General features: G+C 43.8%; 1 protein-coding gene and 1 pseudogene across 2 annotated transcripts; both read left to right on the top strand.

Moving 5' to 3' along the window:
• Positions 1 to 14512: 14512 nt before the first annotated feature.
• Positions 14513 to 15374, top strand: LOC311146472 (RING finger protein 228-like; annotated as a pseudogene). Its single transcript has one exon. The product of its transcript is annotated as an RING finger protein 228-like (transcript).
• A 9592-nt stretch (positions 15375 to 24966) lies between these two features.
• On the top strand, positions 24967 to 51600 carry LOC311146265 (paired box protein Pax-3-like; the record flags this gene model as incomplete). Its single annotated transcript, XM_084182761.1, has 8 exons — positions 24967 to 25051; positions 25701 to 25936; positions 26462 to 26591; positions 27084 to 27230; positions 39929 to 40128; positions 40955 to 41120; positions 42445 to 42662; positions 51316 to 51600. 8 exons carry the CDS (start codon positions 24967 to 24969, stop codon positions 51598 to 51600), a joined length of 1467 nt encoding a protein of 488 aa, XP_084038887.1.
• Between the last annotated feature and the right edge of the window lie 20489 nt (positions 51601 to 72089).

Consider the following 72089-nt stretch of genomic DNA (forward strand, 5'->3'; position numbering starts at 1 on the left):
ATCCTTCTTACCCCCTTACCCCACCCCCCCAAAAAATAAATAATAATAATTGTAAAGTGGTTATCCCACTGGCTATAAGATGAATGCACCAGTTTGTAAGTCGCTCTGGATAAGAGCGTCTGCTAAATGACGTAATGTAAATGTCTGTTAGCCACGTTATGACTGACTTGTGATCATTGCCCTTGCTAGTTTGATTGTATTGACATTCAAATCAAATCAAATTACATTTTATTGGTCACATACACATATTTAGCAGATGTTATCGCGGGTGTAGCAAAATGCTTGTGTTCCTAGCTCCAACAGTGCAGTAGTATCTAACAATTCACAACAATAGACACAAATCTAAAAGTAAAAGAATGGAATTAAGAAATATATAAATATTAGATTGAGCAATGTCGGAGTGGCATTGACTAAAATACAGTAGAATAGAATACAGTATATACATATGAGATGAGTAAATCAGTATGTAAACATTATTAAAGTGACTAGTATTCCATTATTAAAGTGGCCAGTGATTCCAAGTCTATGTATATAGGGCAGCAGCCTCTAAGGTGCAGGGTTGCGTAACTGGGTGGAAGCCAGCTAGTGATGGCTATATAACAGTCTGATGGCCTTGAGATAGAAGCTGTTTTTCAGTCTCCCGGTCCCAGCTTTGATTTACCTGTACTGACCTCGCCTTCTGGATGATAAAGGGGTGAACAGGCTCGGGTCGTTGATGTCCTTGATGATCTTTTTGGCCTTCCTGTGACATTGGGTGCTGTAAGTGTCCTGGAGGGTGGGTAGTTTGCCCCCGGTGATGCGATGGGCAGACCGCACCACCCTCTGTAGAGCCCTGCGGGCGGTGCAGTTGCCGTACCAGGCGGTGATACAGCCCGACAGGTTGCTCTCAATTGTGCATCTGTAAAAGTTTGTGAGGGTTTTAGGGGCCAAGACAAATTTCTTCAGCCTCTTGAGGTTGGAGAGGCGCTGTTGCGCCTTTTTCACCACACTGTATGTGTGGGTGGACCATTTCAGATCGTTAGTGATGTGTACGCCGGGGACCTTGAAGCTTTCCACCTTCTCCACTGTGGTCCTGTCGATGTGGATAGGGGCGTGCTCCCTCTGCTGTTTCCTGAAGTCCACTATCAGCTCCTTTGTTTTGTTGACGTTGAGTGAGAGGCCCTCACCTCCTCCCTGTAGGCTGTCTCGTCATTGTTGGTAATCAGGCCTACTACTGTTGTGTCATCTGCAAACTTGATGATTGAGTTGGAGGTGTGCTTGGCCACGCAGTCATGGGTGAACAAGGAGTACAGGAGGGGGCTGAGCACGCACCCTTGTGGGGCCCCTATGTTGAGGATCAGCGAAGTGGAGGTGTTGTTTCCTACCTTCACCACCTGGGGGCGGCCGTCAGGAAGTCCAGGACCCAGTTGCACAGGGTGGGGGTTCAGACCCAGAGCCCCAAGCTTAATGATGAGCTTGGAGGGTACTATGGTGTTGAATACTGAGCTATAGTCAATGAACAGCATTCTTACATAGGTATTCCTCTTGTCCAGAAGGGATAGGGTAGTGTGCAGTGCGATGTCGATTGCATCGTTTGTGAATCTATTGGGGCGGTAAGCAAATTGAAGTGGGTCTAGGGTGTCAGGTAAGGTAGAGGTGATATGATCCTTAACTAGCCTCTCAAAGCACTTCATGATGACAGAAGTGAGTGCTACTGGGCAATAGTCATTTAGATCAGTTACCTTTGCTTTCGTGGGTACAGGAACAATGGTGGACATTTTGAAGCAAGTGGGGGCAGCAGACTGGGATAGGGAGAGATTGAATATGTCCGTAAACACTCCAGCCAGCTGGTCTGCGCATGCTCTGAGGATGCCGCTAGGGATGCCGTCTGGGCCGGCAGCCCTGCGAGGGTTAACACGCTTAAATGTCTTACTCATGTCGGCCATGGAGAAGGAGAGCCCACAGTCCTTGGTAGAGGGCCGTGTCGGTGGCACTGTGTTATCCTCAAAGCGGGCGAAGAAGGTGTCTAGCTTGTCCGGAAGCAAGACGTTGGTGTCCGCGACGTGGCTGGTTTTCCTTTTGTAGTCTGTGATTGTCTGTAGACCCTGCCACATACGTCTCGTGTCTGAGCCGTTGAATTGCGACTCCACTTTGTCTCTGTACTGACGTTTTGCCTGTTTGATTGCCATATGGAGGGAATAACTACATTGTTTGTATTCGGCCATATTCCCAGTCACCTTGCCATGGTTAAATGCGGATGTTCGCGCTTTCAGTTTTGTGTGAATGCTGCCATCTATCCACTGTTTCTGGTTTGGGTAGGTTTTAATAGTCACAGTGGGTACAACATCTCCTATACACTTCCTGATTAACTCAGTCACCGTATCCGTGTATTCGTCGATGTTATTCTCAAAGGCTACCCGGAACATATCCCAGTCCGCGTGAACAAAACAATCTTGAAGCATGGATTCCGATTGGTCAGAACAGCGTTGAATAGACCTTAGCACGGGTACTTCTTGTTTGAGTTTCTGCCTATAGGAAGGGAGGACAAAATGGAGTCACGATCAGATTTGCTGAAGGGAGGGCGGGGGAGGGCCTTATAGGCATTTCAAAAAGATGAGTAGCAGTGGTCCAATGTTTTCCCAGAGCGAGTACTACAGTCAATGTTTTGGTAGAACTTCGGGAAGCGTTTTCCTCAAATTTGCTTTGTTAAAATCCTGAGCTACAATAAATGTGGCCTCAAGATATGTGGTTTCCAGTTTGCATAAAGTCCAGTGTAGTTCTTTGAGGGCCGTCGTGGTATCGGCTTGAGGGGGAATATACACGGCTGTGACTATAACCGAAGAGAATTCTCTTGGGAGATAATACGGTCGGCATTTGATTGTGAGGTATTCTAGGTCGGGTGAACAAAAGGACTTGAGTTTCTGTATGTTATCACAATCACACCATGAGTAGTTAATCATGAAACATACACCCCCACCTCTCTTCTTCCCGGAGAGTTCTTTATTCCTGTCTGCGCGATGTACTGAGAACCCAGCTGGCTGTATGGACGGGGACAGTATATCCCGAGACTGACATGTTTCCGTGAAACAGAGTATGTTACAATCCCTAATGTCTCTCTGGAAGGAGATCCTCGCCCTGAGCTCATCTACTTTATTATCCAGAGACTGAACATAACGAGTAATATACTCGGAAGCAGTGGATGGTGTGCATGCCTTCTGAGTCGGACTAGAAGTCCACTCTGAATACCTCTTCTCCGCCGGAGGTGTTTTGGAGCAGCCTCTGGAATAAGTTCAATTGCCCTGGGGGGTACGAACGAAGGATACGATTCGGGAAAATCATATTCCTGGTCTTAATTCTTCAGGTCGTCCAACGCCTGGAGAGGACCAGATCCGATCTGTTGAGACCAGCTGGCCAACCGGATCCAGCCACCTACACCCCAGCACCAGGAGGGATCCAGATATCCCGACCACGGGCATTTGAGGGGACAGTGGCGCTGTGCCAGGGATTCCTCCTCCAATTGGAGCTTTACTTCGCCAGCATCAGGCCGGCACCCCAGGTATCGAACACCCACACTCGTTCAGAGCCCTCTGCTGCGCACTGTAAAATACTTGTCTCCTTTCCTCGATTCAGGTGCAGCTGGGAACTTTATGGACAGGGCATTCGCACACCGTATAGGCATTCCATTGATTCCCCTATCCATTCCACACCCCATCAGAGCACTTGATAGTCGACCATTAGGGACTGGGTTGGTTAAGGAAGTTACTGCACCAGTCACCATGATTACCCAGGAGAATCATTGTGAGCAGGTGACTTTTTCCATTATTAAGTCTCCTGCTTTCCTTGTGGTATTAGGTATCCCTTGGCTAGCACTCCACAATCCCACCTTTTCATGGCCGCAGAGGGTTTTCATGGGGTGTTCGCGAGAGTGTCAGGGTAGGTGTCTAGGTGTTTCTGTTGGTGCAACCACGGTGGAAAGTCCAGACAGTACCTCCACTGTGCGCATTCCCTCTGAATACCTAGATCTGGCACAAGCGTTCTCTAAAATGCAGGCTACTAAATTACCACCTCATCGGGCGGGGGATTGCGTGATAAACTTCCGGGTAGACGCTGTACCTCCCAGGAGTCATATATACCCCCTGTCACAGGCTGAAACGGTGGCTATGGAAACGCCAGGTGTATATACGTCCCTCCACTTCACCCGCCTCCTCGAGTTTCTTCTTTGTGAATAAGAAGGACGGAGGTCTGCGCCCGTGCATTGATTATCGACCACTGAACAGGGAGATGATAAGATTTGTTATCCTCTCCCCCTCATTCCTTCAGTGATTGAATCAATGCATGGGGCGCGCTTCTTCACCAAATTAGATCTCAGGAGTGCGTACAACCTGGTGTGTATCCGAGAGGGAGATGAGTGGAAGACAGCATTCAGCACAACCATGGGGCATTATGAATACCTGGTGATGCCCTATGGTTTGATGAATGCTCCCTCCGTTTTCCAGTCCTTTGTGAACGGGACATGCTTGGCCGCGGTGTAGTGGTCTACATCGATGACATCCTGGTGTATTCCGCTACGTGCGCCGAGCATATGTCCCTGGTTCGCAAGGTGCTGGCCCGACTGTTGGAAAATGACCTTTATGCTAAGGCAGAGAAGTGTATGTTTTTCCAGCAGTCCGTCTCCTTCCTTGGATATCGCATTTCCACCTCAGGTGTGGAGATAGAGGGAGATCGCATTTCAGCCGTGCGTAATTGGCCGACTCCAACCACGGTTAAGGAGGTGCAGCGCTTCCTTCGCTTTGCCAACTATTATCAGAGGTTTATCCGGGGCTTTGGCAAGGTCGCAGCTCCCATTACCTCCCTGTTGAAGGGTTGGCCGTCCCGGCTCCGCTGGTCTGCTGAGGCTGATCTGGCCTTCAGCAAACTGCGGGGTCTGTTCACCTCAGCCCCAGTACTGGCCCACCCCGACTCATCACTACCGTTCGTAGTGGAGGTGGATGCGTCCGAGGTTGGGATAGGAGCTGTCCTGTCTCAACGCTTGGGTACGCCACCCAAGCTCTGCCCCTGTGCGTTCTTTTCAAAGAAGCTCAGCCCGGCGGAGCAGAACTACGGCATTGGTGATCGGGAGCTGTTGGCTGTTGTTCGAGCCTTGACCATGTGGAGGCATTGGCTCGAGGGGGCAAAACACCCTTTCCTCATCTGGACGGACCACCGTAACCTGAAGTACATCCGGGCAGCGAGGAGGCTGAATCCTCGCCAGGCCAGGTGGGCCCTATTCTTCACCCGGTTTGATTTCACTCTATTATACATCCCGGGTACGAAGAACGTGAAGGCAGACGCGCTGTCCCAGCTGTATGACACAGAGGAGAGGCCCAGAGGCAACACTCCCATACTGCTGGGCCTCCTGCGCCAATAGTATGAGCGATGGACGCGGATATAGAGCAGGCATTGTGCACGGATCCCTCTCCATCTCAGTGTCCAGATGGGCTGCAGTACGTGCCTGCTCTTATCCGTGATCGTCTGCACACACGTCACCCTCCTCTGGTCATCCAGGTATCGGCCGTACAGTGCGCTGCCTGAGCGGAAAGTACTGGTGGCCTACCTTGGCTAAGGACGTGAGGGTGTACGTCTCCTCCTGCTTGGTGTGCGCCCAGAGTAAGGCACCTAGGCACCTCCCAGCGGGTAAGCTACAACCGTTACCAGTTCCACAATGACCTTAGCATTGATTTTCTAACTGATCTTCCCCTCTCCCAAGGTAACACCACCATGCTGGTCGTTGTGGACCGCTTCTCCAAGTCCTGCCGCCTCCTTCCTCTGCCCGGTCTCCCCACGGCCCTGCAGACTGCGGAGGCCCTGTTTACTCACGTCTTCTGGCACTACGGGGTACCAGAGGATATAGTGTCTGACCGAGGTCCCCAGTTCACGTCCAAGGTCTGGAAGGCGTTCATGGAACGTCTGGGGGTCTCGATCAGCCTGACCTCTGGGTTCCACCCCGAGAGTAATGGGCAGGTGGAACGGGTAAATCAGGATGTGGGTAGGTTCCTGCGGTTCTACTGCCAGGACCGGCCGGGGGAGTGGTCGGTGTTCTTGCCATGGGCAGAATATGCCCAGAACTCTCTCCGCCACTCCTCCACTAACCTAACGCCTTTCCAGTGTGTTCTAGGTTACCAACCAGTTCTGGCACCGTGGCACCAGAGCAAGACCGAGGCTCCTGCGGTGGATGACTGGTTTCGGCACGCGGAGGAGACGTGGGATGCTGCCCACGTTCACCTCCAACGCGCCGTGCGTCGTCAGAAGACCAACACTGACCGCCACCGCAGTGAGGCCCCCGTCTTTGTACCGGGGGATCGGGTCTGGCTATCGACCCGGAATCTGCCCCTCCGCCTGCCCTGCCGGAAGCTGAGCCCGCGGTTTGTGGGGCCGTTTAAAGTCCTGAGGAGAGTCAACGAGGTCACATATAAGTTATTACTTCCCACTGATTACCGTATTAACCCCTTGTTTCATGTGTCTCTCTTCAGGCCGGTGGTAGCTGGTCTGCTCCAGGAGTCTGAGGTGCGGGAGGTCCCTCCACCTCCTCTGGACATCGAGGGGCCCCCGGCGTACTCTGTCCGTTCCATCCTGGATTCGAGGCGTCGGGTGGGGGGGCCTTCAGTACCTCGTGGAGTGGGAGGGGTACGGTCCGGAGCAACGGTGCTGGGTCCCGGTGAGGGATATCCTCGATCCCTCCATGTTACAGGATTTCCACCGTCGCCATCCGGCTCGCCCTGCTCCGCGTCCTCCTGGCCGTCCCCGAGGCCGGGGTCGGCGCGCTACTGGAGCCGTGCGTCAAGTGGGGGGTACTGTCACGACTTCCGCCGAGGCTGCCTCCCCTCCTTGTTCGGGCAGGTTTCGGCGTTCGTCGTCACCGGCTTACTAGCTGCTGCCGATCCATTTACCATCACTCCACTTGTCTTGTCTAATTAATCACACACACCTGGTCCTATCCCCAATTAGTCATTGTATAAGTGTTCCCTCTGCTTCCTTGTCTGTGTGGGTGATTGTTTGTTGTGAGCTGTGTGTAGCTCGGTTGAGCTACCCTTACCTTGTTGTTGCCAGGGTAGATATTTTCTCCTGTGCCTGAGTTTTGTTGTCGCATGCTTGCACAACTGTTTATCGACGGAATAAACTCTTTGACCAGATGTGATTTACAACCTGATAGCAATATTTTTTGGACTACCAAGAATTATATTATTCATGCTTTGAACTGCATCCATCTATTCTGCCAACAATTTCTTAATGTACGTCATGGAACAGTGAGTCAAATAGAACCTATTTTTAAAACCTCTTATAAAGTTGGTTTTGTAGCATAAACTGGGGATTTTATATTTTTGATTGATATTATAATTGTCTGTTTGTTTCATATCTGCAAAGTAGTTAAAACGCTGACAGTTCCACTTTAAACATTAGGTCACCGGTTACTTTGTGAGCTAAACAATAAATGTTTTTTGCAATGGAAAGTAATAGTTGGACATTTCAATTGGGAAATGCTTAATGGTTGTGTTTTTGTATTCTTATGATTGGAACCTACTGGCTTATTATGTCTGAGTTTATGGACTGCTTATCCTTTAACAGTGTGTGACTGCTGTCTTTCCATCTGCGCTATGCAGTGGTGTAGTGGTGCCTGGAGAAGTGGGTATACTGAAATGTTGCCCAAAAGTTCCCAAATGGCCTGCCCAGTGAAGGAAAGGCACCCTGTGTGAAAAATCCTATGTTTTGCTTTGTTTTTTTAATGAGTTTTCCTATAGATTTTTCAGATTTTCATTCTCAAAAATCACACTTTAAAAAAAAAAAAAAAAAAAAAAAAAATGTGATGGTCCACAACAATGCTTATACCACATCAATCTGATTGGGTGGGCCTGTCAGGGCCTGGCTGGCTCCCCAGTGAGTGGGCCTGTGTCCACCCAGGCCCATCCATGTTACATACTGTCAAATATCATAAATTGAAAAGTCTTTCCTACCCTACCATCTACCGATGTCATTCTTCTGTGAGCTGCTCCATGCCAAAACCAGTTGAGAGCTGCATACTCTTGCTGCCTGCATACATTCCTGCAATACATTTCACGTGCTTTCCGATTGTGTAGGCTACTTTGTGCATCATTTCTCTGTTGTACTACATAATTGATAAGTCGTGTACGTCCACTACAACTTTGATACGCATCAGTGGGGATTAAGAAGTGTGTATACGCAATGCCCACTGAAAAAAAACGGGATATATGGCTTATACCTGCGTATAGCTTCCACTACACCACTGGCCCTTTGTGTTTTACAAAAAGTGCACTATCCTGCATGAGTGCGCTGGTATTACGGTTGCTATCCTTTCAGAATCACGAACCTGTCACACAATGAAGGCCTATAGGTTTGACACTGCCCAAACATGTTTATAATAGATATAAAGGCTGTTAAGATACTGTATTAATGTTTCAAGAAAGAAGTGTACATATTTGGCCTGGCGAAGCAGTTTTATGCGCTGACTGAATGGAAGCGGATAATTATGAGTTATTTACTCCGCTGGTCTCGGGAAGAAATTACGAGTCACTCACCGAGACAAGACCGAGACACTCAATATGTGGTCTCGAGACTGGTCTCGAGTACTTCAACACTGAAAATAGGTTTGTAATACAAAAGAGAGCTAGTGAAAGAGGAAGTATGAAATTAATTAGGATTTTTGCATGTGGAGAGAGAGAGCGAGTTCTCACCTTTGAAAAAACATGAAAGTGAAATGGCCAGGTAAGCCCCTCTAGAGCCCCTGGCCCCCTGACCCTGGACTGATTATATCCACTAAGCACAGAAAAACATCTCCAGGGTATTGGCATGCTTGTTAAAGCAAGGAGGATCATCCTTTCACTTGGAGTATATTGACCATGTGTCCAATGCTGTTAGGTTCCCCAACATACTCATGTAGACAATGGACACACACATGTTAGTACACACACACACACACACACACACACACAGCATCTGTGTGTACAAGGAGGCATTAATAGCTGTCCCCAGGCTATTCCTTTCTCATCTAGTTCATCAAGATGAGTCACCAACCATCAGAGGGCAGATGTTATAAACCGAGGAAGCACTTTCATCTCCTCTGTAAATATGTGTGTCCAATCTGATAATGACACCGACACACACTTGAGCTGCTTGCCCTTATGCCTAGGTGGCACTTAGTGGTGACCCTAAAGGCAGACAGAGGAAGAGAGGGAAATGTATAGTATCCTGAGACCTAACCACAGGTGACGACCTCTTCTCCCCGACAGGCTTAGACTACCTGACGGACTCTCCCTTGGGAGTCACCCTGAGCAACACCAATATTGACCCATGTCATGTGATCACTTCATGATGATGATGATGGGTCATGTGTTTTGTCATTTCTCTAATTCCCTCCATAATATATGATGAATGGTGAAGTGTCAATGGGGAATTGTATGAATGAATGGAATTAGATGACATTACAAGATATTGGGGTGATGTTTCTCATAGTGGTTGCTATGGCAGTGTTAAAGAGATTATCGTATGGTTTCCATAGCAAGAGTGCAAAGATCAAGCTCCTATTAACTTAAATGCTGGCTAAATTCTGGTAAACTGCCAGCTCCAGTTGAGAGCAGTTCAGAATCATGAAGATAAACAACTAAAGTCCCAAATACAACAATTTGTGTCTGTTAACCTTTAAAAACAAGGGGAGAGATGTGTAAAAAAAGAAGGCTCAGATTCTCCCATTCTTCTGAGTGATGAAGTAGAATGAAGAATGGAACCATTGAGTCCCTGCCTGAGCATGCAGCCCCTTTGACGTCCAGTTGGGCTTAAAATGTGCCAAGGGGAGTGTAGGGGTGTAAGGAGGGGGATAAGAGGGGCGAGGAGGATTAGGGGAACAAAAGGATCCTTCTCTGTCATTTTAAAGAGGATCTTCTCCTGGCTCATCCCCTGCTCTCTGGCGGCAGGTTTTTTTTTCAGAGAGCGGGAGTGGTGGCTGGTGGAGAGAGTGATGGAAGGAGGGAGGGAGGGAGAGAGAGAGGAGGACAGAGAGGAGGGGGAGTACAGATTTCAAAGTAATCTTTAACTTTAAGCCCAGCAGTCTCTCCCAAACGAAGCCCCCCTGTCCCAGACACCATGTTGTCTATGGCAGCCCAGTAGCCTGGCACCCTCTCTTTCTTCGCACGCTTTTGTCACGGTGGCATTTAAGTGGCATTTTTCACCAGCTGGATGACCAAGTGAAGGAGCCCCTTTGAGGAACATGAAAGAGACAGACTTTAACTCCCCAGCCCAGAGTCTCCTCTTAAAACAATACCAAACGGGAAACAAATACCCACTTTGTTGCCAGAATTCTTTCAGGCATGTCCTATATCAGAATCAGTCATAGAGGCAAGATGACTAGTTACATTGATAATTTGGGGAACAGTTATCCCCTGGAGACAATGGAGATCTATGATAGGAGAATAGAGGGAGATGTATTGCTTTATACTGCATTTGTTATATGATTGTTTCACCCAATAGTTTTTCACAAGCTGGACAAATACATTTTGACTTCAACTAATGCTATTTTTTAAATGACCATAATTTACTTCCAAATTAAATAAATGTTGCTATCAAGTAACACATACACACACACACACACACACACACACACACACACACACACACACACACACACACACACACACACACACACAAAGCGCGAGAAAGAGATCCCATTCCACAGTCTCATTAATATTCACTAGTCGTAACCGTAGCAGAGCCGTGAGAGGCCACAGTGATATGGGCTGTAGAGTTTGGTCGAGTAATTTGGGAAGAGAATGGAACTATGCAAATTCATGAAGAAAACACACTTTACAATGAAACAACATTGTTGCCAGATGATTATAGCAATAAATATCCACCAGTAAAACCCTGTAGAAGAGCATTGTATATCTGACACATCCATCAGATGAAGCCTAGTTCTGAGCAGTGAGGAGGTCCTAGCCCACTCCTTATTCTCAACTCCTACTTCTCAGTTTTAAGACTGACTGTATTTGCTCACATACCCTTGGCGTCATCATCCTGTCTCCACTATGGGCTCCACAGGCCCAGGCAACCCCATGGTGAACTGAGGTAGAGTTCATCCCAAATTAAATGGGGTTGGGACAGGGAGGGACCAGGTTCTGCTGTTTGTAGCCTGGCTACATTGCGGGTAGTGATGCTAGTTGAGTTGTAAACTGTTATGCTTGTACTGTATAATCCCAGCCCAAGGCTGCAGGTTATACTCAGACACACATATACATACAGTATATGAATGTGTATGTACGCATGCATTCACGCACACCACATGCATTCACGCGCACACACACACACACACACATCAGCTTCATGTACAACTTCCCACGGGAATATGCAACACACACACACCAATTCCTTCAGAGGCTCTGTCAGACACTGAACACGTAACCTGTGCTTTGATCCAACACTCCTAGCTGACAGGGAGGCTGACTGATTGACAACATAATAATAATCTGTACCTAAGGGTTAACTCAGACAGATCAAGGGTTAAGGATCGTTTTGTACTTCTGTTGTCATGTCAAGGAGATGGGCATTCAGCACTGTGATATTGGCAAAATACACTAATGAGAACATCAATAAAAACATAAAATTCTGTCTGAAAATGTTTATTAAAAGTATAGTGTTAATTTACCTCCAATTTGTCAGATACAGCCTAATCTATATCACATATCAACACATGAAATTCACTTGATGATCCATACATTTGGAGGTTCCAGTCTTATTGATTAGGATGGGTGTGTGTGGTGTGTGTGTGTGTGTGTGTGTGTGTGTGTGTGTGTGTGTGTGTGTGTGTGTGTGTGTGTGTGTGTGTGTGTGTGTGTGTGTGTGTGTGTGTGTGTGTGTGTGTGTGTGTGCATAACAACAAACCGAGTCTGAGTGTTACTTAAAGCCTGGGGCTGGGATTAAATAGTTGAAGTATACACTACCGTTCAAAAGTTTGGGGTCACTTAGAAATGTCCTTGTTTTCCATGAAAACATACATGAAATGAGTTTGAATAGGAAATATAGCAAAATGCATAGGAAATGTAGTCATTGACAAGGTTAGAAATAATGATTTTTAATATAAATAATAATTGTGTCCTTCAAACTTTGCTTTCGTCAAAGAATCCTCAATTTTCAGCAATTACAGCCTTGCAGACCTTTGGCATTCTAGTTGTCAATTTGTTGAGATAATCTGAATAGATTTCACCCCATGCTTCCTGAAGCACCTCCCACAACTTGGATTGGCTTGATGGGCCCTTCTTACGTACCATACGGTCAAGCTGCTCCCACAACAGCTCAATAGGGTTGAGATCCGGTGACTGTGCTGGCCACTCCATTATAGACAGAATACCAGCTGATTGCTTCTTCCCTAAATAGTTATTGCATAGTTTGGAGCTGTGCTTTGGGTCATTGTCCTGTTGTAGGAGGAAATTGGCTACAATCAAGCACCGTTCACAGGGTATGGCATGGCGTTGCAAAATGGAGTGATAGCCTTCCTTCTTCAAGATCCCTTTTACCCTGCACAAATCTCCCACCTTACCACCACCAAAGCACCCCCAGACCATCACATTGCCTCCACCATGCTTGACAGATGGCATCAAGCACTCCTCCAGCATCTTTTCATTTGGTCTGTGTCTCACAAATGTTCTTCTTTGTGATCCAAACACCTCAAACTTCGATTCGTCTGTCCATAACACTTTTTTCCAATCTTCCTCTGTCCAGTGTCTGTGTTCTTTTGCCCATCTTCATCTTTTCTTTTTATTGGCCAGTCTGAGATATGGCTTTTTCTTTGCAACTCTGCCTAGAAGGTCAGCATCCAGGAGTCGCCTCTTCACTGTTGACGTTGAGACTGGTGTTTTGCGGGTACTATTTAATTAAGCTGCCAGTTGAGGACATGTGAGGCGTCTGTTTCTCAAGCGAATGTATTTGTCCTCTTGCTCAGTTGTGCACCAGGGCCTCCCACTCCTCTTTCTATTCTGGTTAGAGCCAGTTTGCGCTGTTCTGTGAAGGGAGTAGTACACAGCGTTGTACGAGATCTTCAGTTTCTTGGAATAGCCTTCATTTCTCAGAACAAGAATAGACTGACGAGTTTCAGAAGAAAGTTATTTGTTTCTGGCCATTTTGAGCCTGTAATCGAACCCACAATTGCTAATGCTCCAGATACTCAACTAGTCTCAAGAAGGCCAGTTTTATTGCTTCTTTAATCAGCACAACAGTTTTCAGCTTTGCTAACATAATTGCAAAAGGGTTTTCTAATGATAAATTAGCCTTTTAAAATGATAAACTTGGATTAGCAAACACAACGTGCCATTGGAACACAGGACTGATGGTTGCTGATAATGGGCCTCTGTACGCCTATGTAGATATTCCATTAAAAATAAGCCGTTTCCAGCTACAATAGCCATTTACAACATTAACAATGTCTATACTGTCTTTCTGATCAATTTGATGTTATTTTAATGGACAAAAAAAATTGTTTTCTTTCGAAAACAAGGACATTTCTAAGTGACCCCAAACTTTTGAACGGGAGTGTATATGATGCAGTATAAGGCATCTTCAGGCTATACACACAGACAGCAAGAAGCTCACACTCTGCATATTCTGAAATCACATTCTACACACTCCACATCCACACACTATGTGTCTGTATTTAGCTATGATACTGGTTCAGACGTTCTGCACTGAATAAAAATAAGTTATTTTATGATTTCTGCCAACTTTGGTCAATACACTATGACAGGGGTGCAAAAATCCCATAAACCTCATTTCAGTAAGCATTTTATCTGGATGGGATGAGCAGGAGGTGTCATCGCTGGCGCTGTCCACCCAGTGTGGTGCTGAAATGTCTAAAACAGCAGTGCGCAGACCGATCACAATAAAGATATTGAGACTTAACTATTTCACTCAAAACGACGAATAGGCCTATTGTTTTTGTTTGTTCAGATAGGCTATAGGCTACGCAAATAGGCACTTGGCAGAAGGATAGATGAGGTGTTTTGCAGTAAGGGTTAATTCCTTTAAGCATGCAACAGGTCTTGATCTAAACGGGTTTAAACCTGTATAATCTGATCATGTAGCCTAATCTGGCACTGTTTCCGGGTTGTGCCGGTGCCCCAGTTGCGCCCCAGACTTGTGAACCAAACAGCTCTACAGGGGGAACGACTCTAATCTAGATTATTGTTCATGCCGAGCTGCATCAGCGGGGAAAGGAACCGTGAATGCTGCTCTGTCCTAGCCTCTGTCAGAGAGAGGGCTAAAACTACTGCCTCCTCTTCACTGACTCAGCTAGGAAAACCCCAGCATTACCTCATCAAGTTCCCATTGCGTCTTATTACCGTATTCCATCTCTATTCTGGGATTTGATGCTAACAAAACCACGCAGAATGGCGGCGATGGAACTCAATGTGTCTGTTTGAGCCCCGGTGAGAGGCGGTGGAAATCATCTGATTACATCACATCAGAAGTTAATTTGAGCATGTAAACAAGCGAGGATGACATGGCAGAGGCGCTGAGTGTAGCAGGAGCTAAAGGAATCGGGGCGCAGGACTATGATGCTGTTTCCCTCTATGAGGAATACGAGTGTAAAATATGCTACAACTACTTCGACCTGGACCGTCGCACGCCCAAAATCCTGGAATGTTTGCACACTTTCTGCGAGGAGTGTCTGAATACTCTCCACCTTCGTGAGGACGGAGGATGGCGCATCGGCTGCCCTCTCTGTCGCCACCGGACCCCGGTGCCTGAGTACCGGATACACAACCTCCCCAACAACACTAAAGTCACCGATGCTTATCCATTCTACATCAGGATGACAGTCTTCCGCAGGACAGCCTGCCACCGTATCCTCCTCCTCTGCACCCAGCGCTCATTGCCGCGTACCGCCGCGAGGAGGCGAACGAGGCACCAGCAGCTGCGCAGGACCAAGCTATCCCGTCTGTAGCTGTGGTTGGCGGTCATGCCGCTGCGAACTCTTACGAAACTGCTGGATACGAGGGCTGTCAGAACTGTAGGCGCATCGTGCTAACCACAGGCTGTGTGTGCGCCATTTTCGCCTTCGTCTCCATGCTTGTGCTGCTGTTTCTGGGACTCATATTCGTGCATAACTTCAACAACCCTCCGTCTCCAGTCGGCCCTATCTGTCTGTCTGTAGCCAGCATCATGGCCATGCTCTCTGTTGTTATGACGTGGTTGGTGTGCTGGTTGAGATACAGGCCTGACCCGGAACCCGGGCGTGCTGCCTTCTCCAATGCCAGCAGGAGACATGTAAATGTTTTATGAGATTACCTTTCAAATGCGTTCACTTCATTGTATTAATTTATGGACGTGTCAGTTATTAAGTGTAGGCTATACTATATATACTCAGGTTTGTTATACACAGTACGTAAGACATGATACACTCCTTTGGGTAGCCTGATTCACATAGAAGGGGGGTGTATCACATGCTAATGATCCCATATTATTGGACCAATTTAATTGTGTAAAATGTCTGCCCTATTTAGTGTTGCATCACATTGTGTTCCTCCTCTGCCCCTGGTGGGCCTGTCATATCACCCTGAATGTAGGCTAGGTCATGACTCATAGTCACATTGTGTGTTCTTCTGTGTCAAATGTGTTGCCTATATTCACATTAACCAAAGAATAAAGCTAATGAACAAGTGTCCTATGTCCTTGCTGTCCTGGGTGTTATGACTAGGTTAGTACTATTTGTTGACAGAAAGGATTTAGAGCAGTTTCTTAGTTAGCCGGACCCTTCAGATGGTTTTATATGACATTGATTCAGGCAGTGCTCAAGTGTTATCTTTTTAATATAAGTGATCCTTGAGTCAAGACCTGCCAGCCCTTTCCCTCCTTTCTGATCTGGAATTATTGGATAAGTGTACATGTATTTGTAGTTCATATTGATTGGTATGTCTACATTGCCTCACCTGGGCTCAGTTTTTCCAAAGTTATCTATCTGGATGTCGCCTATCGGATAGGATTAAATGTATAGAAATATAATTAATAGAACGGACGAATGATTGACTTGAATGGGGACTACCGTTCTATTCATTCTATTTCTATGCATTTAATCCTATCCTAATCATATCTGATAGCTGAATTACGGATAGATACGTTTTGAAAAACTGGGCCCAGAGGGCCTGAATCTCAGGCTCACATCAGAATAAGGATTACCACTAGCGCCCTCCTGTGGCTCATACATTTACACCACTTTTGACTGATACTGTGTCCAAACTTTTGACTGATACTGTATAGGGAGTAGAAAATAACATGGCTATATATAGGGAGTAGAAAATAACATGGCTATGTACAGGGAGTAGAAAATAACATGGCTATGTACAGGGAGTAGAAAATAACATGGCTATGTACAGGGAGTAGAAAATAACATGGCTATGTACAGGGAGTAGAAAATAACATGGCTATATATAGGGAGTAAAAAATAACATGGCTATATATAGGGAGTAGAAAATTACATGGCTATATATAGGGAGTAGAAAATAACATGGCTATATATAGGGAGTAGAAAATAACATGGCTATGTACAGGGAGTAGAAAATAACATGGCTATGTACAGGGAGTAGAAAATAACATGGCTATATATAGGGAGTAGAAAATAGCATGGCTATATATAGGGAGAAGAAAATTACATGGCTATATTTAGGGAGTAGAAAATAACATGGCTATATATAGGGAGTAGAAAATAACATGGCTATATATAGGGAGTAGAAAATAACATGGCTATGCACAGGGAGTAGAAAATAACATGGCTATATATAGGGAGTAAAAAATAACATGGCTATATATAGGGAGTAGAAAATTACATGGCTATATATAGGGAGTAGAAAATAACATGGCTATATATAGGGAGTAGAAAATAACATGGCTATGTACAGGGAGTAGAAAATAACATGGCTATGTACAGGGAGTAGAAAATAACATGGCTATATATAGGGAGTAGAAAATAACATGGCTATATATAGGGAGAAGAAAATTACATGGCTATATTTAGGGAGTAGAAAATAACATGGCTATATATAGGGAGTAGAAAATAACATGGCTATGTACAGGGAGTACTAGTACCGAGTCGATGTTCAGGGGTACGAGGTAATTGAGGTAGCAATGTACTGTACATATAAGTAGGGGTAAAGTGACTAGGCAACAGGATAGATAATAGACAATAGCAGCAGCGTATGTGGTGAGTGTGAATGTGTGTGTGTGGCGTCAGTGTGTGTGTGTGTGTGTTGGGGTGTCAGTGTAAGTATGTGTGAGTGTGTGGGTAGAGTCCAGTGTGTGTGCATAAAGTCAGTGCAAGAGAGTTAGTGCAAGAAAGGGTCAATGCAGGTAGTCCGTGTAGCCATTTGACTAGCAGTCTTGTTTAGTAGTCTTATGGCTTGGGGGTAGAAGCTGTTCAGGGACATGTTGATTCCAGACTTGGTGAATTGGTACTGCTTTCTGTATGGTAGCAGAGAGAACAGTCGGTGGCTTGGGTGGCTGGAGTCTTTGACAATTTTTGGGTCGTTCCTCTAACACCGCCTGGTATTGAGGTCCTGGATGGTAGGGAGCTCGGCCCCAGTGATGTATGGGCCGTACGCACTACCCTCTGTAGCGCCTTGCGGTTGGATGTCAAGCAGTTGCCATACCAAGCGGTGATGCAGCTAGTCAAGATGCTCTCGATGGTGCAGCTGTAAAACGTTTTGAGAATCTGAGGGCCCATGTCAAATCTTTTCAGCCTCCTGAGGAGATAGATGCGTTGTAGTGCCCTCTTCATGACAGTGTTGGTGTGTTTGGACCATGATAGCATGTGATTCAGTATTACAGTAGTGTCATTAATCTGAAGTTAACAAGCTTACAATTACATTTCACATCAAGATGCCAACATCAGAGAGAGGATGACCCAGGCTCCTGCTGGGTGAAAGGTAAATTGAGGGCTTATGGTTTAGTTTAGTGTATACAGGAGGAGGGCCAAGGGGCTCACACAGTAGCCTGGGGGTATGGATGGGGCGATATGCATGGGGGGTGTAGGTATAGCCATATGAGTTCACCATAGGGATAATAAACTATAAACTCACCACTGTCCCCAGTCATCATCCATGGTCATCCATAGTATTAAAGGAAACTGTTGCAAGGCCTGAGGGCTCCGGGTTAACAAATGCCCCTCTACTCATCTCCCTCTTCTTCTCTTTCTCCCGCTCACCAAGTCCCACTTTATAGGCTCACTGTGATGCAAAATGCCCCTAGTTTGAGCTCTGGGTGTATGGCCTCAGATCGCATGTAATTGATAACATCAAACACATTAGAGGTAACATAGCTATTGTTGAATGAGCTTAGGCCAACACATCCTACCTGACCTGTAGGCTATATGGGCAACCAATTGACCAATGACCAAAGGCTTCAAATACAGTGTAACCATAATAATATTTAGTCCTTGAGAAGCTATTCTTTGTTTGCAACCTTTTTGCAAATATCCATATATGGCTGCATCGCGAGCTAACGTTCTGATTGGGCTATGCTGATAGGCTATTGTTTTAACATATCTCATATCTTGAGGACAGTATAGCCTACACAAAAAGTGGCTATGACAGTACTTGATGTATATAAGATCATGTTGTTACTTCCATTTGGGAATTACGGCCCCTGTCACAGTGGCAAACATTTCTCTGTGGACTAATACATCGTTGTTTACACTCAAAGTAAATGGGAAATGGCTTTCAACCATTCCTTAGTTATTTTAATGACCTGAAAACAGTGTGTAAAGTAATCACAGCAACAAGTTCCCACTGTAAACGCAGGGTATTCTGTCATCATAATGTGGGAATTATAAGATTTTAGTCATTTAGCAGACGCTCTTATCCAGAGCGACTTACAGTTAGTGAGTGCATACATTTTCATACTGGCCCGCCGTGGGAAACGAACCCACAACCCTGGCGCTGCAAGCGCCATGCTCTACCAACTGAGCTACAGGGGACCACTATTATAGGTTCCAAAATTATGCACCATTGACTTTAAGAGGGATCATCGAAAAGAAAAACTCGAAACCTCCAATATTGATATTTTCCTGATTCATACTGATTATATTGTTGCCATTAAAGGGTCAGATTGCACTAGACTTTTGAAAGATATATTTATATTAGTCTACAATTACCCCAAAACTCAAGTCAGCTTTCATAATTGAAAGAACAACTCGTCAATAAATTAATTAATCAAAATACCATGAGATGTGGGCTTATTATATCGAAAAAGACAGAATTTTGAGATCAGAACCAGACCAAATTCCTAATCTTATTTACTCCCGGCCTATACGTGACAGATTTGTTTGTTATTCATTTTGTTATTCATTTCGCTGTCTGATACATCCTAAGGTTATTTTGGTTCTGAGCCTGCACTGAATGCGACGAGTTTTCTTTTCTACACTGAGGCATTTTGGTCTTTATTTTTCGATGCATTTTGTTCACTGATCGAGCAAATTTCTGACTTGGATTTTCTCCTTCACTAATTGATTTGAAACGGATATCCAGTATCCCTTTCATGATAATCAAACTTCGTATCATAACTTTGTTTTTGTACCATTCCATATTTTATGGCGATATAGAGTTTCAGTAAGTCCTTTATGTCCCGTGGATGTATTTGTGTAGGAGGAAAGGGGAATGTATCTCACCTCGAATCCTGTGAACAAAAACATTATTAGGCTGCATGCTGGGGTTGTTGCTGTAAAAAGTAGCCACGACATTTCTTTAAAAAACTGCAAAGAATACATTTTTTAGTGATCTCACTGTAGTGCATGTTTAAAATGTCACAATATATTATTATTATTGTTTATTATTATTATTATTATTATTATTATTATTATTATTATTATTATTATTGGTCTATCATCACAAATAACGCATATGCCTCCGACCATCAAACATGGGTAATTGTCACAGTTCAACAAGGCTACAAAACAGTAAAATGATCTCTCATGTTTCTGTGTCAATAATCGACCATTTGCAAGCATGTGTTACACCAACGTGTGGTTGAACCGTAGGTCATGCATGGTCCTAATGTTGAATTAGTTGACCATTAGGCGAATTTCTCCCATTGTACGTGAAAGAACTCCCGTGTCCATACCATATGTCCCTCTTGCGTTCAATTGTCCTTGCGTTCCTGTAGAAAGACAACATTTGGAAGAGTATTTTCAGTTCCCAAAAAGGTGAATGTCAATGAAGGCCTTCATTAACTGTGGGATACCCCATTTCCATCTCTAAGATGTCGTTTGGCTAACAATCATTCTTCTTCTGTTAGGTTTTTTAGATCTCAGGTGACAAAAACGACAGCCATGGAAGAGGGTTAGAAGAAAAGCAGCAAACAACAACTTTCCTAATGATTTTAATGCAGTAGCCTATAGTAGTAATAGTTATTCAACAAGAATGTTAACGATTATTTTTATTATTAGGCCTGTTTATCTCCATAGTTATCATTGTGTGCGATTTTTAAAAAATCAAACAATGTTTTATTAAAGGCTATTCATCATAAATAATAAGAGCCCCAATTATTATTATAATACTCAATAATAATAATAATAATAATAATAATAATAATAATAATAATAATATAGGCCTAATATCCCATTTATTTCTAAATATATAGATATATGAATAAGACATATGAATCATCTGTTGCTCTTTTTCAACACCTCAAGGACATCGCTAAAAACGATTTATAACGACGTTATTCCCATTAATAAAGAGGTGACACCATTATGCAAATACTAGGCTATGATTGGCTTTAGGCATAGGGCCTACTCACCAGAACCATTTATTAGTGTTCAGCTATCCCAGCAATATCAATTAAAATCATAACTAATGACGCTCTCCCTTGTGGAGCTTCCAGTTTATTGTGGCGGCTCCTCGCACGACAATGACGGTCTTAATCTGGTTAGAGAGCACCTGGGACTGCGACGCTCCATAATCACTTTATATTAAGGGCCGCGGCGCACACAGAGATACGGAGATGGCAATTTTGCCATCCAATATTCCGAAGGAAAACCACTCTCGAATACACTTTTCTGTTGTTTATACATCTAAGTATTTTTGTCAACAAAATGCAACTGTGGTGAATGTCAACCACAGTAATGTTGCAGGGCTCAATCTCTTGGGGTTGACCACATTGTTATCGGCCTTTATAGAGCACAATCGTTTAATAGCTGCTGATATGCCTAAATCCCTTTAATGCCCCCCCAAAAAAAAACATTACAAAAAAGCTCATGTGGAATTATGAATTTTTGATTAAGTAGACTATATTCCAGGCCCAAAAAAGCCACGACTCTCACAAGTAGCCTAGGGGGAAATGCCCCTTTAAGAGACATTTCTAATTTCTGACAGAAAAAAAATGATTTAGATATGGCTATCCTTAGGCAAACACATTTAGAAGGGAAATAAGTGGGCAGAAATGTTTTGTTGTTGTTGTTGTTCAATAAAAGCATAATCTTTTGCCCCTCTATGGGGCAAAAAGATTAGTGTGTTAAAATCAAATTTTATACATTTTATTTTGGCATTCTTTAGTAATTGACTCTTAAAAGCTAAGATATCATATTTTAATTAAATATATCAAATATCGGAACAAAATGCCATCGCACATCTCACTATTAATATCGGGTTTTGATCCACTGTCCCTGTTTTTATTTTCGCCCTTCCTGTCCAAATCATTCTAAAGTATTTCGAAATGGATTGTGTAACACAAAGAAGTTACTTATAGATGATTTGGAAAATGCTAATATAGGTACCATTGGGGCGTTTTGCCCCAAACATACTCACTTTAAATTGTACTACTTTGTTAAAAACTGATTACAATTTTATCTGTAACCAAGTGGATTATGTATCTTTCTGCTCCCCTACTGGTATAAATATATATACACTACATGGCCAAAAGTACGAGGACACACCTGCTCATCGAACATCTCATTCCAAAATCATGGACATTAATATGGAATTGGTCCCCCCATTGCTGCTATAACAGCCTCCACTCTTCTGGGAAGGCTTTCCACTAGATGTTGGAACATTGCTGCGGGGATTTGCTTCCAATCAGCCACAAGAGCATTAGTGAGGTCGGGCACTGATGTTGGGCGATTAGGCCTGGCTTGCAGTCGGCGTTCCAATTCATCCCAAAGGTGTTAGATGGGTTGAGTTCTGTGCAGGCCAGTCAAGTTCTTCCATACCGATCTCGACAAACCATTTCTGTATGGACCTCGCTTTGTACACGGGAGCATTGTCATGCTGAAACAGGAAAGGGCCTTCCCCAAACTGTTGCTACAAAGTTGGAAGCACAGAATCGTCTAGAATGTCATTGTACGCTGTAGCGATACAATTTTCCTTCACTGGAACTAAGGGGCCCAGTCCGAACCATGAAAAACAGCCCCAGACCATTATTCCTCCTCCACCAAACCTTACAGTCGGCACTATGCATTGGGGCATGTAGCGTTCTCCTGGCATCCGCCAAACCCAGAATCGTCCGTCGGACTGCCAGATGGTGATGCGTGATTCATCACTCCAGAGAACGCATTTCCCCTGCTCCAGAGTCCAATGGCAGTGAGCTTTACACCACTCCAGCCGATGCTTGGCATTGCGCATGGTGATCTTTGGCTTGTGTGCGGCTGCTCGGCCATGGAAACCCATTTCATGAAGCTCCCGACTAACAGTTACTGTGCTGACGTTGCTTCCAGATGCAGTTTGGAACTCGGTAGTGAGTGTTGCATCCGAGGACAGACGATTTTTACACGCTACGCGCTTCAGCACTCGGCGGTCCCATTCTGTGAGCTTGTGTGTCCTAACACTTCGCGGCTGAGCCGTTGTTGCTCCTAGATGTTTTCACTTCACAATAACAGCACTTATAGTTGACCGGGCAGCACTAGCAGGGCAGAAATTTGACGAACTGACATGTTGGAAAGGTGGCATCCTATGACGGTGCCACGTTGAAAGTCACTGAGCTCTTCAGTAAGGCCATTCTACTGCCAATGTTTGGCTATGGAGATTGCATGGCTGTGTGCTCGAATTTATACACCTGTCAGCAACGGGTGTGGCTGAAATAGCCGAATCCATTCATTTGAAGGGGTGTCCACATACTTTGGCCATGTAGTATGTATATATATATTTACATATACAAAATTATAGATCTAACTTCATTATATTATGTATATAACTTTTTCTAAATGACAAAAAAATTAATAAATGAACCTCAAAATCGTTTTGTTGTAGTGACTTAAAAAGTTGAGATGAGACAGGTGAAATGTTTAGTTGAGCAAGACTAGTGGCATCCAGGGAAAGTGTTGAAAAAAAATTGGTGAAATAAAGTGGTTTCTGTGAGAATTACAGGAGGGGGGCGTTTAAACCCGAGCTATCCTACATCTCTCGTATAAATATCCTCATACAAAATTGTATTTTCGTTCAGTTTACTGATTGGAAATGTGACCAAACAATCTGTGGGTAATATTAGGCTATGTTGAATTTTGAGACAAATAACCCGTTGTTTGGTTAGAACTCAAAGGCTTCGCTTGGAATGATCTCGATACTTTTGATTGATTGGAGCGGTGAATGAAAGGAAATAAGCTATTTGACTGACGGGACGTGTTCAATGAGCCTCCACAAAGACTGCGCTTCTGAACTGGGAACAACTGTGTGTGTGCGCGTGCGTGTGCGTATGCTCGCGCGTGTGTGTGATGAGCGAGAGACCAGTGAAGATCAAACACCATATTTATGTTGATTTATTTTCCATTTTGTACTTCAACTATTTGCACATCGTTATAACAATGTACATAGACATAATATGACATTTGAAATACCTCCATTCCTCTGAAACGTTGGGGAGTGTAATGTTTACTGTTAATTTCTGATTGTTTATTTCACTTTTGTTTATTAGGCTATCTATTTCACTTGCTTTGGCAATGTAAATATGTTTCCATGCCAATAAAGCCCATTGAATTGAATTGAGAGAGAAAGGGGGGGGTTGACACTCATGAAGTTATAAATAATGTCTTCACACAATTGTACTTCTTTCGCTACAGACAACTTTTACTGCACTCCCGGCGTCATACCCTGCTGGGTCGACCGCGAGGCGCTCCTTATATTCTAATTAGTGCACTACTGTCTAAATACTACAATAAATTCCTGTATTTGTAGCATCACTTTGCATAGCATTAGCAAACAGTGTGTGTGTGTGTGTTTGTGTGTGATTTTAGAGGCAGACAAATGTGCATGTGCAATGCCGTTATGAAACAGTCACAACATAATAAATGGATAAATGAGTGACTGTTGACTTACAGACTCAGGGGTAGCGTAGCCTTCACTAAAAGACGCATCTTCATCCTTCGACATGTTTGGACCAGATAAACTGTTATGGCTGGAGGGCTGATCGTGGATCAGATTATGTGAAACAAAAGCTCGAGGGCACCACAAGACTCAAAACACATCGCCTTGAACTGGTGAGGCCGCTACAGAATACATTTTCCGCTGTCGACCAATCAAAAAGTATCCTCAGTCCCCGGGACTTTCGCCTCTCTAAGCAAATCAGAGGCCAGGAAAAACTGAGGTAGAAAGGAGAGCAGCAACTTATAAAATGTTTCACTTCCACCTATCTTTACAATTCACATCAAGAGTGTCAACAACTACTCCAACTAAGCGGCTTCCAATTTCAACAGAGGCAAACATCGCTTTGTCAAACGTTCACTATGTTCACACTCCACATTGGATATCGACGAACGCACCATTCTCCAAGGATTTAACTTGTGTTTTTAGTTGCATGTTGTTGTTATTTTGACGAAACAACTTGCTACTCCCTAGGACGTGGAGGCTATCCTGTTGCTCCATCAAAGCCAAAGTGTAGTCTATTACTTTTTGGGGGATCACAGAATATTTCTGAAGTTCCCGTTTTGGTGTTGATTTTGGTCCAGCGCAAAGCTTTGTTGGCGGAGGTTTAGGAGACATGACAGCTCTAGCCGGGGGCATACCGAGGATGATGCGCCCGACACACCACCAAAACTACCCGCGGGGAGGCTACTCTCTGGAAGGTAGGCAGTCACAAATAAATATGGGTCCAAATGGAACCAAGTGCATGTTTCTTGCGTATTGGAAGATTTTGTTTGTTTGTCATTGATTCAATCAGATAGCAAGTGTTGATATTTTGTCAACTTCGAACAGATGAAAAATTGTTGTTCGTCTATAAATAATGTTGTTTGCCTTTCAACAGACAATTAGGCTACACATGAACTAGAATTGTGACAGTGAATCATAGTTGATATATTCACAAAAATGGTATGCTATTGGAAAGTAACCTATACACTACTAGGCCATGTAACAATCGCTGATTCCGTTGAATTGACATAGCAGCTGTTATCAAAAGAACGACAATGCTCATGTTATGAATTTGATATTTATCGATTTAGGCAACATTGTGCACTATTAATTAGGTCTAATGTAAAAACAATACCAATCAACCTCTTGCATATACCTAGCTAGATTAAATTGTATTTTAGATATCAACATATTTTCTTGCAACAGGTCTCTCTTGAAAGATATAGCCTATTTTATTTTCTCACTGAGACAAATCAGGATAATAAATAAATATAGGCCTGATTGTTTGGGCTTTTTTGCTGTTGTTGTTATTTTTGTTGTTGAAGTAATTGTTGTTAGTAAATGACATGCGTTCCCTCCTTCCAGTCTCTACCCCGTTAGGCCAGGGCCGGGTGAACCAACTCGGTGGAGTGTTTATTAACGGCAGACCCTTGCCCAACCACATCCGCCACAAGATCGTGGAGATGGCCCACCACGGCATTCGACCCTGTGTCATCTCCCGCCAGCTCCGAGTCTCCCACGGCTGCGTGTCCAAAATCCTGTGCCGGTATCAGGAGACCGGCTCTATCAGACCCGGGGCCATCGGAGGCAGCAAACCCAAGGTGAGGGCCCTAGAACCGGGTTGCAAGACCTGGCTGAAATAGGCTTTGATAATCAATAGCAGAACATTTTATTTTTATTTTCAACTTTTAACCAAGCCCATATGCTCCAACCCTATCAACATCACTAACGACAAGATAGAGTTAATGGGAGATGACAGTCCAGAAAAGTAATGTGCTATCTAAAAGGACACGTAATGTGTTGGTATAATTTATCGAATTGTTATGTGCTATTAATTCATTCCCAATTTGAAATAGACTACTTTTTTTCATTGATAAGGGCATTTGGTCTGTGTTTTAAGCACACTTATACACACTCTATTAACCCACCAAATGTGGATGTATAGTCAAAACCTAGGTTTTATAAACTATCAAGTAAACAATCAAACTCAACAGAAGCAAGCACAGGCTTACCCCTTAGGCTACTTGTTATTTTGTATTATGCACTGTCTAATTTATTCAGAAAGGAAACCGTATTTTGCAACAACAATATACTGAAAGAAATATGTTTGCATTTTTGGCATGAAGCAGACAACCACCCCAGACGTGGATAAGAAGATCGAGGAATACAAGAGAGACAACCCAGGAATGTTCAGCTGGGAAATCAGGGATACATTACTCAAAGACGGCATCTGCGACAGAAACAATGTCCCCTCAGGTAGTTACATTTTATTGATAAAAAAACAAACAATTTGTAATACATACAACATCACTAAAATACATCACTACAATATATCTGAACTTTTCCAATCCTGTCATTCAAAATAAACACTTATGGACGGTAGACTATAGGCCTACTTGACTGAAATCGTCTAAACTTTTGCATAGTCAAAAAGGCAATGTTGCAAATAATTTGTCAAGCGAGGATATAGCCTATGCCTAATAAATCATAACTGCAGTTGGCTAAATAACGAAAACAATATTTGAATGTATCTGTAAACTTTTCTGAAAGTTAAAATGTTCGCCATGCATTGCCTAATAACGGGAAATATGAATGCCATGTGTGAACAAATCAACAGGTGCTATAATGGCAATATGAATATAATGTTAGTATGTCTAATACCTGTTTTGATACAAGTTTGCTCATATCCTGTATTCATGCATGCAAGAAAAAAAATGTAGGCCTATAATTTGATATTTTGTTTCGAAGTGAGTTCAATCAGCCGCACAATGCGTTGTAAATTCGGGGGCGGTGGAGGAGAAGACGAGGAGGACGATGATGAAATCGAGAAGAGGGAATTGGAAGAGAACGAAAGAAGGGCGAAACACAGCATCGACGGCATCCTCGGGGATAGACGTAAGTAATGGTTTTAATCAAAAGTAGTGCAGAGCACTGGTGATGTTGAGGTGGCCTAGCCGACGATATAGAGTTCTGTTGGACAAGTGTGCAATTCTGATTTAGATAGGCCTACTTATTTCTTATTTCAGAAGTAGGACCATCGTATGCTTTTTTCCTCTCCGTTTTCTATATTTGGTTGTGATAAAATATGTGTAGAGTTATTCTTTAGAAGTTTCGTAAAAGTTTGTTTATTTGTTGGCCTCTTGAGTCAGTTGGTGGAACATTTAGGGAAATGGAGAATGGGGAAAATTAGTTTTTGTCTCTTAACTATACTGAATTAGAAGATATCTGTACCATTTAAATTCAGATGATAGACAAGGCTCAGTTGGTGTAGACTAAATAAAGTCCAAGCATGAATTGGAATAGGACTACAATTGATCGAAATAGGAATGATCTTTAATTTCCAGTGCTTCCATTTAATTACTTAATTTCCCAATCCTGGATTGAATAAAGTTGGAATAAATGATTTACTAAACAATTTCTTGACGTATATCTGTTGACCAGAATTTTATTTTGCTTTTGTTTTCTTAGGCTACGGTTGGTTTATCAAGCAGAATGAGTCCTGTGCATATTATATTATTTTACTTGAACATAAAAAACGAACATTCAAAAACCCATGGCACTTGACAGATAACTTTTATGTACATTTTTGCAACATAGTCTATTCTTTATGAATGTTGAGTTCTGAATTGTATGCCTGTAGGCTATTATAACTAAACGAAACTTTTACAAAAGCCAAACGTTTCCATATGAAGTTGATCAAACATTTGCCCAACTGTTCCGTCCCCCATAAAAAGAGACCGTTCCTCTGCACACAATCGGGCACTTGAGGATGAACTTGGGAGACAAAGGCGCGAGAGTCCATTGAGACTCACGCTTCGGCTTCTCCCGCACAAAGGCATGCTATAGCAAGCGGCTCAGTGGTGTACAAAAAGACGCTAAAGCTTTTCAAAATGTGTAGAGAAAGGGAGAAAAAATGCGCTGACAAAGGGCTGGGAGAAGACATTATGGACCAGCAATAAGCGATGAATAATTCAGATAACACCAATAGCAAATCCGGCCAGTTTTATAGACTGCGCGCTCAGAGAAAAATGGCCGTTTTCACCTACAAAATGTTCTTTTGGAGTGTTTCTCAGCGTCAGGAGATGGCCTTTACCATTCAGAGTCCGAGATAAAGAGACAGCATCTCCTTTCTCCCTATGACCTGAATTTCCCCCGAACACCTGTTGATTGGTGACCTGTTGAGTTTTCGGGAATTTAGGCTATAGGCTATCATAGGCCTTTCCCATTATGCTTATAGTAGGCTAAATGGACTTGATAGGCCTATTTACTTTTTACATAGTTATACAATTCTAGAAATGTGAGCATATTATTGTTGATTATATAGAAGTTCATAGAAGATGTCTGAAGGGCCTTCTTTGGCATTGCATATATATATATATATATATATATATATATATATATATATATATATATATATATATATATATACTTTTTTCTATTTTTATGTATCTATTTCGTTCCACTTATAGCAAATAAATCTAGGCCACATTAGATAAATAACTATCAAACGTATTATTATTATTTTATTTTTTACATTTTTATTTCCCCTCCAAGCATCCTCAAATGATTAAACCCACATCGCTCTTTTACGCATGGTTTTACTAGTCCTTACTGCGTCAGTCATCGCAGTGAAAAACTTTTCTAGTAGATTCAACTCAAACCTTTTATTCCTCCCCACTTTCATCTCCGGACAAAGCCCGCCCCTTTCCTCTTCGCCCGGGGCGCGCGCATTCATGCAATATAGCCGCTTTCCTCCCTCTTTCCAGGCGAGGCATCGCGAATACAGATCAGGATAGTCAATTGACTTTATTAACCTTTAAAAGTGACTCTCCCAGTTTGGTTAAGGTCTTTCCTGCGGGTTTGGAACGAATTTGTAGGCTTGTATTTTTTTTCACCACAATCTATAGCCCATTTATGTTGGTCCTTTATGATTGTGTTTCGATATCTGATATTATTCTCCCCCATTTTCTCTGTAATCTATTCGTGCTGATGCCTTGTTTAGATAGATTATACAGCCTTGCGGATATTGTGAGATAGGCCTATGAACCGGATGTAGACGTTGTAAAAAGTCAGGAACAGCGAGCCATAATAAAACGTTTCAACAAGTGATGTTTGTTATTATGGCCACAGTATGATTTACAGCCTATTTATTTCCAAATATGCCAAACATCTGAATGAACTAAAAGTTATTGTTTTTATGTGTTATCTATTTCAAGAGAAATAGTTTAGTGTTATGGAAGGATTATTCCGTTTGTTTTGCTTTCATCCAGTACCTCCACCCTGTGTTACATTATCATCAGCATTATCATCTTTATCTTATCCATAATGACTAGATCAACTTATAAACTCAGTGCAAACACAAGTGTTGATCATGTCATATCTGGAACGTTGTTTGCTCAAATGATGACTTTCCTTTTACCCTCTGCTGTGTGTCTGTGGAAGTAGTTGGACTTGTTGTTTTCTTTGTCCTTTAATAAAGCTCTTAATTACAATATGAAAAGGCTATTTTGGGTATGGGGAGGGTGTCTTCTGGCCAAATATTGATTAAGTAGGTGTTTGTAGAGGCGATTGTTGCGGGAGAGAGAGGACTGTTGCTCTCTGCCTCTTTTTCTTCTGCCTCCATTGTTGTCTTCCCTTAAGTGCCGAGATCAAAGCTGCTCCATTTAGATTTATTTGTCTGGGAAAAGGCCACTGTAGAGTTCTGTGGCCGGGATGAAGTAGCTACGCTGGGACTGGGTAGCTACTAGATCTGCATGGCGTTACAGGGCACCTAGAACATTCTGGGAAAAGGATGCCCCCAAGCAAATTGGAAATGTTGCGCTTTTAATCCCACGGGGGGCCAGTATGAAAAATGTATGCACTCACTAACTAAGTCGCTCTGGATAAGAGCGTCTGCTAAATGACAAAAATGTAAAACATTTAAATGTAATCAGGAAATTAATCTGATGTTGAATGATTCCACTTCCTGTTTAACTGCAATAGTGAAGTTTAGGGGAAATAAAATATAACTATATATTATTGATTTACAGAGAAAGGCCCTAAAAATAGTCAAAGACTCCAGCCACCCTAGTCATAGACAGTTCTCTCTGCTACCGCATGGCAAGCGGTACCGGAGTGCCAAGTCTAGTTCCAAAATGCTTCTTAACAGCTTCTACCCCCAAGACATAAGACTCCTGAACAGCTAATGAAATGGCTACCCAGACTATTTGCATTGTCCCCCCCCCCTCTTTTACGCTGCTGCTACTCTCTGTTTATTATCTATGCATAGTCACTTTAACTCTACCTACATGTACATATTACCTCAATTACCTAGACTAACCTCTGCCCCCGCACATTGACTCTGTACCGGTACCCCCTGTATATAGCCTCGCTACTGCTATTTTACTGCTGCTCTTTAAATATTTTTTATTTAAATTTTTTATTTATCTATTTTTTACTTAACACTTATTTTTCTTAAAACAGCATTGTTGGTTAAGGGCTTGTAAGTAAGCATTTCACTGTAAGGTCTACACCTGTTGTATTCGGCGCATGTGACAAATAACATTTGATTTGATATAATTGCGTGTCCTTAAAATGGTTGTGTTATCATAATGATAAAAATGGTTGTAACTTGTACTAGAAGTAGAAGTGAGAGGCATTAGTAGAGGAAATAGTAAATAAATAGTTTATTTAACAACAAATGAATTTGGATGAAAAAAATATCTAGGAACTGATCCATCCAGATCTTGCATTAGCAAGTTCCATAAATGATACTGGCATGTAAAGTGCCTCCCGAACTGAATAGATGGTTACATTTATTAATCCATAAATACTGGCACAGTAAGTGGCTCCTAATTAATGACACCGTTCCTCTGTAGTCTATATGACTGTAACATCTATGGACACTCCTTTAGGCTCATTTAGCTAATTAAAAGTAACCAACTTCATGATAGAGGAGTGGCCTACTGTTGCAGATTCCATTTACAAAGACGGGGGAGAGAGAGAGAAGGAGGGAGGGAGGGGAGAAAAAATGAAAAAGCTCAGAAATACAAACAGTCAAAGGGATAACTTCTCTTAAAATGGAGTCCTGCGGTGCCACATTGAATAAGCCCAGTTCTTTCAAATCTGCCATGGTGAACGCAGTCAACATGTAATAATTGGTTTCATTGAGGCACATTCCAACAATCTGCTCCTATTCTCCTGTCTCCATTGTCCTAGGGCAGGCAAATAGCCAGGGGACAGGAGGAATCAAGTGCTGAGAAAACATAAGATTTAGCTGCTTTTGTCAAAGAAAATGAGTAGGACTTTGTTTGTGTAAATAAAGTGGGGAAAATGGCTCCCCACTACTTTGGCATGGACTAAGAGAGAGTAGAGAGAGAGAGAGAGAGAAAAGAGACAGACAGAGAGAATAGATAGAGAAGAGAGATACAGGGAGAGAGAGAAAAGAGACAGACAGAGATAATATATAGAGAAGAGAGATACAGGGAGAGAGAGAAAGCGAGAGTAGAGGGAGAAAGTGAGACATTTATAAACATAGCATGCATACACCGTAATATGCATACTCTGCAAACATTCGGTTGAAGCTTAATCATATCAATGACTCCTATGATTTGTCTGAGTGTATATACACAAACCGTATAAACCAATTAGAATGTTTCATAATGCCTATTCTCCCAGGGCATTTAGAAATGTCATTAGACCCATGTCTATCACACAGTCAGTCAGTAATAGCCTAGTACCAGCGCAGGTCAGGAACACACCGATACCCCCTCAGATAGAACGGGTGAAACCATCAGGGAAGATCGACATTGATTTTCTATATTTCTATAACGTTGTGTATTCGACAGTGGTCCATGCGTTTTTACGCTGTCTTAGTGAATTAAGCAGGGGATTGAGAGAGATGGAGAGAGAGATGGGAGACTGTCTCCAGTCACAACAAACGAAAGCCTCATTGCGACCAATGGAATGTTTTCTACAGGCTACTTTCCATCTTTGCCTCCAGGCAGAGCAATAGAGAAATCCTAGAGTAGAAAAATAGCTGGGTCTTGACTCTGTGTGCGATCCATGGCTGTCTCCCTGCCTGGGTTATTACTACTTATGTAAACTCAACTGAACTTGGCCAGTGGAACTGTACTGTAACAAAATGCCAAACCAGAAATCCAAATCCACAATACCTGGAATATAGCAACTGTTTCTAGGAGATTGATGTTGGATAGAGGGATCAGAATTAATTCCAGGGCTGAGAGTTTTTATCCACACTGATAGATTAATAGTGGATGTATCCTAGGGAATTTGGTGTTAGGTGTCCTACAAACTCTCACAGTCTCATATCAGAATTAGACGTTCATCCATGTTTCTCAAATGTCCAATTTTGAAGTTGTTCCAAAAGTGTTTAAGGTTAAGTTTAGGCATTAACTCATAATTCTTAAGGTTAGGCATGAACTCTGAATGTTTAAGGTAAGGGTTAAGGTTTGGGATAGGCTTAAAACAAAAATATCAAAACAACTTTCTATTGCTGGATTCGAACATGCAACATTTGGAATTAGAGGCAGATGCTTATGCTGATTCCTATCCACCATCCCCGTCCACAATGGCCTAGCAAATCCGAAACCTACTTGAAGGTAACAGCGCTCACTGTTGCCCCTAGTGGCCGGTTTCCACGTAATCTCCCGACCTCCTCAGACATGGATGGACGTCGAATACTGACTTATATCACGGGTGACCTGCCTGAGGTGTCACCACAAGTAGTCAAACAAAGAGACAGCTTGGTAGTCACATATTTATTATTTATTTATGTGTTTTTCTATCAACTTTTCCCCTTGGATGAATTTCCTTGTTTTCATGGATAAAGTTAGTGATAGTTTTGTAAAAAGTTGTAGTTAATTTTTTACTTCTTTAGTGTGTTGTCGTTTCTTGCAAACAATTTTTTGAGAATGTAGCGATGCTAGTGGAAACAGATTGTATCAGTTAGCGCTGCATTCAAAAGCATCCCCCTCCCTATTTCCTTCCCTATTTATTCCTCTCACCCTAGCTATACACAGCACCTAGCTATACACAGCACCTAGCTATACACAGCACCTAGCTATACACAGCACATTTACTTTAGCCTACGTCACAGCATCACTCTCAAGACTGGCTTATCTGCAAGTGAATGGCTCTATGCTTCATTAAAGCTTCTTTCTCCACTGGCACCCGCATTGTGATCGGCATGATATAATTCAAAGGACAATTAATGAATGCAGGGCAACTTTGAAGTGAGGTAGCGGGGTCCTGCCCTGGACCTGCCCCTCGTCGCTGATGGACTCCGTCACATTCTCCCCACTGCCCCGAGAGACAGTTTGAAGTGGCTGAAAGAGAAAGAGAGAAGAAGAGAGAAGAGTAGAGCGCCCAATAGAAGGTCAAGGAGAGGAGTCCCTGTATAAAAAGAGCTCTCTATTTCCTTGGAAGTATTAGCCAAGCAAAACTCTGTGATGGTTGAGGATAAAGGAGTTGGGAGAGAATGGAGTCGGGGGGCCGAGGGGCGAAGGGACTCCTTGCAAAAAAGGTTTGGACACAATGAGATAGTTAATTGAGTAAAGCCAGACAGCGTTGTCAATCACTTAACTTTGTTTAGCCTGGCTTTTTTTTTTTTTAATAGCAGTTTAGTTCAGCGTAGAAGGGAAGGGACATGATAGAGTAATTTCGTCGCTCTTTTTAGCTGTTTTCTCACTGAAACAAATTATCTGCAGTTGTTTTTGCATCAGTATTCGTACATCTCAACTGTCTAAGACTAGAACAATCTCTCACTTCTGTGAGAGAAGCTCAGAAAAATCAGACAGACAGACAGACTAACCAGTAAAGGGAGAAACAGAAAGAAAGACACACTGTTATGGAAAAGAAGAGAAACCGAGGAATGTGACGGTGGTTGAACTCTGGCCGTTCACTGCCTATGATGTTTTGTGGAGAGGTGATGTTGGGCTGAAAAGGGGTAAGTAGCCCCCCTCCACCCCTCTCCTGTCCCCCTCCCCTCTCCGGCAGTACATGGGAGTGTGGTTTGGGCAGGGTCAGAGGGTGACTCGGGGTCACTGCCTGTTAAAACTATCTCCTCCTCAGGAAGAGAGGGTTAGAATAATGTTTAGTTCAACATGACAGCTAATGGACTCTCGTTCCGTTCCTCTGGACTATAGAACATATTACATAGACATCCTATATTACATGGAAATCCTGCATGGATGTGTAACATTAAAAGTGAATTGGAATGATGATGGTGATTGCTTGGTGTGAAACTGTGAGAGTAGGCCCACTAGGCTGATTATGCACCTGCGGAGCGGGTGGCTTGGGCGGCTGGGCCGGGGTGGGTCAGTATTTGGGGAGAGCGTGTGGCAGACTGGCCTGTTCATGTGGCCCTGCATGGGTGCTGTGCCGCTGCTTTGTCCCTTCTCTGGGGGTGGCAATGAATGCCACCGTGAAACTGTCACCTCACTCCACCCCACTGGAACTAAATAATAAGATGCCCCACACTGGGTCTACATAATGCCCTGCACAGGGCCGTTTGGGGCTTTTTGTCACTTCAGCTATATTAGAGAGTGATACATATTTTTAATGTCATATCACTGACTCTCTTTGTGTGTGATCTCTGCAGCCAGCTCTCCCATCACTCCCTGTCTATCATTGTCTTCCACTTTTCTCTCTCTCTCTCCCCCTCTCACTCTCTTTCCCCCACACTCCCCCATATAGGTCAACCCAATCTCTCCTTGTCTAGCATCCCACATCTCTCTCTCTCTCTCTCTCTCTCTCTCTCTCTCTCTCTCTCTCTCTCTCTCTCTCTCTCTCTCTCTCTCTCTCTCTCTCTCTCTCTCTCTCTCTCTCTCTCTCTCTCTCTCTCTCTCCCTCCATCGCTCTATCCCTCCCTCCCTCCATCGCTCTATCCCTCCTACCTCCCTTCCTCATTCCCAGGCAGCTGCCACAGACTCCTGGGGGCTCCTTAGCAAGTCAAGTGAGAGCCAGGCCCCACTCCGCTCTTCCTCCCCATCCTCTCCTCTTTCTCCCCCCTTTCTACCCACACTGTTAACTCCAGCTGGGGTCATAAGCGCTCAGTTAACCATTATACCCTGCGTGCATCTGCTGGGTCTAGCCCTAGCATTTCCCTGTCACGCCTCCATGGCGATTATGTACTGTTTTATTCATTGAGTAGGCCAGTGAGTCCTGCTCTCTGAAAGGGCCAGATCTACTTCCCTGGGCAAATAACTAGTTAATTTGCTTCTTTTGCCTTTTGTTTTGGGTGCAGAGGAACACATGTCAGCAGCTCAATTACCCTCTATAGTAAGAACCCCTAGAGGAAGGGCTGCCTGCCTCTACGACCGTTCCTGTCATAAACGACCCCATATGGCCCTCTCTCTAAACCCTTTCTCTCTCTTTAGGCTTCTCTCTTTTTTTATTAATCTCTCTCTTTCTACGTCTTTATGCTGAGATTGCAAAACCAGAGAGTTCACGGGTTGTATTTTAGGGTGTGTGTGTATTGGCGACTCTGTGCGTGTGTGTGTGTGTGTCTATGTGTATTGGCGATTCTCTGTGTGTGTGTGTGTGTTCGTGTGTGTGTGTATTGCCGACTCTCTCTGTATGTGTGTGTATTGACGACTCTCTCTCTCTCTGTGTGTGTGTGTGTGTGTGTGTGTGTGTCAGTCACTATGTGTGTGAGTGATGTGTCTCCTCATATTAATGTCTCAGAGTAGGGTGGAGAGTTGAGTGCTTGCCAGGGTGACTCTTGTCTTGGCCACTGCACTCTACACAGTCAACAAAGCCAGTCCCTATTTGAGGTCTGGCCTGTGTGGAGGTTTTCCTCTATTGTTAAATACAGTTCTACTGCAGGTGATATTAATGGACAGGGACAGTTTGATGGTTCACGTCTGTGTGTGTGTATGTGCCCTGCCTGTCTGCTCCCTGGATCGATAAAGCATTTAGTTTAGCTCAGGTTTGTGTGTGTGCTTTTTTGTGTGTGTTCCCTCTGTTAATCGGTGTGTGTGCGTGCGTGTGTGTTAGAGCTGCTTTCTGTGTGAACAGCACATAAATGTCTGTAATAGTTTGAGACAAGCACTGTCTAACACAAACTACCTGTTTAAAATCTCTCTATCTATCCTTACTGTGGCACCCTGCCACCCTTATGCATTGTGTCCTTTATCTACTGGCCTTGTCCTGCTTTGTTTAAATGTCTATTTTAGTGGGTAATTCTGCAGCAAAACCAATTTACCCCTAGGGATAATAATCTATCTTCCCATTTAGATTGTGGTCAGAGACACTGCCAAACTGTTGAGTATTTTGAATTCTCAGCACCCTGGCGCTTTAGCTTCAGCGTAACATTTGATTTGGGTGTTTAAGTGAGGAGGTCGAGGCCTCCCTTTGTGTGTTTAATATCCTCTTCTCCCGTTTGTTGACGGGAATGTGTGGGAACCCTGTTGCTCCGGGTTCCTGTGCCTGCGTTCCCCTCTCGTCTCGATCCTCCACGCCGTTGGAACGTGGTTGGTCTTCTTATACTCAAATGTTGTTGTTGCGAGAGGGGGGATGTAGAGAGAGTGTGAGTTAGGAGAAAGAGGGAAGGTTAGTGATGGAAATGGACGTGATGGAAGGGACAGTTTTAAGAATGAACGGCACAGAGCAGGAAGTAGAGAGCATGCCCAATTTTACTCCCTCCCGTCCTGCCATCCTCGTTCCCTCCATAGCACCCCCGAACCCCTGCCCACACACACTGTTCTCCAGGTGCATTCAGCTCCCCTCTCAGTTACCCCCTCTCTCAACCACTCAACCCCCATGCCTCCTCCAATCCCCATGCCCCTCTGGGTTTAGGTGGAAGGTGGGATTGGGGGGCGCTCCCCTGCTGTGTCCCTCCACAGCCCCCAGTGGCCCCTCTCCGCCCTCTTTGTGCTCCCACCATCCCCCTCACCCCCCTCTGCTACCCCAGCCCCCCAATCCCCTGCCGGGCAGGTGACAGGGCCCTGAATGCGGGCCTGGGCAGCCCTGATGGATCCTACAGATGGAGCGTGGAAATTGACCCAATAGAGCCCTGCCAGGCCTCTCCCCTCCGCCATACAAAGGAACCCAGGCCACATCACTCCCAAAGAGAGAGAAAGAGAGGGAGAGAAAGAGAGAAAAAAAGGTCTGGAGGATGACAAAAGTTACTGTCATTTGCCATTAACGGAGTGGCCGTGATGTAGTGTTTTCGCGGCAGTTGCTAATAATAAAAACAGGGAGCGAGGAAAAAGAGACAGAGAGAGAGAGAGAGAGAGAGAGAGAAAGAAAGTGAGTAAAAGAGGAATGCTCCGCCCCCACCCTGCAGCTAACACGATACAGTGCCGCTGGGGAGCTTTATGAGCTCTCGCTCTGTCGTTGAGAGTCTCGTTTTCAGCTCTATCTCTCTCTCTCTCTCATTTTCTCTCTCTCTCTTCTCTCCTTTAAATGGTAATGACTGTAAAGTTTGTTGGTTTGTTTAATCTTTATCTCTTGATTAATCCTTGTCTTGTTTTGTGAATTATTTGAATAACAAGTCCAGTGGCTTTTGGGACATAATCATTTTGGGGCAGAATTTGAGATTAAGTGGTAGTATCCAAAATAGTAGTTTATCGTTTTTAAGTTTACTATACTTGATCAGTTTTTCAGTTAGGCTTCATGCTGTGTTCCATGCCTCTCCTCACCACTGCTGCCAAAGTACCACAAACATCCCAGCCAGACCAGTATTCCAAATCACGGCTCAAAACTGTCTGCCATGATGGATATTTACTCTTCACGTCCAACAACTCTCCCATGAGTCTCTCTGCTCTCAGTGCTCTGTCCGGTACCCCTGGTCCGAATCTATTAAAGAGCTCTTCCCGGTGTCGGAATCTTGGTTTTGGCGTTCCAGAGCCGGAGCAGAAATCCTAGAGCTCAAATCACTGTGTAATGCCTGGACGGGCTTTCACTGGCAACCAGCACAAGCATTTCCTGCTCGGCTCCAGGGGCCGGCGCTGAGGAGACAGGAGAGGCGGGAGCCCCGCTCGCCTGCCTGGCTCTTTTTTTAATTAAACCTCCTAAATCTGCAGAGGAAAGGAGAGAGGAAGGAGAGAGGAAAGGAGAGAGGGAGGAGGAGGGGAAAGGAGAGGAGAGAAGAAGAAAGGAGGAGAGGTTACCTCCATTAACCTCTCTCTACACTTCTCTCTCTCTCTTTCCTCCTCTATGATGCCTCACTGAGAGACATGCAGTGGAAATAATATGGGAAATACTATCACTAGAATATAACTTTATTTGCCTCAGCTTTTAGGAGCACAGACTCAGTGGCTCACAGAGGTCCTATTTAAAGCTCTGTCCTACCTTCTGTCTGACTTCATGATTAGACGCTCTCAGGCAAGGAGCTCAAGGGAGTGGAGTTTAACCCTTTCTATCTGTAGCCATCTGCGTTGGAAACATTGTTATAGAGAAAAGGCAACGCGTGAAATCAGAGGTCCTAGACATAGCAGATGCATGTGTGGGTGTGTGTGTGTATACATTTTGTGTGTGTGTGTGTGTGTCGAGGGCATTGCATACACGTAATGGCGGACAATGGGTGGCTGTCACGCTAGTTTGAGGAGCCAAATCATTATTTAATAGACGGCTAGCCTCCCCCATACGCTGCTTTAGTCGTTCAGTCTCTCAGCATCATGCATTCACCACTCTTCTGCTGAATTAGGCCTTAAAGATCCTCTGTCTGTCTGTCTGTCTGTCTGTCTGTCTGTCTGTCTGTCTGTCTGTCTGTCTGTCTGTCTGTCTGTCTGTCTGTCTGTCTGTCTGTCTGTCTGTCTGTCTGTCTGTCTGTCTGTCTGTCTGTCTGTCTGTCTGTCTGTCTGTCTGTCTGTCTGTCTGTCTGTCTGTCTGTCTGTCTGTCTGTCTGTCTGTCTGTCTGTCTGTCCGTCCGTCTGTCTGTCTGTCTCTATATCCCTCTGTCTGTCTGTCGCTCTCTATATTCTTCTGTCCCTCTGTCCAGCAGCCCTTAACTGAGCAAACAGATTAAAGCCACAATCTGGGATACATTTTTCATCCAAAATGGCACCCCTGTCACTTATGTTGGCAGATTAGGCAGCACCTGCCTGGTGATAGGCGCCTGTCTCCCTGCTTGCCTTCCTCTATAGAATGCTATCTCCACAGTGCGCCCAGCATGAATGAGACTAGAGGCCTAGGGGATATCCTTCTTTGCCCTACAGGGATACAACTCCTTTAATCCATGTTTAAGCAGACTACTCGTCTCACTGGGCTCTCTTTTGATCATCTTATGATCCACTGGTGCCTGTGGGGAGTTAAAAAGGGGTGTTCAGGATATATTTAAAGTGATCTTACCCTGTGAAAGCCCTAAGCTCCTAGTCATAGTGGGGGGAGAACTAGATATGTTATTCCCTGACCACAGGAGCTGCCCAGGAAAAACTCTGGGCCTTAGTCATTACATTACATTGCAGGATTTATCCCAAATCTTTGACACCTTTTGCTTCTGTGTATCTCGCTTATAGAAGTGCGTTTACTTTAGATTCCAAATCTTAGGACATTTTGTTGTTCCCTTCTTCCATTGAAAATAACAGCTTTCCTCATTAGTTTTTCCAACCGGCAAATCAGAATAACCATTATGTGTTGCGTGTTTGCAGCCAGCCACTCAGACGAGGGGTCGGATGTGGACTCGGAGCCTGGCCTGCCACTGAAGAGGAAACAGCGTCGCAGTAGGACCACCTTCTCAGCCGAGCAGCTGGAGGAGCTGGAGAGAGCCTTTGAACGAACGCACTACCCAGATATATACACCAGAGAAGAGCTAGCTCAGAGGGCCAAACTCACAGAGGCCAGAGTACAGGTTAGTGAAGACAAAAACACACACACACACACACACACTCACACACAAGTACACAAGTACACAAACATGGGCAAGCATATACAGTACACACACACATGGACAGGCAGGCATGCATACATGCTCAGACGCACGCACGCACACACACACACACACACATTATGGAGGTCTTTGTCCACAGTCCCATACACCCCCTCCAGACATCAGTCACATGAGTCAGCTGTACACACACGCACACACACACACACACACACACACACACACACACACACACACACACACACACACACACACACACACACACACACACACACACACACACACACACACACACACAGGGCCCTACTGTGTCTTCAGTTATGAGAGTTTCCTTTTTTGACCTGTTTTGTAAAAAATATCCATACAAATAAACTAAAATAGAAGCCTGAATTAGAAAGTCTTTATTAAGATAGATAAAGTGATTTCATTGGTTTATGTGCTTAATTTAGACTAGTCTCTATGTAAACCCATGACTGAGTTAGACAAAGAGGTGATGTCACTGTGGTTTCACTGGGCTCCAGATGTTCATACTGTATCTCTATGTCTGTTCTGCTTGAGGCTACAGCGCAAATACACATACACACACAATGAATACTTTCACATAGGCATGCCTATTCGCACGCACACACACGCACACACACACACACACACACACACACACACACACACACGTTTAAATTCACACACAATGAATAAACACGTAAGCATGCCCATACACATACACACACGCACGCACGCACACACACAATATTTTCTATTTTTCACAATAATACATATTTCATTTTTTTAGGTGTGGTTCAGCAACAGGAGAGCCAGGTGGAGGAAACAGGCAGGAGCCAATCAGCTGATGGCATTTAATCACCTGATCCCTGGCGGTTTCCCTCCTTCTGCCATGTCGAGTTTGCAGCCCTATCAGCTGTCAGACAGCCCCTACCCTCCCACCTCCATATCACAAAGTGAGCACAACTTCACCTTCTATTTCTTTCTATGATCTTGTTTTATATGTGCACACCAAAGCTCATCTACAAATCAAATTTTACATTTACATTTTAGTCATTTAGCAGGCGCTCTTATCCAGAGCAACTTACAGTTAGTGCATTCACGTAGGGGTGGGGGTGCCAAGAGACCAGAGGTGGCAGAAGAGAGTTCTCGGGTTGGGTTGTAGGGTTTGAGCATAGCCTGAAGGTAGGGAGGGGCAGTTGCTCTTGCTGCTCCGTAGGCAAGCACCATGGTCTAGTAGTGGAAATGTTATTTGTCACATGCTTCGTAAACAACAGGTGTAGACTAACAGTGAAATGCTTACTTACGGGCCCTTCCCAACAATGCAGAGATAATAATAATAAAATTTTAAAAAATGGTAACTGGAATAAATACACAATGCGTAACGATAACTTGGCTATATACACAGGGTACCAGTACCGAGTAGATGTGCAGGGGTACAAGGTAATTGAGGTATATATGTACATATAGGTAGGGATAAAGTGGCAACAGGATCGATAATAAACAGTAGTAGTAGCATATGTGATGAGTCAAAAGAGTTAGTGCAAAAAGGGTGAATGCAGATAGTCCGGGCAGCTATTTGGTTAACTATTTAGCAGTCTTATGGATTGGGGTTAACCCCCCCGTTGTCCTAGGGTCAAAATGACCCGCCACTGTGTTGAACCAACTTTATTTAATTTTTATATTTTTGGGATCATTTGTGAGAAGGAGGCAGTGAGACTTTAAAGAAAGTATCACTGCCTCCTTCTCACATATGATCCAAAAAATATAAAAATTAAATAAAGTTGGTTCAACACAGTGGCGGGTCATTTTGACCCTAGGACAACGGGAGGGTTAATCTGTTCACAGTCCTGTTGATTCCAGACTTGGTGCATCGCTACAACTTGCCGTGCGGTAGCAGAGAGAACAGTCCATGACTTGATGTTTTTGACTCAAAATCAATAGCCTAGCATTAATCCATTCCTCCTTTATATCTATCTATCTCTCTCTCTCTCTCTCTCTCTCTCTCTCTCTCTCTCTCTCTCTCTCTCTCTCTCTCTCTCTCTCTCTCTCTCTCTCTCTCTCTCTCTCTCTCTCTCTCTCTCTCTCTCTCTCTCTCTCTCTCTCTCTCTCTCTCTCTCTCTCTCTCTCTCTCTCTCTCTCTCTCTCTCTCTCTCTCTCTCTCTCTTCTCTCTCTATATATATATATATATATCTCTCTCTCTATATATATATATATATATATATATATATATATATATATATATATATATATATATATATATCGTTCTCTCCCAGCAGTGGCAGAGCAGCCCAGTACGGTCCTCAGGCCTCAGCCCCTCCCCCCCACCTCGGTGCACCAGGGTGGGCTCGGCTCCTCAGCGGGGGCCCAGGATGGTAGTTCGGGCTACTGCCTGTCTTCTGGACGCCATGGCTTCTCCGGCTACTCGGAAAGCTTTGTGCCGCCCGGCCACTCCAACACAGTCAACCCCAGCATCAGCAATGGCCTCTCACCACAGGTCAGTCCACTGTTCACAGTCACGACTGTAGCTAATATAATAATAATATATGACATTTAGCAGCAGACTCTATTATCCAAAGAGACTTACTGTCATGTGTTCATACGTTTAGCTAGCAGCGCACACAGAAGTGCTTGCCTATGTTCCTCTCTGCAACATGTGGATTCCATAGTTTCAATAAGACATTTAGTATAGGTTTTATACCATTGGAATGGAAAAACCCTGTTTAGCGGTTGGTTTTACATAATATTCAGAAGGTAAGTCTATAGACTATCAGTAACATTCAACAGCATGTCTTAAGCCTTTCAGTAGCATCTCAACAGTAAATCTCATCATTTTCAACAAGGTAGTCAATATTCCATCTATAGATGCTCTCAGAACCGGATGTTTGTCAACAATACATGATACTAAATCATTTCCATTTAGCAAAAGGTCTCTTCTCATTTGAATATGGATCGCTTGCATATGAATGTATAATGAATAGATAGGAGACAATAGAAGATGGAGGGAGTGTGAGAGAGGATGATAGAGCGAGAGGAAGAGTGGCAGACAGAAGATGACACAAATGAAAACTGAAAAGACAATTATGGCCGATTTACACAGTCATCAGTGTCCATGGCGGGTTCTGTACACGGCGAGGGGGCCGTCCTAACAGGTGGAAAACAAGCTTTTAACTGCCACAAAGGATGGCCAGGCCCCATGCAATGCATGCTGGGTCCTCGCCTCATGACAGAGAGAGGTTCACAGGCCTCCCATCAGTGTCCTGCTTAGTGGAGATAAACACAAACGCTTCAGGCACATCTTCCTCTATTTCTATGACAAGGGGAACCCTGAGGGTGTGTGTGTGTTTGCTTGTCATTTTCATCAGCAATGACAACCTGGTGATCTGTGAAACCATTTGGGAAATGGATGATAATTGTCTATAACATGTGAACAGCATTAACCCAACTACATTGGTTCCTCCACAACCTAGTGCTAAGTAGCCACAAGCCACCACTTGGTAAACACTATTCCATGTATGGTTAGCTGTGATTGGAGTAGACTTCACACACAGTAGATGCTTTCTTCTCTACTAGGAGGCCAAATCCATTAGATTACTTTTACTCTGCTTGGAGGCCAAAGGTGCTTCTCTCTCGTAGCTGTTTTCACCATAAGCCTCCCTGAGACGGACTGGGCTTTCCTTAGAGAGAGTGGCCATCTTAGCTTGCATAGGGAGACACGCACGCATGCATGTGCAAGCACACAGCAGTAGAGGTGTGTGGGTAAAATCACTGGGGAAGCCAAGCCAGGAGAAAATTGCCATATTACAACCTATGTGTATAATTGCGTTGTTTGGTCTATAACCTTTTTGTTCATATGCCTTGCCACCGTGATATATAGGCCTAAAGGCCGAGACAATAAGAAGACACAGTGGCAGAATAAATTCAATCACACCTGTGTTTCATCATAAAACTGGAGAGCAACCTCCAGTGAAGTCCACAAAGCATATTGCATGTAACAAACAGTTACATGACCTACAGCAAGTTAATGTTTCCGACATTTTCGGACTACTCAAAAACGATTGATTTTGAACCATGGAGAGTTACCGCAATTCGCAAAGAAAACAGGAGCTGCCTCCACTATTCCAGCACCATTTCAATTTCAACATTTCAACATCATCAAATCACCTATGCTTAGTCTAATACAGTGACAACTAAAAGATACCAAAAACAATTTAGTCCAATCAACGTAAGCTAAATATGATGTGGCTGTCCATGGCACTGATTTATGTGTGTGCGTGCGTGCGTGCTTGTAAGTAGAAGAAACATGTTGACTCACACTACTTTTAGAGAAACGCCAATGCCCTCCTCCTCCTCTCTTTAATGTTGCTGAAACGGTCTATGACTGTCATACAGTACACGTTGACCTAGGCTACCTGGCTAAAATGCTTGCTCGCTAGCCTAACTTCCTTTCATGGGCAACGATGAGCCAGCTAGTTAACATTAGCCTACTACATCTAGCTACATAATGCATTTCCATCCTCTAAGACAGGGTTCTTCAATTCCGGTCCTGGAGGGCCGAAACAATTCTGTTTTTTATTTCTACCTGGTAGTTAATTGCACTCACCTGGTGTTCCAGGTCTGAATTAGCCCCTGATTAGAAGGAGAGGATGAAAAACAGAGGTGTTTCGGCCCTCCAGGACCGGAATTGAAGAACCCTGCTCTAAGACAAGCGGCACAATGTATGAATTTATAATTGGATCAGAATTGCCGTTATAATCATTGGCCAGTACGGAGAATTAAGTAAAACCACAAGTCCAAATCCCTATCTCCATCCATGGCTAATTTAGGAAAGGGACAATTTTAGGTAGCTACCAGAGGACAACACCACAACAAGATGCAACAATTCATGTTTTTTCTGTAAATGACGTTTGGCTTTTGGTTTGATGTGATTGGTGTGAAGCCAAATCCAAACTGGCTTCCCTGACTGCATCACTTCTTCTTTTTATAAGAAACATTAATGTGCTGAAAATCCCAAATGGTTTGCATAGTCAACTTACACACACACTTACCCCACCAGACATGCCATCAGAGGTCTTTTCACAGTCCCCAAATCCAGAACAAAGTGTACAGTATTATAGAGAGCAATTGGAACTCCTTTCCAACTCATATTACTCAAATGAACAGCAAACTTGGTTTCAAAAAACAGATAAAGCAACACCTCACAGCACAATGCCTCTCCCCTATTTGACCTAGATAGTTTGTGTGTATGTATTGATATGTAGGCTACGTGTGCCATTTTTAAATTGATGTAGTTCTGTCCTTGAGCTGTTCTTGTCTATGAATGTTCAGTATTATGTCATGTTTCATGTTTTGTGTGGACCCCAGGAAGAGTAGCTTCTGCTTTCGCAACAGCTAATGGGGATCCTAATGAAATACCAAATACCCCTGACACTTGTTTTTGCTGCGCCAGGACCATTCACAGAGGGGCGCTGTTTTGCTCGCTCACATGCTTTCTCCGGTGAGATACATTCAGCCTCCTGCGAATTGAAGGAACATTATGAAACATAGACTAAATATAAATTATTATATATTATATATCTTGGTAGTTTTTTGGGGGAAGCCTGGCTTCCCTTGGCATCCATGAATACAAGCCACTGGCACACACACACACACACACACACACACACACACACACACACACACACACACAGTCAAATGCACACAGTCAAACGCACACTTCTGGAATGTTTGTGTCCATATGGAATTGCAATCATGGTACGTTCCAGTGTGCTAATTGATTGCAATGAAGGAATCTAACCCTTAGTAATGCGGTGTGTAATTTATGCAAATGACTCACTTTGTTGACTAATTTGTTTTAATTAATGTATTCATCTGCACTTTTTTATGTATACTGGAATATGCTCATTTGCATTTCAGACTGGATGGCATTTATGTGAGGATTTTAAATTAATACAAGAGAGGGAATGCAAATGAATACATTTTATGACATTAATAGTGAGTGGATGAAAACCTCTAAAACTTTACAATTAGACCTACCAACAAAGCTCTGTAATCTCTACACAGTAAAGCCTCGATACTGTGGATTGTTACAGTATATTGTTATTTTGGGTTATCTGATCATTAAACAGTGCTGAGTTATTTGGGGCTTTAGTTAGTGAAAAACAGTTCCTGTGGTGTTTTTTGTAGCTCTGTGAATGTTACGCTTTGGTTATATGGTGCTTTAACAGTAGTGTATGAATACGTCGCCACTGAGTTAGCCCTATGCTATGAGTAGTTCGGCCTATGCCCTGAGTGGTAGTGCTTTGGTTGGTAGTAAAACATAAAGGGAACTATATGACCATTCTAGCCTGCCCCAGTATACTGAGGGCTAGCTCCCTGTGGCGTGGGGTCTCAGGCGTCTGGCTAGCTGATCCGATGCATACCAGAGGAATCCGTTCTCACCAGCGCAGCGAGCGGTCAGGCTTTGCACACCGATGAGACTTAATCCCCGGAACCACCGAAAAACAGAGACACCGCCGGGGCTTCAATCACAGAGCAGAAGGGCTGGAGAAATACACACACTGGCATACACTGGCTGAGACAAATATGTGCGCGCATACACAAACAGTCTCAGACACACACAGGCAATCACACACGCACACATGTAAACACACAAATGCATGCACGCACGCACGCACGCACACACACACACACACACACGCACGCACACACACATACACACACACATACACACACAAACAGTTTTTTTTGATCAGGTAGCCTTATCAAAGGGATTGTACACAGTTATCTTTCCTCTAATGCTTTCTCTAATCTCAGCTCTGAGGACATGTGTTAAATACTCTCCCCATGACAGCAGTACAACACAACATGTCATTCAGACCTATATGGTTTTGTTGTCTACGCCTGTCAACATTTCCAGAAAAAAACCTTTCTGTATACTTTCTCACCCTCAACCCACACACACACACACGCACACGTACACGCACACGCACACGCACACGCACACACACACACACACACACACACACACACACACACACACACACACACACACACACACACACACACACACACACACTGTGAGATGAATGGGGTGTGTTGACCTCCATATGTTTCCCATTTGTAGTCAGTCACACATGAGCATGTTCCTCAGACGCGTTAGGTTAGATTCCTCTGACAGCACTCCTGTAAATTACATACCCTTAGACAGATAGTGTGTGTGTGGCTGTCCGGCCTTGTGTGTGTGGACGTGTTTAACTATACTTGTGGAGACCAGAAGCCCCCACAAGAATAGTAAACAAACAAAATTAGGGAAAATAGGATTTTGAATGGGACTGAATTGTGTGTCCCCACAAAGTTAGTTGTACACAAGACTGTGTGTGTGTGTCTGTGTGTGTCTGTGTGTGTGGCTGCCAGGTGGGTAAGCAACACCATTATCCTTCAATCATTCACCATTAGCTCAGCATTCTGACATTTTCTCTGCCTCTTTTTAAACTCTATTTTTTTCTCACAGTATTGTCTCTCTCTCTCTCTCTCTCTCTCTCTCTCTCTCTCTCTCTCTCTCTCTCTCTCTCTCTCTCTCTCTCTCTCTCTCTCTCTCTCTCTCTCTCTCTCTCTCTCTCTCTCGCACTTTCTCTGTCTATCGGTCTCTTTCATTCTCTTCTGTCTCTCACACTCCTGCCTATCTCTCTCTTCTCTCTCTCCTCGCTCTCCTCGCTCTCCTCTTTCTAATTCCCCTTTCACTCCACCTATTTTCCCCTTGTTTTGACGACATCTCTTCTCACGCAAACTCTCATGCAGCTGTTCACGATGTATCACCAAGGAGACCTCTTAACCCCTGACATCAGAAACAAAAAGTGCCACACACACATACACACACGCTTATTGGAAATGTGTCAAAGAATCATACTCCTTGTTCTCACGTACCCTGTGGCCTCTCCTTGTTGGCCCCACAAGGACACGGTGAATTTGGGCATCAAATGAGAAAGCTGGAGAGAGAGGAAGGGAGGAAGGGAAAAGAGAGAGAGGGGTGGGGGTGGGGTGAAAGGGAGAGAGGGATGGGTCTGTTTTTCTCCTTTACTAAACTGTCCAAACACATAAAAGGTCATTCATAAAAGTATACCATACTGTTAAACACACCATCTGTTTTATCTAGCACACACTGATGACAACATCTATCAAACAGTTATTTACCATAGGTTTTGTATTGTGAATGTCATTTCATATCTTTATGTCATTTTTATGTTTCATGGTAGGCCAACTATAAATTGAACATAGCAATTAGGCTCCATGAACAACCTTTTCAATTCAATTCTATAGGATACAGTAAAAATTGCACAGAGTAATTCTTGGGGGAAAAGGCTAGCTAGCATGGAAGATAAACGGAACTGTGCGGTCCCTAACCGACGCAGGCTCCCCTGTCCGTCCGTCAGTTAGGAAACGATGTAACAGGAACCATGTGTCTGGGTGAACACAGTATAATGTGTCTCTTATGGTCACAACCAGGAGAGGACAGGAGGGGAGAGGAGAAGAGGAGAGAGGATGATAGGAGAGAAGAAAGAGAGGAATAGAGAGAAGATAGGAGAGGAGAATAGAGGAGAGGAGAGAAGGGAAGAGGGGAGATTATTCTGCTAACTACCTGATTTACATTACACCAAGTTACATAGTCATCATCAGCAGGAAATAGGAATCAATAGGTATGATTTGGTTAGCCAATGAAGAGTAGGTATAAATGTTAAAGGGCAACTCCGCCACTTTTCAACCTCATATTCATTATCTCCAGCACCAAACCAATGTCTACATACGTGAAAATTGTGTTTCAATGATCTGTAGTTAAAAAGATCAGAATAAATGCTTCTCTGTGACATCACAGGGTAGGATTAAAAGTAAAATGACGCGGAGTTGTCTCATAAAAGCATAGCGTGATTTTTATATATTTTATGGTTTTGTTTATGTAAAGTTGAATGTACAGTGAGGGAAAAAAGTATTTGATCCCCTGCTGATTTTGTACGTTTGCCCACTGACAAAGAAATTATCAGTCTATAATTTTAATGGTAGGTTTATTAGAACAGTGAGAGTCAGAATAACAACCAAAAAATCCAGAAAAACGCATGTCAAAAATGTTATAAATTGATTTTGCATTTTAATGAGGGAAATAAGTATTTGACACCCTCTCAATCAGAAAGATTTTTGGCTCCCAGGTGTCTTTTATACAGGTAACGAGCTGAGATTAGGAGCACACTCTTAAAGGGAATGCTCCTAATCTCAGCTTGTTACCTGTATAAAAGACACCTGTCCACAGAAGCAATAAATCAGATTCCAAACTCTCCACCATGGCCAAGACCAAAGAGCTCTCCAAGGATGTCAGGGACAAGATTGTAGACCTACACAAGGCTGGAATGGGCTACAAGACCATCGCCAAGCAGCTTGGTGAGAAGGTGACAACAGTTGGTGCGATTATTCGTAAATGGAAGAAACACAAAATAACTGTACATCTCCCTCGGCCTGGGGCTCCATGCAAGATCTCACCTCGTGGAGTTGCAATGATCATGAGAACGGTGAGGAATCAGCCCAGAACTACACGATAGGATCTTGTCAATGATCTCAAGGCAGCTGGGACCATAGTCACCCAGAAAACAATTGGTAACACACTACGCTGTGAAGGACTGAAATCCTGCAGCGCCCGCAAGGTCCCCCTGCTCAAGAAAGCACATATACAGGGCCTTCTGAAGTTTGCCAATGAACATCTGAATGATTCAGAGGAGAACTGGGTGAAAGTGTTGTGGTCAGATGAGACCAAAATCGAGCTCTTTGGCATCAACTCAACTCGCCGTGTTTGGAGGAGGAGGAATGCTGCCTATGACCCAAGAACACCATCCCCACCGTCAAACATGGAGGTGGAAACATTATGCTTTGGGGGTGTTTTTCTGCTAAGGGGACGACTTCACCGCATCAAAGGGATGATGGACGGGGCCATGTACCTTCAAATCTTGGGTGAGAACCTCCTTCCCTCAGCCAGGGCATTGAAAATGGGTCGTGGATGGGTATTCCAGCATGACAATGACCCAAAACACACGGCCAAGGCATCAAAGGAGTGGCTCAAGAAGAAGCACATTAAGGTCCTGGAGTTGCCTAGCCAGTCTCCAGACCTTAATCCCATAGAAAATCTGTGAAGGGAGCTGAAGGTTCGAGTTGCCAAACGTCAGCCTCGAAACCTTAATGACTTGGAGAAAATCTGCAAAGAGGAGTGGAACAAAATCCCTCCTGAGATGTGTGCAAACCTGGTGGCCAACTACAAGAAACGTCTGACCTCTGTGATTGCCAACAAGGGTTTTGCCACCAAGTACTAAGTAATGTTTTGCAGAGGGGTCAAATACTTATTTCCCTCATTAAAATGCAAATCAATTTATAACATTTGTGACATGCGTTTTTCTGGATTTTTTTGTTGTTATTCTTTCTCTCACTGTTCAAATAAACCTACCTTTAAAATTATAGACTGATCATGTCTGTCAGTGGGCAAACGTACAAAATCAGCAGGGGATCAAATACTTTTTTCCCTCACCGTATGTATATTTTTTATACATTTTCCTTGTGTTACATACAGGACTGCCTTCAAAGAAAGTCAGAAATTAAATATGTTCTCACAAATATATTCCTGGAAAATGCATTTAATGATTCTAGAGACTGACATTTTCCTGATGTGAACTGACAGAATTTATTTTAGGCCCAGTGGGGTTTAGTAACACAACTTTACTACTGTAGTAAATTCACCGGCAGTCAATTCCTGTTGTTCTTCCTCCATCTTGAACTCTCCTCTTGTCTTCACTGACACAGCATCTCCAATCTGTACTGTGTGACTCTGTACATACCCTAACTCGTGATATGAGTGCTCAAATTGAACTTTCACGCATATGTCCTAGTGACATGTATGCATGATCTATGCAAAAGTATGTGTTACGTGTAAAGAAGTTACATATTACGTGTGCGTTTGTATTAATGGATTAAGCCATGTAAGGGCTGTACTTATGTGTTCATTTATGCATCATCTGTATGAGACAAAGTATTATTTTCTTTTACATTTTCTTTTTTATTCTACTCTACTCTACTCTATCACACCACACTCCATTCCATTCTCTCCTCTGTCTCTCCAGGTGATGGGGCTGTTGAACCCTGGAGGAGTGCCCCACCAGCCCAGCCACCAGAGTGACTTTGCCCTCTCTCCCCTGACCGGAGGGCTGGAGCCCGGGGTTGGCATGGCGGCCAGCTGCCACGGCTCCCAGCGGGGCCTGGAGGGTCTGCCAGGCCTGACCAGCATGCCCACCATGCCCAGCTCCCAGTCCTACTGCCCACCCACCTACAGCTCACCAGCCTACGCCGTGGAACACCACCCCTCCTACCAGTACGGACAATACGGACAGAGCAAGGTGGGTTTTTGAACTGGGAATATTATGTACTATTTATTGCTGCACTGGCTGTGATGGGTGATTTGAAGGAGTCAGGCGCAGGAGGGTAAATCACAGAATAACAGGATTTATTCTGGAATACATAGTTACGCAGTAAAGCGTCAAAACAGTCCAGTGCGCAAAACAGGCGCACTGGAACCAACAAGGCACACAGGGAAAAATAACCTGGTGATACAAAATACAAGGAGCTCCACCAAGCTTCACTATCCTCACGGTAAACAATCACACACAAAGACAAGGGGGCAGAGGGAACACTTATACAGGTACTGATGAGGGGATATGAACCAGGTGTGTGTAATAAACAAGACAAAACAAATGGAATGATGAGATGAGGCGCGGCAGTGGCTAGAAGGCCGGTGACGACGAACGCCGAAGCCTGCCCGAACAAGGAGAGGAGGCAGCCTGGGAAGTCGTGACAATATCCCCCCCCCCCCCCTTGACGCGCAGCTTCAGCAGGAGGACGCGGAGCAGGGCGAGCCGGATGGCGACGGTGGAAATCCCGCAACAGGGAGGGATCGAGGATATCCCTCACCGGGACCCAGCACCGCTCCTCCGGACCGTACCTCTCCCAATCCACGAGGTACTGAAGGCCTCGAAACCAGGATGGAACAGACGGAGTACGCCAGGGCCCCCTCGATGTCCAGAGGGGGCGGCGGGATCTCCCGCACATGGAACGAGGGGTTAATACGGTAATCTGGAGGGAATAATAACCTACAAGTAACCTTGTTTATTCTACTCAGGACTTTGAACGGCCCCACAAACCGCGGGCTCAGCTTCCGACAGGGCAGTCGGAGGGGCAGATTCCGGGTCGAGAGCCAGACCCGATCACCCGGTACAAAGACCGGGGCCTCACTGCGGTGGCGGTCAGCGTTGGCCTTCTGGCGACACACGGTGCATTGGAGGTGGACGTGAGCAGCGTTCCACGTCTCCTCCGCGTGCTGAAACCAGTCATCCACCGCAGGTGCCTCGGTCTGGCTCTGATGCCATGGTCCCAGAACTGGCTGATAACCTAAAATACATTGGAATGGCATTAGGTTAGTGGAGGAGTGGCGGAGAGAGTTCTGGGCATATTCGGCCCATGGCAAGAACACCGACCACTCCCCCGGCCGGTCCTGGCAGTAGGACCGCAGGAACCTACCCACATCCTGATTCACCCGTTCCACCTGCCCATTAGACTCGGGGTGAAAACCAGAGGTCAGGCTGACTGAGACCCCCAGACGTTCCATGAAATCCTTCCAGACCCTGTATGTGAACTGGGGACCCCGGTCAGACACTATGTCCTCTGGCACCCCGTAGTGCCGGAAGACGTGTGTAAACAGGGCCTCTGCAGTCTGCAGGGCTGTGGAAGGAGGCGGCAGGCTTTGGAAAAGTGGTCCACAACCACCAGGATGGTGGTGTTACCTTGAGAGAGGGGAAGATCAGTAAGGAAGTCAATACACAAGTGGGACCATGGCCGTTGTGGAACTGGTAAGGGCTGTAACTTACCTGCTGGGAGGTGCCAAGGTGCCTTACGCTGGGCCCCTTCCAGGACGTCCTCTAGCAGCCAGCAGGTTGTCCAACTGGGTGGCCATGTCCACCAGTTGATCGAAGGACAACATGGTGTCCCGGCAGGCTAGCTCCCTTCGGACGTCCTCTCATAGATGGCACTGAAAGTGGTCGATTGAGGGCCCGCTCGTTCCACCCGGACCCAGCCGTTAGAGTCCGAAACTCCAGGGCAAAGTCCTGCGTGGTCCTCATCCCTTGCCTCAGGTGGACCAGCCGCTCGCCCGCCTCTCTACCTTCGGGCGGGTGGTCGAAGACTGCCCGGAAGAGGCGAGCGAACTCCCTGTAGTTGTCCAATGCAGCTCCTCCTTCACTCTAAACTGCGTTGGCCCACTCCAGGGCTTTCCTCGAGAGACAGGAGACGAGGGCGGACACCTTCTCCCACTCCGATGGAGCCGGGCTGATGTTCGAATAATATAGCTCCAGTTGTAGGAGGAATCTCTGGCAGAGAGCAGCTGTCCCGTCGAAATCCCGTGGTCGGGATATATGGATCCCTCTGGGTGCTGGGGTGTGGGTGGCTGGATCCGGTCACTCAGCTGGTCCCGACAGATCGGGTTCTCTCCTCTCCAGGCGTTGGACGACCTGGAGAACCCGATCCATCGCTTCTCCCAAGCTGGCTAGCATCGTCGAATGCTCCCGGACCTGTGCCACAACTCCAGGCATGTGCTCCTCTCCTGCTGACTCCATGGCGGGTGTGTAATTCTGTGATGGGTGATTTGAAGGAGTCAGGCGCAGGAGGGTAAATCACAGAATAACAGGATTTATTCCGGAATACAGAGTTATGCAGTAAAGCGTCAAAACAGTCCAGTGTGCAAAACAGGCGCACTGGAACCAACAAGGCACACAGAGAAAAATAACCTGGCGATACAAAATACAAGGAGCTCCACTATCCTCACACACAAAGACAAGGGGGCAGAGGGAACACTTATACAGGTACTGATGAGGGGATATGAACCAGGTATGTGTAATAAACAAGACAAAACAAATGGAATAATGAGATGAGGAGCGGCAGTGGCTAGAAGGCCGGTGACGACGAACGCCGAAGCCTGCCTGAACAAGGAGAGGAGGCAGCCTCGGAGGAAGTCGTGACACTGGGACTGTTAGTAACATGTTTTATTTTGTATATATATGTGTACTTGTGTGTAGTTATTTCAGCCACTTCATTGTTTGAATGCATCGATTGTAAGTCATTCAAAAAATAATTTCTATTAAAATACCTGTATAAAAGACACATTATATTAGCATTAAAGGTATACTAACTCCATTCATTTTTACATATATCCGTATACAGTCTCCTATGATTAAAGACCATACTCAAGGTTTAGATTTTCAGAATCATAACCCACGTTAATTGCAAAGGCCAACATGATGAGTGAGCCTCTCGAATCACGCTATCAAATCAGGCGGTGACATTACACGTATGTCAGAGACACGGCTAGTAGACGAGGGGGCACTTCAGTTTACATTACTATTACCTGTGAGCATTTACCCACAACATATATCTACGTGGCCAGATACAGAGGTATGTCAGTGGGCCTCTCTCCCACATAACCATCAGCCTGTGACCTTCCACGACCCTGTGTCATGAGCTGGACCATCAAACCCTCCGCTCGTTCACCTAGCCATGTAATGACCCCTGGGTAACAAAGATACCTCCCCAAATCAAAGGAGCTGCTTCCCCAAAGCATGTTTGACAGGCGGGGAAGAGTTAGTGGGGTGGGGGTGAGGGGCTGGGGAAGTACACTACCACATGTTGACTGGCCCGTACCTGGCCCATCAGTAGCGGCATCTTGATGTCATTAATTTGGGGAGGTCCACGCTCAGGACCAATGTGCAGGCAGCTTGTGGGGGCAGGGGGTTGTTGGTAAGAGAGAGTTGGTTGGAAGGTAGGGTTGAGAGGGGGTCTTTTTAACGGGGAGCGAAATGGCCTCTGGCAGGCAGGGATTGGAACCATGTGTCCCTGTGGAGGTCAGATGCAGTCTGAGTTGTTATTGATCACTGGAGCAGAGCCACAGCCAGGACCAACGCAGCCAGGGCAGGCAGGCCCACTCTAACTCTCCCCAGTACAGTACAGCCCTGCCAAAGGGGAAAGCGCCAGATCTGCCTCACACTCCTTGCCTCTCTTTAACTCCCTCACCCCCTCTCACCCTCTTCCTTACATCCTCCGTTCACTCCACCTCTCACTGCTCTCTTCAACCCCTTCACCCATCAGGCATAAAGTTACCCTGGCACAGGAGGTAGAGACTGACATGAAACCCAGTGGAGAAAAGTTCTAACCTCTCTCTCTCTCTCTCTCTCTCTCTCTCTCTCTCTCTTTCTCTCTCTCTCTCTCTCTCTCTCTCTCTCTCTCTCTCTCTCTCTCTCTCTCTCTCTCTCTCTCTCTCTCTCTCTCTCTCTCTCTCTCTCTCTCTCTCTCTCTCTCTCTCTCTCTCTCTCTCTCTCTCTCTCTCTCTCTCTCTCTCTCTCTCTCTCTCTCTCTCTCTCTCTCTCTCTCTCTCTCTCTCTCTCTCTCTCTCTCTCTCTCTCTCTCTCTCTCTCTCTCTCTCTCTCTCTCTCTCTCTCTCTCTCTCTCTCTCTCTCTCTCTCTCTCTCTCTCTCTCTCTCTCTCTCTCTCTCTCTCTCTCTCTCTCTCTCTCTCTCTCTCTCTCTCTCTCTCTCTCTCTCTCTCTCTCTCCTCTCTCTCTCTCTCTCTCTCTCTCTCTCAGGTGCCTTTCATTATCTGAAGCCCCAACATGTCCAGGACTGGATGAGATCTCTGGCCAACCTGACAGTCAACTCCGGAGAAATCCCTCCTTCCCCCCCTTTCCTCCTCCTCTGCCTATTCCCCACCCAGCCCCTGAGGAGAAGGGACAACCCCGAGAAATGGACTGAGGGGGGTTGTTTTGGGATTCGTGTTGGGGTGGGGTACCCTGGTTGGGGATGTGAGGGGGGTGTCTCAATGGGATAATCAGAACCAAAGGGGGAGCCCTCTCCAGTTACCTGGCTCTCGCCCCACTCGCACTTCACGTCATGCTCTGAAAACCAAGCACGCCTCGCTCTCCATGCTTGAAGAGAAAAGTAAATGGAGAGAAGGAGAAGAAGAGGAGGTGAGGCAGAGGATAAACGAAAAAAGGGGGTGAATAAAACAACATTCACTCATTCAAGACTCTGCCTTTAATTTGTAATAAGTGGCAGAGAGTGGGAGAGGACTTGTAAACAGTTTTTCTTCCATGAATGCGCTTTCAGGGCCAATGTGATGTGAGGAAAATAAGGTTTTAAGGCACAATCCTGAAGCTAACGGTGATCTTTCTATGGACCTGCAATAGGCACACCACTCACTCAGCCACAATGCTTTATGTATGGCACTCACAATGTCTTAGGGAAAGGTCTTATACTGTACACTGATACTATGTATTATTTCACATGATTTGGGGAAATGAAATGGGTTCTCTCAGGAGAAGAAAAACTGCAATCACTTTGATTTGTAAAAATGACTGTAGGGATAAAGTAAAGTAAAGGTTTGGACAGTGGACTCAGTCTTTCACCCATCTAGGATGATAGTAGAGAGACAGAGAGATCGAGACATACAGTAGTAGATGGAAGCTGCTTCAACCCAAAGAAGTGCAATACATTCATACCTCAGATGAAATGAATTGACTAGCCTACTACATTCTTTTTGTAATCTATATTGTATTGAGAAAAACAAAGATAGCTGGGTTGCTCGCAGAGCAGTGCACAGACCTTTTGGGGGGCATGTGCTCAAACAAAAAAAAGGGCACCCCCTCAATGAAATTCCCACAACAGCGGCAAATTATTACAAGAAGAGGCGAAAGCAGCATAATCTGATGAGTAAAGTATTTTGCTAAACTATTTTGAACTGGAATTAATGCTGCACTTATTAACAATGACCAACACAATTCCAGTCAAAATAGAAGATTGTAAGAAATACTGTTGACTACCATTACTAGATTCAACCCAACTCCATTTGTTGCCACGATCATGCATCCCAGTGTTTTTCCAAACTTTTTGACCTGCGACCCCCAAAAAGGAGTGGTCGGCCTACAAAACTTGCCTGTCATTACAGCCATAAATGGTGATGCATTTTCAAAACGCATGGCTACAGAAATAAACTGCATTTTACACCTGCATTTGGAGCTGAAAGTCATTCATATTAGCAGGCAATATGAACTAGGGATATGTCATGTCCAGAGCAAGCAAAATCATACGGCCTACTTTTAGTGGAGGTTGCAGGATCGTATGGAAATGATGTCACTTTGGAGGGTAGCCTGCCTACAGAGTGCTCGATATCAGCCCAGTATCCCTGTTCTTCCTTACAAAAATTGTAATAAATTCACCAGATATGTTACATCTTCATCCCATAATATTGAAGGCAGTGCGATGTTACAGCTGCTTATCTTTAGACATATTGCCAGCAGTAGCCACCCAAACAAGCCCTATCTGAAATATGAAAATGACTAATCAAATCGCCACCTAGCCTGTTGTTCTGGCAAAAATGAGTCAGTAGTAGACTGTATTTTATATGGATGATAAACATAGGCCTACTCTGTTTTTGCCAGATCTGGTCACTAATCTGGATATGCGCGTCTGACTTTGCCCGCCAATGCTGATGACTGGTCATTGGTCAACAATCAAGACGCACAACTTTTTGGTTCTGAAGCATAGATAAGAATTTAACGCCGACTTTCGCACAGTGGGTTCAGAACAACAACCACAAAACATTTACACAAAAAAATATATATATACCACCACTGAAAAGGGCACTTTGGAGACTGAAAGGCCAATGGGCATGTGCTCTGCACAGGTAGAGCCTTATCTGTGCACTTGCCTGGTGGCTCGGACCACTTTAAAGCAATAATAATCCTAACACGAGATCTGTGCATGTACAGGTAACTTGGATTTTTGCAGATGAAAGATTTGAATATAAATCTGAGTTACATACACTCAAGTTAAGATTCTGCCCATACAGATCTGGGACCAGGCTACCAGTCACACAGTCCAGTCAAGTGTTAATTGGACCTGATGAAACATACCACTCCTGTTCATTTAGTATTTATTCAGTCCACCTCCCCTCTGTTAGTATCCCTGATCTTAGCACTCAGTGGTGCTGACCAGTAAATCTTAAACAGCGATGGAAATGACAGATATAGGATCTTAATTTAATCACCCTGTTGCAGGATAACTTTCCTGCAATACAGGAAATGTTAAACTTGTAGTGTATTTTTTGTTTTTCATTACTAAAAATGTATCAACCCTTACAAAAATGTATATTAAGTATAATCCACACAATAATTCACATTTCCGGTTGCTGCAGCATTATTTTCATGCTGTAGCAAACTGGCTCAAATTAAGATCCTACATCTGTACACCTTTATTTTTCTGCCTTGTTTCTTTTGTATACATATAATTTTCATTTATGACTGCATAAAATGATTTTTGTTGTAATATGTCTTGTGTCAAATGCAGCACTATTTACTATTTATAATAAAAATATATAAAAACGTGTACAGGCTGAAGTGTTTTAATTGATTTCAAACCAATGTGTGTCCGTCTTTACAATCTTGATACAGTTGAAGTCGGAGGTTTACATACACCTTAGCCAAATACATTTAAACTCAGTTTTTCACAATTCCTGACATTTAATAATAGTAAAAACTCCCAGTCTTAGGTCAGTTAGGATCACCACTTTATTTTAAGACTGTGAAATGTCAGAATAATAGTAGAGAGAGATTTATTTAAGCTTTTATTTCTTTCATCACATTCCCAGTGGGTCAGAAGTTTACATACACTCAATTAGTATTTGGTAGCATTGCCTTTAAATTGTTTAACTTGGGTCAAACGTTTTGGGTAGCCTTCCACAAGCTTCCCACAATAAGTTGGGTGAATTTTAGCCCATTCCTCCTTGCTCGCACACACATTTTCAGTTCTGCCCACAAATGTTCTATAGGATTGAGGTCAGGGCTTTGTGATGGCCACTCCAATACCTTGACTTTGTTGTTCTTAAGCCATTTTGCCACAACTTTGGAAGTATGCTTGGGGTCATTGTGCATTTGGAAGACCCATTTGCGACCAAGCTTTAACTTCCTGACTGATGTCTTGAGATGTTGCTTCAATATATCCACATAATTTTCCTTCCTCATGATGCCATCTATTTTGTGAAGTGCACCAGTCCCTCCTGCAGCAAAGCACCACCACAGAATTTGTTTCATCAGACCAGAGGACATTTCTCCAAAAAGTACGATCTTTGTCCCCATGTGCAGTTGTAAACCGTAGTCTGGCTTTTTTATGGCGGTTTTGGAGCAGTGGCTTCTTCCTTGCTGAGCGGCCTTTCAGGTTACGTCGATATAGGACTCGTTTTACTGTGGATATAGATACTTTTGTACCTGTTTCCTCCAGCATCTCCACAAGGTCCTTTGCTGTTGTTCTGGGATTGATTTGCACTTTTCACACCAAAGTACATTCATCTCTAGGAGACAGAACGCGTCTCCTTCCTGAGTGGTATGACGGCTGCGTGGTCCCATGGTGTTTATACTTGCATACTATTGTTTGCACAATGAACGTGGTACCTTCAGGCATTTGGAAATTGCTCCCAAGGATGAACCAGACTTGTGGAGGTCCACAATTATTTTTCTGAGGTCTTGGCTGATTTCTTTTGATTTTCCCATAATGTCAAGCAAAGAGGCACTCAGTTTGAAGGTAGGCCTTGAAATACATCCACAGGTACACCTCCAATTGACTCAAATTATGTCAATTAGCCTATCAGAAGCTTCTAAAGCCATGACATCATTTTCTGGAATTTTCCAAGCTGTTTAAAGGCACAGTCAACTCAGTGTATGTAAACTTCTGACCCACTGGAATTGTGATACAGTGAATTATAAGTGAAATAATCTGTCTGTAAACAATTGTTGGAAAAATTACTTGTGTCATGCACATAGTAGATGTCCTAACCGACTTGCCGAAACTATAGTTTGTTAACAAGAAATTTGTGGAGTGGTTGAAAAACGAGTTTTAATGACTCCAACCTAAATGTATGTAAACTTCCGACTTCAACTGTATGTACTGACATTAAATGTTTTATCTTAAGAGGAATGTAAGTCGCTCTAGATAAGAGTGTCTGCTAAATTACTCAAATGTAAACATTTTAATGTACAAATGTTAGCTACGAGTTAACTATGAGTTAGGATAAGCCATGAACCAGTTCTGAATTTGGGTCAATATACTTGATGAGAATAGATGACTTGCCCATTCAGGACATCTACATTAGATACATCTAATTTAGATACTGTAATTGTATTAAACAAAGGGAAAGGGAGCCAAAAGAGCAATGACACAGACAAGACGGCAATGTCCCAAGTGACCATCCAACGGATGACTTACTGAAAGATGACACATCTTTACCGAAATTCATGACAAAGATTTTTCCTTCTTTCTTTCTTATTTCCAATCAAAGATCCATGTTTAAGATTGAATGTTTTCCCTGCAATAGGATATGTTTGCTTTCCAAGAAAATAAGTGAAAGAATCTGCCATCCACCCACCCCATTGCTGTAAGCACGCACACAAGCTCGCACGCACGCACGCACCAGGGTCAATTCCATTTCAGTTCCAGTCAATTCACAAAGTAAACCAAATTGTGGTCTTCCTAAGAACAAGCATTCTCCATGACTGACGGCGGACAGTCAGTCAGTGCCTCTCATCCTCTCATGTATTCGCTCCCTGCAGCCCAGCGGCTCCCCAACACTTTAAAGACTCATTCATAAATATATCCTTTTTCATAAACACTGCTTTCTGACAAATTCTTGCTCCCCGGGGGACCCTTCACACTCGTAATGATTAAAGCAGAGCTCCCTGTAAACGATCCAAACATAACACCACAGACACACTGGGACATTAGTCACTGCCACTGTCTCTCTGGGGTTCAGACTGGGGTTCAGACTGGAGATGAGTCCCAAACAGCACCCTATTCTCTATATTGTGCACTACTATTGACCAGGGCCCAAAGGGCTCTGATCAAAAGTAGTGCACTATGTAGGGAATAGGACACCATTTGTGACGCACATGGGGATCAGAGGGCTAAACGTTCCGATCCCAGCGCTCCGGCAGAAAGAAAAACACTCAGCCAGTTGTCTGACACTTCACCCGCCACTTCACAAGTTATGGATATTGGTGAATTTTTATCACTCTCTCCTTCTTCTCTTCTTCTTTCATTCTTTCTTTCTCTCTCTGAAGGGGGGATCCGGGGATCAGGTGTTTGCAGCTGGCAGTGTCACTCATTTTATATGGTGTGTGTCCATGTATAAGTTCATACCAGTGGCGGTTGGTGCCGTTTAAGATGAGGAGGACAATTGTATTTATTCTCATGAGCATGGCCTTATTTCTATTATAGCATATTGGATGACTGTCATTCATATTTAATTCGCCCAGTTCAATGTAATATCGATAGGTTTAGGCTACTACACGATACTCTAATTTTCCGTATACCCATCATGAGGTTGCTACAACCTAGCCTATGAATGAAAGTTTACAATGTAGGTGCACACAGGTCGAGAGACATATTTGAGGTGACAAACAGTGACACATGGACAGACAGTGACACATTCAATACCGCCTTGCACAGTCTTGCCTGCATCTAGCTGATCAAGGGTGTAATCATTAGTCCAACAGTTGCAAACGAGAGTTTCAATTGGACAAATTCAGGTATGTTTATCCCAGTTTCTTTCCGTTTGCTTCCATTTAAGAAACGGCGGAATGAATACACCCCTGATCACTCGTAAACACAGTTCACTTTCATAGTAGCCACGTTCTATTCCTTCTCGCATCTATGCGCTCTACCCCTCTCACCTTTTCCTTTTGTTTGTGGACTTCAATGCACAGCTGTATGTGACCAGGCAAAAAAAAACTTTCCAAGCCAAACTATATTATAACCGCTAAACACAGCCTAAATAGTTAGTAAAGTAACGTCATAGTCAACATAGCTAATAGAACTAACGCAATAGTAAACCCACTACAATCATGCAGTAACGTTACAGTGTATAGTCAGTTAGCAGTTTAGCAGTTACACCGGCGGGCCCCGGTGGCATTAAATTAGTAAAACCAAAAGCTTACCTTGACTTGGAAGAGTTTCAGTGGTGTTGGATAATCATAGCCAGCTAGCTAACATAGCATCCCTCTGTTTGAGCAGGGTGTTTGAGTAGGCTAAACTAGCTAGCTGCATTTGCTAGCTAAGTAAGTGAAACTGAAAGTGAAAAAAATGACTAAATCTCTCTCTATCTCTCTCTTGCTTCTCCTTCATTGTTGAATACATTAATTTGTTCAAAACTGTTCAACTATTGTCTTTCTCTCTCTTTGAGACAACTACTCAAAACATTGTATGCACTGCAGTGCTAGCTAGCTGTAGCTTATGCTTTCAGTACTAGATTTATTTTCTGATCCTTTGATTGGGTGGACAACATGTCAGTTCATGCTGCAAGAGCTCTGATAGGTTGGAGGACGTCTTCCGGAAGTTGTCATAATTACTGTGTAAGTCTATGGAAGGGGGTGAGAACCATGAGCCTCCTAGGTTTTGTATTGATGTTTATGTACCCAGAGGAGGACGGAAGCTAGCTGTCCTCCGGCTACACCATGGTGCTGCCCTACAGAGTGCTGTTAAGGCTACTGTAGACCTTCATTGCAAAACTGTGTGTTTTAATCAATTACTTGGTGACGTGATTATATTTGGTATAGTTTTATCTAAAAAGAGTAACTTTACACATTTTATTTTTATGAAATTCACTGAGGAGGGTGGTCCTCCCCTTCCTCATCTGAGGAGCTTCCACTGGTTCATACATCTTCCTCTATATGTGTGCATGTGTTCCTACATTGTGTATTTACTTGCAATAGTGTTTGTGCGATTGTGTGTTGATGTTTGCTTGTGTGTCCGAGCTCTGAGGTAAACGTTGAGAGATCAAGGCCAAATACAATTTCACTGTTTTCTAAGTCCTTCAGCAAACTCTTTTACAAGTGCTTAACTTGTTGAACACAATGGAAGTAGGAGCCAAAAGCCTCCTCTGAAGCAAAGTGCCACTCAAGCAGCCACACACTGGAGACAACTTAACCCCTGCCCCCAACACTCTTTGAAATGAGTAGACTACTTGACTGGAGCTGACAACAACCCCAGTCTCTTGCAGCCTCCTGGCCCTCCAATAGAAAGTGAAGGAAGGGGAGGTGTTTCAGGAGAGAGGGAGGGAGAGAGAAAGGTTTGAAAAATAGTTGATTTTAGAGAAAGTTCTGACAAGATTTGTCTACATAGTGGTGTATGTATGTTATTTTAGCCTGGTGACATTACCTTTATCAATATGACATTACAACCATGTTTATAACTTCATTGAGAGACTGACTGAACTCTCTCTGATATTTTTCCAAGAGGTTCTTTGCCCTGTAGCTGCCATGGCCTTTTACTGGTAAGGGTGGTAAGTGGTCTTTATCTCAGCAATGTCTCTTTATCCAGTGTCAGAGGGTTGCTAGGTTAGGGACAACATTCCTTTCCCAATGCAGCTCAGTGTCGTCACTTCTCCCTCTCTCTCTCTGTCTCAATTTTTCCCTCTCTCAATCTGGCTCTACACCTTTCTCCAAAGTCTTTCTCTCTCTAGGACTCTATTTCTTCATCGTCTCTCTCATTCCATCATTGAATACTTTTGGATTCCATTTGGATACCACTTTTATTTTCACCATCTCCTCTCCCTCCATCTGTATTTCTCTCTCTCCCTCATTCCAAACTCCTCTCTATCTCTTTCGCCATGAACCGAACTCTGCTTCTTGCCCTACTCTCCCGATGCAGGAAGATCTTCCTAGAAGAACTGGAATCCAATGGTGGAAACGGAGTCCACCACCACAACACATCATCATCCCTCCCCATGCCCATCATGACCCCCAGCCAGCCGTCTGTGGACCCCAGACCTTCCTACGACAATGCTTACTTCTACATCCTCTTCGTCATGGGTTTCTACTCCTTCCTGGCTATTGCCATCTTCAAGAGCTTTGTCAACAGTGCACAGAAGAAGGACCCTTATGAGGAGTTCATGGGCGAAGGAGGAGGAGGGAAGGAGAAATTGAGTGCAGACGATTTTGACTTGAATTTGAACGACAATGGGGCGGTTTAACATTGAAGAGAGAGAGGTGAGGAGGAGAGCGGACTCTGAGCCCTGGAGTTGGGTTGGCTGGTGTGCTGGCCACGAGGCAATGCTGCACGCAGATGTTTTGACAGTCGCCAAAGCCAGGAAAACGTCAGTACGAACTTTTCACGGACCTGCTAGTGATTTTGCAAAACCTTTAGCTACAAAGGGGGGTTGGTGGAAACATGTGGAACTGGGTCATCAGAGGGACGGAATCTCCTCCTGTGAGGCCCAATCAGGATAAATTCCAGAGGGGCCTTTTACATGGCACACGCCACAGAACATAAGGCATGCTTAAACTGCCCAGTGCAACAGATAGTGTGTGTGTGTATGTAGAAAGAGACAAACCATTCAATAATTGTATATATAATCTTGAATATTATGAAGACATGCATGGGTAAAGAAACACTGAGTGGGGAATTTTATTCAACAATATGATATGAGGTTTGTTTGCGTTAGACGATAATGTCACAGCTTACTATCGTTATACAGCATTTTATATGTACATATGAAATAAAGAACAAAATATTTGACATAAAGAGTGATTGCATTTGAAGATGTGCCAAATCATATAGGGGTCGTTGCACCTCAAAAAGCACAAGATAGAGGATTTCAACACCCACCATCTCAGATTGTTCTGAAATCGTTTCTGTTGTTAGAAACAGATAAGATTAGCATTCCTGCTACATTATTTTGTTGAAATATAATTTAATCTCTGAGAAATTTACGTAACTGATTGCACCCAAATTGGCCATTTTAATTTATAGGATTCATATAATATTTAATAAATATAATACGTAACAGACGATTTGGACCTAACTTTTCTCTAACAATGAGTTAGACATGAGGAATCCAAAGAAATTGTCAAAAGCCACCCATGGAATCCCCCACACCCCACGCCAATCCCACCCCAACAATGAGTCTATAGTATCAGTTCTCTGTGTTTGACAAGTATTATGAAGCTGCGGCTTGGAGTATTGTTTCTTCATCCTATTTCATGTATTCTGAGTGAATTTGGGGATGTTTTTCCCCCCTTTTTCAGAGAAATTAGTAATTGAAGCTGTTGGGTTTATGTCCCATCCTACATCCTGATATGACCAGGTTCTGACCACTAGATGGTGCTGTTCCTGCTATTAGGTGATTACTTTTTTAAGAAGCCCCCCCCCCCCTTACCCTGTAAGCCAGTGGTCACCAACCTTTTCTGAGTCAAGATCACTTTCTGAGTCAAAATGCGAGCCGAGATCTACCGCTCAGATTTTTTTTTAAACATGACTTAAAATGTAAGCCTATGCAACATTAACCTATTAAAACAGTACTGTAGCAATGAGGTTTGTGCAGTAAGCTATAGGACCAATATTTTATCACCACATTTTGGCTTTGGTTGAATTGGCCTGCCAATGCATTGTTGTTTGGGACCATTAAAAAAAAGGAATATTTCAAAATTTGAGGTAGGCTATATGATCACACCGGTAATGGATCAGTAGTTGTATTACTTGTGAGGCACAGCTGAGTGAGCAAACAGTGACTTCGGAAAGTATTCAGACCCCTTGAATTTTTCCACATTTTGCTACGTAACAGCCTTATTCTAAAAATGATTAAATAAAATAAATTCCTCAGCAATCTACACACAATGAGCTCAGGTGCATCCTGTTTCCATTGATCAGCCTTGAGATGTTTCTACAACTTGATTGGAGTCCACCTGTGGTAAATTCAATTGATTGGACATGATTTGGAATGGCACACACCTGTCTATATAAGGTCCCACAGTTGACAGTACATGTCAGAACAAAAACCAAGCCATGAGGTTGAAGGAATTGTCCGTAGAGCTCCGAGACAGGATTTTGTCGAGGCACAGATCTGGGGAAGGGTACCAAAAAATTTCTGCAGCATTGAACTTCCCCAAGAACACAGCGGCCTCCATCATTCTTAAATGAAAGAAGTTTGGAACCACCAAGACTAATGCTGGCCGTCTGGCCAAACCGAGCAATCGGGGGAGAAGGGCCTTGGTCAGGGAGGTGACCAAGAACCCAATGGTCATTCTGACAGAGCTCCAGAGTTCCTCTGTGGAGATGGGAGAGCCTTCCAGAAGGACAACCATCTCTGCAGCACTCCACCAATCAGGCCTTTATGGTAGAGTGGCCAGACGGAAGCCACTCCTCAGTAAAAGGCACATGACAGCCCGCTTGGAGTTTGCCAAAAGGCACCTAAAGACTCTCAGATCATGAGAAACAAGATTCCCTGGTCTGATGAAACCAAGATTGAACTCTTTGGCCTGAATGCCAAGCGTCACGTCTGGAGGAAACCTGGCACCATCCCTACGGTGAAGCATGGTGGTGGCAGCATCATGCTGTGGGGATGTTTTTCAGCGGCAGGGACTGGGAGAATAGTCAGGATCGAGGCAAAAATGAACGGAGCAAAGTACAGAGAGATCCTTGATGAAAACCTGCTCCAGAGCGCTCAGGACCTCAGACTGGGGTGAAGGTTCACCTTCCAACAGGGCAACGACCCTAAGCACACAGCCAAGAGAACGCCGGAGTGGCTTCGGGACAAGTCTCCAAATGTCCTTGAGTGGCCCAGCCAGAGCCTGGACTTGAACCCGATCGAACGCTCCCCATCCAACCTGACAGAGCTTGAGAGCATCTGCAGAGAAGAATGGGAGAAACTCCCCAAATACAGGTGTGACAAGCTTGTAGTGTCATACCCAAGAACACTCAAGGCTGTAATCGTTGCCAAAGGTGCTTCAACAAAGTACTGTGTAAAGGGTCTGATTACTTATATAAATGTCACATTTCAGTGTTTTAATTTTTAATAAATTAGCAACATTTTCTAAAAATCTGTTTTTGCTTTGTCATTATGGGTTATTGTGTGTAGATTTAATCAATTTTAATCCATTTTTAATCCATTTTAGAATAAGTCTGTAACGTAACGCAATGTGGAAAAGGTAAAGTTGTCTGAATAGTTTCCAAAGTTAAAATATTTAACTGGGCTGATAGTGCCTGCATCTGATGGCCAGTCTCAGAAGAGAGAGAGAGCCGGAGCAATGTCCCTCGCGCTCTTTCCTCTGCTGACACTGACCAAAATGCGACACCGTCTTCCAGCTAATGGCGAAACTCTAGTCGCACCGCGTTATTTCTGCCTCATGCACAAATTCATGTTGTTACTTCTAAGAACAGAGAAGGTGAAATATTTCTCAATATTAAAAAAGATCCAAGCCGCTAATAATAATGCAAGCCTTTCGATACACTTTCCTACTCGTTCATTACAGCTGCATTGTTGCTTGTAGCGTGAGTGGAAGTAGGAAGGACGCGCATTTTAATAGCCTATAAAAGTGTTGAATAAAAAGTGTTGACAGTGCTGAGTAAGAACTTAAACATGAACTCACTCATAAAAACAGCAGCTCTTTTCTGGGTTTGTTGACAGTCTCTCTCTAGTCATGGTTTTAAAAGTTTTGAAACCTCAACTTTGCTGTAGCTTTCTTTTACTCCTGCTACATTACTGCAGACACGGTAATCTGAGCCATCTGATTGGCCAGTGGAAGGCCTATAGTGCACTTGATTTGCTCTCTGAGCCCGCCGGGAAGGCAGAGTTTGTACCTTTAGACACATGAAATAGTTGGGAACACTGCCTACCTGGCACACAGGGCAACTGAATCGGGTGCACCTACCACCAACAGCGCGAGACAAATACATTTTTGGGAGTGTAAGGCTTTATCGTCGATTTTGTATTTTTTTTTTGCGATCGACTAGGAATGCCTTGGAGATCTACCAATCGATCATGATCGACCGGTTGGTGACCACTTCTGTAAGCAGTCTATGGAACAGAGGGGTATCCTAAGAAACAGGTTTGAGGAGTTATCGGTGTAACTTTGGTCAACTCTGAGTTCCACTCGAGATAACCGGTCATACGAAAGTGGCTCACCTTTTAGCCAGGTAAATTTCTATGACAACGAATCCTTCAGAACTAACCTGCTCTGGGGAAGGCTAACTCAGGGCTAACTCCACTTATCCTGAATGAAATGACTGAGCCATGAGTTGACGACCAATGAAATCAGATTCCCTCTCTCTTGCAAAGATTGCACCATCATCCCCTTAATTTGAGGAAGACAACTGATTAAATATTTTATTAATAAAATGTTTTGTTGTGTGTTAAATTTTTTAAATGTTCAAATACATCACATTACACATTTAGTAATGACAAAATGTATTTTAAACTTCACGTACAGTAACACTTTGTATGACTTAATACAATTATTTTATTGATAGGAGTGGGAAAAAAGATGCTTGTGGTTGTGCATTGATAAGCACACCAAAGCAGTGGCGTGTATTCATGGTTGCCAAGGGAAGACAGGCAAAAATGTATCTTTCGTCTATGTTTTCATAATTTTCGGTCTATTTGCAAGTGGTTGAATCTCACGGGAGAAATCATCCGAGCGAGTATGTGTAGCCCATGTATCTGATGCTGTCTGGATCAAAAGAGTATGACATGTTGCCACCATGGCATTTGATTCATTGATGTCAGCAAGCATTTGGCCTCCCATGATCATTAAAACAAGTATATATAGCCAATCAGCATTAAGCTGAGCTCAACTGTGTGCTGTCCTGGCCCAGCAAAACGTCATCATCGTCAGAAAAACGTGTCTGTTTTTGGTCTGCTTGTGTAGATGTCCTGCAGTAGCTACTGTAGCTTGCTAAATCAGCCCTTTCCTAAATCATGGATGGAGATGAAGATTTGGACTTGTGGGTGATTCTGATCTAACCATAAATCCATATAATGTACCACTGGCCTGAGACGATTGAACTTCAATGTAGCCTAAATGTAGCCTAACAGCCTCACGTTAACTAGCTAGCTAACTTTGCTGGTTTATTGTTGCCCATGAGAGGAAGATAGGCTAGCAAGCATTTTAGCTAGGTAGCCTATGACAACAAAAACAAAACGCGTACTGTATGACAGAGCCATAGACTGTTTTGCCAACATTAAGAAGAGGAGGATGGCATTGGCATTCAACTAGTCTACAAGTAAGGTGAGTCCCCCCAATTTTTTTTTTACTTACTTACTCATGTACACACAAACATTTAAACATAAAATCACCAAGGCGATATATGCTTAGTTTAATACATAAAAAAACCCCGTAAATATACCAAAAACAATTTAGTCCAATCAATGTTGCTAAATATCATGTGGCTGTCCATGGTACTGATTTCTGTCTGTGTGTACGTGCGTAAGTATGTAAACTAAGCATATATCGCCTTGATGCTTTGATGTTTAAATGTTTATTTTTAAATGGTGCTGGAATAGGCAGTGCTCTTGTTGTCTTTGTGCTGACTTGCGATAACTCTGTGGTTCTAAATCAGTAGTTGTTTAATAAACTGTTGAAAACATTAACTTGCTTGACCATGTTGCAGGTCATATAAGTGTTTATTACATGCAATATTTGCTTTGTGTGACTGTTGTCTTTTTGTTTTCACTGCCTTATTGCATATCACGGTAGCGTATGAACGAATGGGTTATATAGCAAACAACACAATTATCACAACATTGATTGTAATATGGCCTTTTTACTGGCTTGGCCTCCTCAGTGATATTACCCACGCACCGCTACTGCACCAAAGCACACCAAAGTCGCCATTACCAATAAGTAATACAATAAAGACAGCACTTCTAAAAACCTTTTTCACACCATAGCCTGCTGAATTTGCAAGATAACTTTTCTTTCATTTTGATTTCGGCCCAAATTATAATGTGGCACTGACTCGCCCATTAATTGATGTTTCATCGGTGCCAATGTTTGGCGTTCGACTAGCCATGTGTAACATGCACGCGCAGTTACAAGCCTGCTAGAGTTAGTGGCAGGCAGACGAGCAATATCCACCGTCATAGCATGGATGAAGCCTGAGCTGGAATATGAAGCTAACTGAAGCTGGTTAGCTTTAGAAAACCCTGAGTAGATCTAGCTTGCCCCTCGGGTATGACAGCAACCCATTATTTGCAGAGTTGCAAAGAAAATGCCATATCTCAGACTGCCCATCTTAATCTTTTCTTTTTATTGGCCAGTCTGAGATATGGCTTTTTCTTTGCAACTCTGCCTAGAAGGTCAGCATCCCGGAGTCGCCTCTTCACTGTTGACGTTGAGACTGGTGTTTTGCGGGTACTATTTAATGAAGCTGCCAGTTGAGGACCTATGAGGCATCTGTTTCTCAAACTAGACACTCTAATATTTTTGTCCTCTTGCTCAGCTGTGCACCGGGGCCTCACACTCCTCTTTCTATTCTGGTTAGAGCCAGTTTGTGCTCTTCTGTGAAGGGAATAGTACAAAGCATTGTACGAGATCTTCAGTTTCCTGGCAATTTCTCACATGGAATAGCCTTCATTTCTCAGAACAAGAATAGACTGACGAGTTTCAGAATAAAGTTATTTGTTTCTGGCCATTTTGAGCCTGTAATCGAACCCACAATTGCTGATGCTCCAGATACTCAATTAGTCTCAAGAAGGCCAGTTTTATTGCTTCTTTAATCAGCACAACAGTTTTCAGCTGTGCTAACATAATTGCAAAAGGGTTTTCTAATGATCAATTAGCCTTTTCAAATGATAAACTTGGATTAGCAAACACAACGTGCCATTGGAACACAGGACTGATGGTTGCTGATAATGGGCCTCTGTAAGCCTATGTAGATATTCCATTAAAAATCAGCCATTTCCAGCTACAATAGCCATTTACAACATTAACGATGTCTACACTGTATTTCTGATCAATTTGATGTTAAAAAATTGCTTTTCTTTCGAAAACAAGGACATTTCTAAGTGACCCCAAACTTTTGAACGGTAGTGTATATTAGCACGCTTCATGTCCAAATCATCCTAAAGTATCTAAAAATGTATTATGTAACTCAATGATTTTACTTATAGATGATTTGGATATGAAGCGCAAAAATGCTATTATAGGTACCATTGACTTGCATTGGATTTGTGCCACAAATGCTAAAAAGTTAGCATTTGAAACAGTGGCCAGGTAAACAAAACCATAGCATGGGTTGCTGTCATACCTGGTCCATAGACTGCTTACAGGGTAAGAAACCCAACATGTAATTGTGTGATTTGGGGGAACTATTCCTCAATAATCACCTAATAGCAGGAACAGCACCATCTAGTGGTCAGAACCTTGTAATATCAGGATGTAGGATGGGACATAAACGCAACAACTTAAATGACTATTTCTCTAATTGGTGGAGGAAAAACAACACTAAATTCACTGAGAATACATTACATAGGACGAAGAAACAATTTTCAGAGCTGCAGATCCATACTACTTGTCAAACATGGAGAACTGATATGTTTGACAAGTAACCGTGAATGGCTTTTGACTACTTCTTTGGCTTCCTCATGTCTTACTCGTTGTTAAAAAAAGTTTAGTCCAAATCGGATGTTAGGTACTATAATTATAGAATATTATATGAATCCTATAAATTAAAATGCCACATTTGGGTGAAATCAATTAGCTTAATTTCACAGAGATCAAATTATATTTCAACAAAATAATGGTTATCTTACACTACATATACAAAAGTAAATGGACACCCCTTCAAATTAGTGGAGTCAGCAATTTCAGCCACACCCATTGCTGACAGGTGTATAAAATTGAGCACACATCCATGCAATCTCCATAGACAAACATTGGCAGTAGAATGGCCTTACTAGAGAGCTCAGTGACTTTCAACGTGACACAGTCATAGGATGCCACCTTTCCAACAAGTCAGTTCATGAAATGTCTGCCCTGCTA

The sequence above is a fragment of the Coregonus lavaretus genome, assembly GCF_964263955.1.
Source record: "Coregonus lavaretus genome assembly, chromosome: 19".
Lineage (NCBI taxonomy): Eukaryota > Metazoa > Chordata > Actinopteri > Salmoniformes > Salmonidae > Coregonus > Coregonus lavaretus.